Genomic DNA, 72,089 nt, shown 5'->3' with positions numbered 1-72,089 from the left:
AGCCGAGGTAGCCACTGCCCCGGTTTTCTGAGAAAAGTCGTTCGTTTTTTTAAATAGATCGGTTTTTCTCACGTTTATTTATTTAGCGAGCGTTCGCTCGTCCGTTCGTTTTAACGAACGCGTTCATCATTTATTTTCAGTTAACGAACGTTCGTTCGTTAACCTGTTCGTCGTTTTTCTTTTTCTCGGATTAAATCCGCGATTTTTCTGATCACAATTTCTGATCCGATGTTCGTTTTAGTTTAACTTTTCGCTCGTTTGTCGGAATCAGGTGATTCAGGTGCCTGGAGTTTCGTCTCGAAACCCTCTTTCCGTTTAACCAACTCAAACAAGTTTTTGCCTCAGTAAAAATTGCCCTAGGTTCAGATTAGTAAACAGAGCTTATTTCTTTTATCGTTTGTCTTTCGTTGCTTCGTTCGATTTGGTTGTTTTTGCCAACGGGAGTTCTTAAGTTGAACTATCTGGTTAGATCTCTTATTCGAGTTTTACCTGTGCATTAGATGAGTACTTATTGTATGCTTGTTTATTTGCGATAGAGTACCCGGAGTGCGCCGCTTGCTACTTCGAATCGCTAGGTTTTACGGATCATCAGCAAGGCAAGTAACACTTTGATCATACCATCCTACTACCCAGTTTTTATTGCATTAGATCAATCCTCACACCATTGCATGATTAGGATCTAATTAAATTGTGGGTCTGGGAAGTAGATGAGGTAGTACCTATTACCTGTTTATTATCAAACCTTTGGGAGTTACTTCTACGTTTGCTTGTTATGCCATGCTATGCTAGTAGACGTGGATTGGGTGAGCGAAATCCATGACAGATGTGAGATTGATAATTTAATGGTTTATCTAAGGTGGCAACTTAAATACATATCTGGGTGGATTGAGGCACCTGGGTATTCTAGCGATTGCCTGTTTTTCTTTTGGACCGCCACCCAGGCTTAAAGGGATCATGAGATTATTCATACTGGAAACTTCCGTGTGCGGCCACAAGCTACTATGGGCTCTAGCATAGTTGACTAAGTCGTGCGAACTCTTACAGTGGTAGACTAGCAGATGTAGGGGATGTAGGTGGTACGGTCTACCCGATCGTAAGGTGCTAGCGCTTCTGAAAGACTATGTCTCGGTCATCCGTTTCTCAAACACCCTGTAGTGTGAGAAATCCAACAGAGGAGATCGATTCTTGTGGGGAAAAGTGCGCAAACCTTTGCAGAGTGTATAAACTAATCATGATTAGCCGTGTCCCCGGTTATAGACATCTTGAGTATCTAGTACCTGAATTTTCATGTGAATCTCATCATGTTACTCTAATTAATTTTGTTGGGTTTTTAATGATGATGCTTAATTGGGATTGATAATGCTGTCAACCATTCTCAATGTTTAACAACTACCATGATAGTTAAATAAAATTTATTCCTTTGTAGTAGGGAAAAATTGGCTTTACGCAAAACTATAACCATAGAGCTTTCCACCAGCCAAATATGCATGTAGTATAGCATTATTCTTTTATTGTTCTCTATGTGTTACATTGCCAGCATATTCCATGTGCTGACCCATTTCAGGCTGCAACGTTCATGTTGCAGACTTTTCAGACGACGAGTAAGGTGCCTTTTAGGTCGTGGTTCTATACTCAGTGATGTCGTTGGAGTTGATGGACTCGCTTATCTTCCAAGCCTTCCGATGTTATCATTATTAGCTGGCCTTAAGCCATATTTATTGTAATAAGTTCTCTTTTGAGACACTCGATGTAATAAGTGTGTGATTGCTACTCTGTTATAAATCCTTCAAGTACTGTGTGGAGTCAGCATTACTGATCCAGGGATGACACCTGAGCCCAGAGATTGGACCGTTTGAGGTCTGGTCGCTACATCATTGGCTTTTGTTTCTCTTGCGATGATATTGCTACACTTCCTTTACAAAATTTGCACAATTCATCTCATATTCCATGCCATGAAAATTATTGTGTATCGCATGATTACACCCCTTGTGTGCACCATATGCATACCATTCCTCACAATGCTCTAGATATTTCCCATGATGCATTACCTAATTTGAGTCTCCATTATGCTATACATAACAACAAACCTATCATGATGGATGACATGTTTCTATATCATGCATCTCATTTATTTGAGCATTGGCTATTTTGTGCTAACCAACACTTGCACGTGCGCATCATGATGGATGATGTGTACATCTACCATGCACACACAATTTTCCCTTTGTCTTTGTTTTGTGTAGGTACTCAAGTATACTCATCAACCTCTCAATCCCAAGAGTTGACGAAACGAGCTCTTGAGAGTAAAAATGACTTGGGATCCCGTGAACTATCCCTCCCACCGCTCTCCTCGCGCAACGACTACGTGCATCTCTCTCACTTGGCTCTCACACGGCTATGGGCTATATACCGCTGGTCGCTTCATGCTCATTTTGCCGTGTTCACTTTGCATGCTATGCTTGCTTCTATGCCTTTGCCATGCAATTGGGACCCTTGCTTGCATCTACCCATGATTCACAATTATGCTACTCCTATGTGTATTTGCATGCTTGGTGGAGATCCTTGTTGCTATTGCCATGTTTATCATGTGCCTCATGCTATTGATGATATTTTGCTCATATCCTCCTTTCATGCTTGTGATATGTCTTGTGCATTATTTATGCCCAACATTTGCACACATGACATACTTGACATGATTCCCTCTAGTATGTTGCATCTTCGCACTACTAGCTCACACCACTTGATTGCTATGATTGTTTGCTTTGTCGCATCACCCATGTTCCATTATTACTTGCTTTCTTGGGTTGATGACGTATATGTTCATGCCTCTCACATGATATATTTTGTTCATTGTCGCTTGCCTCCAATTGTTGCACCTATTGATCGTGGAGACTTGGACACTTTACTTGTGATGCATGCTTGCTTGATTGAGCCTATTGTATTTGGTTGTTCTCGCATCATATGCCTCCATACCATGAAATGCTCCCTTGTCCTTTCTTATGATGAGCATGATGCATGCACTTGTTGGGTATCTTACCACATGAATGATAGGTTTTGCACTTCCGCTAACCTCATTTGTTTTTCCGAGTGTCTGTTATGTTCTTTCATTTTGAAGGATTCACAAGGCGATACCATCATGAGATAATTTGGTCATGTGAAGGCATACACGATGTGCAACACCAACATTTGCGAGAATCTCCTAAAGGTGAACTCCTTCCTTTTGAGCCATCCTCAAATATGCATATTGGATGGGTCACTCTTTCATTGTTGTTTCCTTCTTGTTGTCTACATGTTACATCTATTGGATGGAGGACCGACATTGGAGATGGAACCCATGGACCTTCAAGTTGAGGAGCGCTCGGACTTATTGGATGCACCTTCGAACCTCCACTCATGCCACGACATCGAGCATTGGTACTCCAACACCTCCATATTTGGCGATTGTGCTAACACATGTCATGCTCGATGGACATATCATACACATGACAAATTTGCATCTTATGCATGGATTGACTCACATCATGATTGCCTTGTTGCATCTTGTATTCCCATGTCATCCATGATATATGAGCTTGTGCACTTTCTTAGCAAATTTGTTGTGATCTTCCTTGATGACATATTCATACATCATGATCATATTTCCCATCATCAATTGCATGATCACATACTCATCTTGAGCATCCATTTCCATATTCATGCTATTGATAAACCGTCTCACTATGACATCATTTTGTGCCATGGTTGCATTGATCATATTCACAACACATTTGTGTGCATAATGAATGCTTTTGCTCCCATGAATGATTTGCATACCATTCCATCTCTTTTGGATAAGCTTCATGCACCTTGTCATGATCAATCTTGTTGCACGGACTCTTTCTTACATGATGGACACTTTGTGTGCACTAACCATTGTATTTTCGAGTGTCGTTTGTGTTTGCTTTTCTTGCATATATACCACTCCGGCGACAACTTGGAGTACTTGGATGGCACAATGTCTTCAACTCCGTCCAACTACAAGTCCGTCCACAACAATCGTTTCCATGGTGATGACGATCACGATCCGAGGTCGGATCTTTCCCAAGGGAGGGGAGATGATGCAGAGCATCCTACGATCATTCCCATGTACACTCGAGCATACTCCAATGGACACAAGGTGAACTCGCTCCTTTCCGAATCTTCCCTTGCTGCATGTAACAAATGGATGCTACTTCAAGCGCGGACCTTGTGCATACTCAGGTACACCCGAGGAGACCAAGGAGAGCCCCAAGGACCAAGGCCAAGTGTGCGCGGGAGCGAAGGAAGGAGAAGGAAGAAGAGCCAGCTGCTACAGGCCCCGGACATCCGGCCCCAGCCCAGACATCCGGACCAGCCCGGACATCCGGCCCCATGCCCCGGACATCCGGCTCCTCCCGAAGCCCCGGACATCCGGCCCCTTCGCCCGGAAATCCGGAGCATGCTAACCAGAGAGCAGAATAATCGGGCAACTCCAGCCCGGACATCCGACCAGAGGCCCGGACATCCGGCTCTTCGTGAGCCGCCAGACATTCGGCCCCCAGCCCGGACATCCGGCACCTGCCTGTGCGCAGAGATCGGGCTAAGGGCCCATGTATCCCCCCTCTCACTTACCCCTTCGTGGGCTAGCACTATATATACTCCCCCACCTCCTCCTAGTTAGGGTCAGCGTTGGTTTAGCTCATTGGAGAGATAGAGCTTCGCTCATCCATATCGGATCTACTCCACGAGAGAGATCGCGGCCTCTACGGAGTAGATCCACCTTGGATTCAAGACCCCTCACGGGAAGATCCCCTTGTGGATTCAAGACCTCCTCACGGAGAAGAACCGGTTACCTCTTGTATCGTTTGTTGTTGACTTTGGATCTTGTATCTTCCTTTGTGTTCATGGATCTAGCGCATGTGTGATCATTCTTGTTGGTTTTAGTGTTTCTCTCGTGATTCCCCTCGTTTTCCCCTTGTGTTCCTCGTGTTCTTTGCTTGATCCGCTCCTTTCGTGAAAGATCGGGCGATTAGGGTTCTACCCTACATCATACCTTCAAGTGCTAACCTCCCCGGCAACGGCGCCAGAAAAAGGGCTTGATGTATACTACACAACCTTCTTCTTGTAGACGTTGTTGGGCCTCCAAGTGCAGAGGTTTGTAGGACAGTAGCAAATTTCCCTCAAGTGGATGACCTAAGGTTTATCAATCCGTAGGAGGCATAGGATGAAGATGGTCTCTCTCAAGCAAGCCTGCAACCAAATAACAAAGAGTCTCTTGTGTCCCCAACACACCCAATACAAAGGTAAATTGTATAGGTGCACTAGTTCGGCAAAGAGATGGTGAAACAAGTGGTATATGGATAGTAGATAAAGGTATTTGTAATCTGAAATAATAAAAACAGCAAGGTAACTAATGATAAAAGTGAGCACAAACAGTACTGCAATGCTAGGAAATAAGGCCTTGGGTTCATACTTTCGCTAGTGTAAGTTCCCTCAACAATACTAACATAAATGGATCACATAACTATCCCTCAACATGCAACAAAGAGTCACTCCAAAGTCACTAATAGCGGAGAACGAACGAAGAGATTATGGTAGGGTACGAAACCACCTCAAAGTTATTCTTTCCAATCAATTCGTTGGGTTATTCCTATAAGTGTCACAAACAGCCCTAGAGTTCATACTATAATAACACCTTAAGACACAAATCAATCAAAACCCTAATGTCACCTAGATACTCCAATGTCACCTCAAGTATCCGTGGGTATGATTATATGATATGCATCACACAATCTCAGATTCATCTATTCAACCAACACATAGAACCTCAAAGAGTGCCCCAAAGTTTCTACCGGAAAATCACGACGAAAACGTGTGCCAACCCCTATGCATAGGTTCCCAAGGTCACGGAACCCGCAAGTTGATCACCAAAACATACATCAAGTGGATCATAGAATACCCCATTGTCACCACAGGTATCCCTCGCAAGACATACATCAAGTGTTCTCAGATCTTTAAAGACTCAACCCGATAAGATAACTCCAAAGGGGAAACTCAATTCATTACAAGAGAGTAGAGGGGGGAAGAAACATCATAGGATCCAAATATAATAGCAAAGCTGGCGATACATCAAGATCGTATCATCTCAAGAACACGAGAGAGATAGAGAGATCAAACACATAGCTACTGGTACATACTCTCAGCCCCGAGGGAGAACTACTCCCTCCTCGTCATGGAGAGCACCGGGATGATGAAGATGGCCACCGGATAAGGATTGCCCCCTCCGGCAGGGTGCCGGAACGGGTCTAGATTGGCTTTCGGTGTCTACGGAGGCTTCTGGCGGCGGAACTCCCGATCTATTGTGCTCACGGATGTTTTTAGGGTATATGGAGATATATAGGCGGAAGAAGTACGTCAGGGGGGGCACGAGGGGCTCACGAGGGTGGAGGCCGCGCCCAGGAGGGTGGGCACGCCCCCCTGCCTCGTGACCTCCTCGCAGATCCCCCGACATGCACTCCAAGTCTTCTGGGCTTCTTTCCTTCCAAAAATGAGTTCCGTGAAGTTGCAGGTCAATTGGACTCCGTTTGGTTTTCCTTTTCTTCGAAACCCTAAAATAGGGTAAAAACAGAAATTGTCACTAGGCTCTAGGTAATAGGTTAGTCCCAAAAATGATATAAAAGTGTATAATAAAGCCCATAAACATTCAAAACAGTAGATAATATAGCATGGAGCAACCAAAAATTATAGATACGTTGGAGACGTATCATGTAACATCCCAAAATTCTAAATTTTGGAATGTTATATTAAATAAATAGTTTTGATTGATTGTTTGATTGTGGTGTGGTTGCTGATACGTCTCCAATGTATCGATAATTTTTTTATTGTTCCATGCTATTATATTATCTGTTTTGGATGTTTAATGGGCTTTATTATACACTTATATATTATTTTTGGGACTAACCTACTAACCCAAGGCCCAGTGCAAATTGCTGGTTTTTTGCCTATTTCAGTGTTTCACAGAAAAGGAATATCAAACGGAATGAAACCTTCGGGAGAGTTATTTTTGGAACAAACGTGATCCAGGGGACTTGGAGTAGACGTCAAGAAAGAAGCGAGGTGGCCACAAGGCAGGGAGGCGCGCCTGCCCCCTGGGCGCGCCCCCACCCTCGTGGGTCCCTGGCAGCTCCACCGACCTACTTCTTCCTCCTATATATATCCATATACCCCAAAAACATCCAGGGGCACCACGAAACCCTATTTCCACCGCCGCAACCTTCTGTACCCAAGAGATCCCATCTTGGGACCTTTTCCGGAGCTTTGCCGGAGGGGGAATCGATCACGGAGGGTTTCTACATCAACACCATAGCCTCTCCGATGATGTGTGAGTAGTTTACCACATACCTTCGGGTCCATAGTTATTAGCTAGATGGCTTCTTCTCTCTCTTTGGATCTCAATACAATGTTCCCCTCGATCTTCTTGGAGATCTATTCGATGTAACTCTTTTTGCGGTGTGTTTGTCGAGATCCGATGAATTGTGGGTTTATGATCAAGGTTATCTATGAACAATATTTGATTCTTCTCTGAAATCTTTTATGTATGATTGGTCATCTTTGCAAGTCTCTTCGAATTATCAGTTTGGTTTGGCCTACTAGATTGATCTTTCTTGCAATGGGAGAAGTGCTTAGCTTTGGGTTCAATCTTGCGGTGTCCTTTCCCAGTGACAGCAGGGGCAGTAAGGCACGTATTGTATTGTTTCCATCGAGGATAAAAAGATGGGGTTTATATCATATTGCTTGAGTTTATCCCTCTACATCATGTCATCTTGCCTAATGTGTTACTCTGCTCTTATGAACTTAATACTCTAGATGCATGCTGGATAGCAGTCGATGTGTGGAGTAATAGTAGTAGATGCAGAATCGTTTCGGTCTACTTGTTGCGGACGTGATGTCTATATACATGATCATGCCTAGATATTGTCATAATTATGCACTTTTCTATCAATTGGTCGACAGCAATTTGTTCACCCATCGTAATACTTATGCTATCTTGAGAGAAGCCACTAGTGAAACCTATGGCCCCCGGGTCTATCTTTATCATATAAATTTCCAATTTACTTTGCAATCTTTACTTTCAATCTATATCATGAAAATACCAAAAATATTTATCTTATTATCTCTATTAGATCTCACTCTTGTAAGTGACCATGAAGGGATTGACAACCCCTTTATCGCGTTGGTTGCGAGGTTCTTATTTGTTTGTGTAGGTACGAGGGACTTGCGTGTAGTATCCTACTGGATTGATACATTGGTTCTCAAAAACTGAGAGAAATACTTATGCTACTTTGCTGCATCACCCTTTCCTCTTCAAGGGAAAACCAACGCGGTGCTCAAGAGGTAGCAGTTGGTTGTGTGAAATTGAGTGAAATTTGAAACTTTTTGAAAGTTGAATGAGAGCGAATGAAATGACTTTCCCAAACTTTCACCTTGCATTTATGATCTCCATGAATTCAAATTTCATTTCATCACAAAACCCTAGAGAGAAGATGATATGACTTCTTACATTTAATTAAATGAAAAAGGGTTTTTGAAAAGGTTTGAATTCCATTTGAAAATATTTCAAATTCAGAAACTTTATGCAACTCAATGATTTTCATGAGAGAAGATAAAATGACTTCTTCAAAATTCTATGAAATACGAGTTGGAAGTTTAAAATAATCAAATTTAAAGTCCCTTTGAAGTTATTTTGAAACCCACTTTCAATATGGAGTTATTTGGTTTTTATTCAAATTATTTTTCTCCAAAAATAAAATATATGGAAAATAGGGTAAAATGATTCCCTACAGTAGAAAATTGGGGAAAATGAGTTTGAAATTATTTTGGTATTTTAAAATACTCTTAGTTGGTTTTTAATTGGGCCAGTAGTACTGCTTGCTTTATTTAAATTTTCGTTGAATTTATTTGCCCTTGAAAAATAGTTCATGTTTTAGAAAATCTTTTTCTGAAAATTTTGATATATAATATGCCTATATTATATTTTTATTTTATTTATTTTTATTTTTGTTGTCTGAGTTAAAAAAACTTCTCTGTCGAAATGGGCCGACCCAGCTAGCCAGCCAGCCTAGCGTCGCGTCGCCCCTGACCGGGCGTAGGTCTTCGCTGCCCGTACGCCATCGCCGCCGTTGTGGCCGAGTCGGCCTCTCCACCACCTCGCCTTTGCCTCTCCTCCAAACCGCCTCCCCTTCCCCTTTTAAATACCGCCGCCCCGGCCTCTTTTCTCTCCTCCCAAGTCGAAGCCGACGCCCCACATCTCGCAGCCGCCGCCCGCTTCGCCCTCGACCGCCGCCGCCGCCATCACCTTTGCCTTGTCGAGTCGCGCCTCCCCATCTACTCCGCCAGCGTCGCCGAGCCCCAGAGCCGCCGCATCGCCCACAGCCGAGCCGTCGCCGCCGTCTTCCTCGCCACCGACGCCGTTCGCCGCCGTGGTAAGCCGCCACTGCTCCTCGTCCGTCCGATCGAAGATCTAGGGCTAGATTAGATCGGTTAGTGTTTTATTATTATTTTTCTAACCGTTAACCTCTAATTAGCGAACATTCACTAGGTTAGCTTCTGTAGTGAACGTGTTCATCGCTTAGGTCTCTGTAGTGAACGTTCGTCTGTTACTTTTCTGTTACGTAGCCAGGGACCCAGATGTAAATAGTTTTCTTACGGATTAGTCCTTGATTTTCAAACCCTCACAACTTTTTTACCCATTTGTCCAAATTTGACGAAACCAACACCAAATTCTTCGTCTTGATCTCATCTATCCAGAGAACTTATTAAATCAACTTTTGAAATTTTAAAATTTGAAGTAGATTGGATTCAAATTAAAACTTGCTTTGGCTATAACTTGAGTTTTATAACTCTGATTTAATTGATTCTTTTTTAAAATCGAAGCTCTTGACATGTACTTTCTGTTAAGATCAAAATCACATAATTTTGCTACTGTTAAAAAGTATGTTTCTGTTCAGAAACTTTTTTGATGGTTTTGAAGTTTTTCGAAGTATTTTCTTTGTTCTTTTGGATCTTTTGAGTGATTGCTTATGTGTGGTTATAATTGCATTCTCACAATAGATTGATCGGAGTGTGACGAGTAGAACTATCAGGAATTTGAGTGCGAAGAATCTTCATCAACAGTACAAGGCAAGTTCACACTTTGATCATACTCTTCCTATACCCAGTTTTACTTGCATTGGTTCACCCTCAAATATTGCATGAGTAGGATTGGGAACATGTTGTTGTTGCTATGTAGTTCATGAGGTAGGAACCTATTACCTTTGATCACCCCGGGAATATACGTTATGCTCATATTGCTTAGCCATGCTCGTAGACGAGGATTGATATGTGAGAATCATGCAAGTTGTGAGAGATAATAACTAAGGGAAACTTAAGGTGGCTACTTTAATACACATCTGGGTGGATTGGTTGTGGGCACCTGGGGAATCCAGTGTTGTCCTAGGAGATCCCGGGGTATCCGTGTGATCATCCTATGGAATTCCACCTAGGCTCAAAGGGATCATATGATATTTCATGCCTAGAAACTTCCATGTGCAGCCACAAGCCATTATGGGCTCTGGCATAGTTGAGTAAGTTGTGGGAAACCTTTCCATGATGGGCTAGCAGATGTAGGGGAATTGTAGGTGTACCAGCCTATCTATCGATTAAGGGGGCCTCTTCAGAAAGGCTATGTCTCAATCATTCGGTTCTCAAACATCAGGCAGTGCGAGAAATTTAGTGGAGGAGATCGAGTCTTGCGGGGAAAAGTGCGCAAACCTCTGCAGAGTGTATAAACAAATCATGATTTGTCTTGTCCCTGGTTATGGACATTTTGAGTATCTAGTATTTGAATTATTGGTTGATCTAATCACTCTATATAATGAAATTGTTGGGTTATTAATGATTTGGGTGATTTTGGGATTGAGTTGGGGAAACCTTCTCAGTATTGGCATAAACTTGGTAGTAAAATAAAATTTTATTCATTTGTTGTAGGAAAAATTAGCTTTATGCAAAATTAAACTTAGAGCCTCCACTAGCCAAATATGCATATAGAGATAGACAATTCTCATTATTATTCTATGGTGTGGAATTACCAGTACATTCAATGTACTGGCCTATATGGCTGCAACGTTTCATGTTGCAGGAATCTTATGACGAGTAAGTGATATGTTAGGGTTACGATGTCTGCACTCAACTTTGTCGTTGGTGTTGTTGGGACTCCATAGCTTTGTTGTTTCTTCCGCTATATGGATTGAGGTAATGGCATTTATGTTACTTTATACATGTAATTTACCTCTGTTATAAATCCTCGAGTACTATGTGTGTCAGCATACCGATCCAGGGATGACACTTAAGCACAGAGACTTCGATCCGTTGGGATCGGTCACTACAAACAGGCGTGCCAACAATAGGTCTATGTTTATCTTTAATATCAGGGTTAGCAATTCTAGCAGCTTCATCATAAAAATAAATAACATGCCCTTCTATATTATCAACCAAGAGATCTTTAACCATAGAAATACTATGTTCAATTTTAATTTGCTCATGGGTGTAGGCATTCTAGTATAACTCTTACGAACCACATTTGAAGCTTATCATGATCCTTTATTCTAACAGGAAAAGGTGGTTTCTCAATATAAGCAGTAGGAACAATAGGATCAACATTATAAGTAATAGTTTCTTCTTCAACTTTAATAGGTTCTACTAATTTCACTTCAATGGGAGGATTATATATAAACCACTTCTCCTTAGGGAGATCAACATGAGTAGCAAATGATTCACAGAAAGAAGCTACTATCTCAGAGTCAAGTCCATATTTAGTGCTAAAATCATGAAAAGCATCGGTATCCATAAAAGATTTATCACAATCAAACTTAAGGTTTATACCTGAATCCTTACCTTCATCGAGCTCCCAATCTTCAGAGTTGCGATTAATTCTTTCCAATAAATCCCATTTGAATTCAATATCCTTCTTCATAAAAGAACTAGTACAAGAAGTATCGAGCATGGATCGATCATTATGAGAAAGCCGAGCATAAAAATTTTGAATGATAATTTCTCTTGAGAGATCATGATTGGGGCATGAATATAACATTGAATTAAGCCTCCCCCAAGCTCGAGTGATACTTTATCCTTCACGAGGCCAAAAATTATATATATAATTTCGATCACGATGAACCAGATGCATAGGATAAAACTTCTGATAAAATTCCAATTTCAATCGATTGTAGTTCCATGATCCAATATCATCACATAGCCTATACCATGTCAATGCCTTTCCCTTCAAAGATAAGGGAATACCTTCTGCTTGACAACATCCTCGGGCATACCTGCAGGTTTAAATAATCCACAAACTTCATCCACATAGATTAGGTGCATATCAGGATGTAATGTTCCATCTGCTGCATAAGGATTAGCAAGCAGTTTCTCTATCATACCCGAAGGAATTTCATAATAAATATTTTCAGTAGGTGCAGTAGGTTGAGGAGAAACTCTTTGTTCTACCGGTCAAGGTGAATATATCCCAAACAAGCCCCTCAAAGGATTATTTTCCATAGTAAAAAGTGACTGACAGTAAATTTTAGCACACTATATAAATGTTTCCTTACCAAAGGCGCTTGATACGTCTCCAACGTATTTATAATTTTTGATTGCTCCATGCTATATTATCTACTATTTTGGACATTATTGGACTTTATTATCCACTTTTATATTATTTTTGGGACTAACCTATTAACCGGAGGCCCAGCCCAGAATTGCTGTTTTTTGCCTATTTCAGGGTTTCGAAGAAAAGGAATATCAAACGGAGTCCAAACGGAATGAAACCTTCGGGAACGTGATTTTCTCAACGAACAAGACCCAGGAGAATTGGACCCTACGTCAAGACACAAAAGAGGAGGCCACGAGGTAGGGGCGCGCCTACCCCCCCCCCCCCCAGGCGCGCCCTCCATCCTCGTGGGCCCCCTGTTGCTCCACCGACGTACTCCTTCCTCCTATATATACCTACGTACCCCCAAACGATAATATACGAAGCCAAAACCCTAATTCCACCGCCGCAACTTTCTGTATCCACGAGATCCCATCTTGGGGCCTGTTCTGGAGCTCCGCCGGAGGGGGCATCAATCACGGAGGGCTTCTACATCAACACCATAACCCCTCCGATGAAGTGTGAGTAGTTTACCTCAGACCTACGAGTCCATAGTTAGTAGCTAGATGGCTTCTTCTCTCTTTTTGGATCTCAATACAATGTTCTCCCCCTCTCTTGTGGAGATCTATTCGATGTAATCTTCTTTTTGCGGTGTGTTTGTTGAGACAGATGAATTGTGGGTTTATGATCAAGTCTATCTATGAACAATATTTGAATCTTCTCTGAATTCTTTTATGTATGATTGGTTATCTTTGCAAGTCTCTTTGAATTATCAGTTTGGTTTGGCCTACTAGATTGATCTTTCTTGCAATGGGAGAAGTGCTTAGCTTTGGGTTCAATCTTGCGGTGTCCTTTCCCAGTGACAGTAGGGGCAGCAAGGCACGTATTGTATTGTTGCCATCGAGGATAACAAGATGGGGTTTTCATCATATTGCATGAGTTTATCCCTCTACATCACGTCATCTTGCTTAAGGCGTTACTCTGTTTTCATTAACTTAATACTCTAGATGCATGCTGGATAGCGGTCGATGTGTGGAGTAATAGTAGTAGATGCAGGCAGGAGTCGGTCTACTTGTCTCGGATGTGATGCCTATATACATGATCATACCTAGATATTCTCATAACTATGCTCAATTCTGTCAATTGCTCAACGGTAATTTGTTCACCCACCGTAGAATACTTATGCTCTCGAGAGAAGCCACTAGTGAAACCTATGGCCCCCGGGTCTATCTTCATCATATTAATCTACCAATACTTAGTTATTTCCTTTTGCTTTTATTTTACTTTGCATCTTTATCATAAAAACACAAAAAATATTATCTTATCATATCTATCAGATCTCACTCTCGTAAGTGGTCGTGTAGGGATTGACAACCCCTTAACGCGTTGGTTGCGAGGATTTATTTTTTGTGTGCAGGTACGAGGGACTCGCGCGTAGCCTCCTACTGGATTGATACCTTGGTTCTCAAAAACTGAGGGAAATACTTATGCTACTTTGCTGCATCATGCCTTCCTCTTCGGGGAAAACTAACGCAGTGCTCAAGAGGTAGCAAGAACGATTCCTGGCGCCGTTGCCGGGGAGGTCTACGCAAAATTCAATATACCAAGTACCCATCACATACCCTTATCTCCCGCATTACATTATTTGCCATTTGCCTCTCGTTTTCCTCTCCCCCACTTCACCCTTGTCGTTTTATTCGCCCTCTCTCTCTCTCTATCCTCCTTCCCTTTCCTGTTTGCCTCTTTTTGCCTGCTTGCTTTTTGTTTGCTTGTGCGTTAGTTCGTTTGCTTGTCGTTATGGCTAGCCCCTTACATTCTCCGTTGTCTCCCGAGAATGAAATTCTAAATTTTAAGCAAAGGGAGGGGGAAAATCTAAAAGACGCTTGGTATAGAATTTGCAATGCTCAAAATAGATCTACCAGGAAGCAATCTACTTCCGTTCTTCTTCGCAATTTTTATGTAGGCGTTACTCCTTGGCACAGATATGTCCTTGATACTATTACTGGAGGGAACTTCTTGGGTAGCCACACTTTTGATTCTTATAATGCTATTATAGAATTGTTTGGCTCACCCCCTCTTTTGGTTAATGGAACTGTATTAACTTTGGAGCATGTAATGCAAAGGCTTCAAATTATTGAAAATAAGGTTGCTATCGTAGAGTTAATTGAAAATTTGGATAAAAAGATCCACAACCGAATCTCTCAATATGGATCTAAAGTAGGAGTCACTTTGAAAAATATTAAAGAGAAGGAACCCATAGTTAATGAGAAAATAAATCACGATTCCACTAGAATCGATAAACTTGAGGATATTATTACCAACTTGGGAACTGCTTTTTCTTCTGTAAAGAATACTCCAAGTCCTCCCACTAAAATTTCCAAACTTATGTATGTTCCTAAAAATAAGGGTGAATCCTCTAGTAAGGAAAATGCGGATCTCAAATCTATAAGTATTCATCCCAATCTTTTTGCTATCATTAAGGAACCATTTGTTACAAATGAATTTTTCGATCTTGTGCCTAAAAGTTTGATAATTAATAAAAATAAAGAAATTCCTAAAGATGGTTGATGCCTCATTCAAGAATTGTCTACCAAAGATGGCAATACCTAGATCTATCCTTGCTTGTTATGCCTAGCTAGGGGCGTTAAACGATAGCGCTTGTTGGGAGGCAACCCAATTTTATTTTTGTTCCTTGATTTTTGATCCTGTTTAGTAAAAAATAATTTATCTAGCCTCTTTTTTGGTTGTGTTTTCTGTGTTTAATTAGTGTTTGTGCCAAGTAGAACCGTTGGGAAGACTTGGGGAAAGTCTTGTTAAACTTGCTGTAAAAAACAGAAACTTTAGCGCTCACGAGAACTGATGTAATTTTTATTTGGAAAGTGATATTTAGTTAATTATTTTTTAATATGATTAATATATAAATTACTCACGTCCAGCAATTTATTTTAGAATTTTTGGGGTTCCAAATCTTGCGCTAGCTACAGATTTCTACATATTGTTCTGTTTTTGACAGATTCTGTTTTTCGTGTGTTGTTTGCTTATTTTGATGAATCTATGGCTAGTAAAATAGTTTATAAACCATAGAGAAGTTTGAATACAGTAGGTTTAACACCAATATAAATAAAGAATGAGTTCATTACAGTACCTTGAAGTGGTCTTTTGTTTTCTTTCGCTAACGGAGCTCACGAGATTTGCTACTTTGAGTTTTGTGTTGTGAAGTTTTCAAGTTTTGGGTAAAGATTTGATGGATTATGGAATAAGGAGTGGCAAGAGCCTAAGCTTGGGGATTCCCATGGCACCCCCAAGATAATCTAAGGACACCTAAAAGCCAAAGCTTGGGGATGCCCCGGAAGGCATCCCCTCTTTTCGTCTACTTCTATCGGTAACTTTACTTGGAGCTATATTTTTATTCACCACATGATATGTGTTTTGCTTGGAGCGTCTTGTATGATTTAAGTCTTTGTTTTTTTAGTTTACCACAATCATACTTGCTGTACACACCTTTTGAGAGAGCCATACATGATTTGGAATTTGTTAGAATACTCTATGTGCTTCGCTTATATCATTTGAGTTATATAGTTTTGCTCTAGTACTTCACTTATATCTTTTAGAGCACGGTGGTGGATTTGTTTTATAGAAACTATTGATCTATCATGCTTCACTTAGATTATTTTGAGAGTCCTAATAGCATGGTAATTTGCTTAAAATCCTAATATGCTAGGTATTCAAGATTAGTAAAATTTTCTTATGAGTGTTTTGAATACTAAGAGAAGTTGGATGCTTGATGATTGTTTTGAGATATGGAGGTAATAATATCAAAGTCGTGCTAGTTGAGTAGTTGTGAAATTGAGAAATACTTGTGTTGAAGTTTGCAAGTCCCGTAGCATGCACATATGGTAAACGTTATGTAACAAATTTGAAACATGAGGTGTTATTTGATTGTCTTCCTTATGAGTGGCCGTCGGGGACGAGTGATGGTCTTTTCCTACCAATCTATCCCCCTAGGAGCATGCGCGTAGTACCGAGGTTTTTGATGACTTGTAGATTTTTGCAATAAGTATGTGAGTTCTTTATGACTAATGTTCAGTCCATGGATTATACGCACTCTCACCCTTCCATCCTTGCTAGCCTCTTCGGTACCGTGCATTGCCCTTTCTCACATTGAGAGTTGGCGCAAACTTCGCCGGTGCATCCAAACCCCGTGATATGATATGCTCTTTCACACATAAACCACCTTATATCTTCCTCAAAACAGCCACCATACCTACCTATTATGGCATTTCCATAGCCATTCCGAGATATATTGCCATGCAACTTTCCACCATTTCGTTTATCATGACACATTCATCATTGTCATATTGCTTAGCATGATCATGTAGTTGACATAGTATTTGTGGCAAAGCCACCGTTCATAATTCTTTTATACATGTCACTCTTGGTCCATTGCATATCCCGGTACACCGCCGGAGGCATTCATATAGAGTCATCTTTTGTTCTAGTATCGAGTTGTAATCATTGAGTTGTAAATAAATAGAAGTGTGATGATCATCATTTTCTAGAGCATTGTCCCAAGTGAGGAATTCTAAAAAAAAGAGAGAAAGGACATATAAAAAAGAAAAAGGCCAAATAAAAATAAAAAATGAGAGAAAAAGAGAGAAGGGACAATGTTACTATCCTTTGCCACACTTGTGCTTCAAAGTAGCACTGTAATCTTCATGATAGAGAGTCTCTTGTTTTGTCACTTTCATATACTAGTGGGAATTCTTCATTATAGAACTTGGCTTGTATATTCCAACAATGGGCCTCCTCAAGTGCCCTAGGTCTTCATGAGCAAGCAAGTTGGATGCACACCCACTTAGTTTCTTTTGTTGAGCTTTCATACATTTATAGCTCTAGTGCATCCGTTGCATGGCAATCCCTACTCCTTGCATTAACATCAATCGATGGGCATCTCCATATCCCATTGATTAGCCTCGTTGATGTGAGACTTTCTCCTTTTTTGTCTTCTCCACATAACCCCCCTATTATATTCTATTCCACCCATAGTGTTATGTCCATGGCTCGCGCTCATATATTGCGTGAAAGTTTATAGGTTTGAGATTACTAAAGTATGAAACAATTTCTTGGCTTATCATCGGGGTTGTGCATGATGAGAGCATTCTTGTGTGACGAAAATGGAGCATGACTTACCTATATGATTTTGTAGGGATGAACTTTTTTTGGCCATGTTATTTTGAGAAGACATAATTGCTTAGTTAGTATGCTTGAAGTATTATTATTTTTATGTCAATATGAACTTTTGTCTTGAATCTTTCGGATCTGAATATTCATGCCACAATTAAGAAGAATTACATCAAAATTATGCCAAGTAGCACTCCGCATCAAAAATTCTGTTTTTATCATTTACCTACTCGAGGACGAGCAGGAATTAAGCTTGGGGATGCTTGATACGTCTCCAACGTATCTATAATTTTTGATTGCTCCATGCTATATTATCTACTGTTTTGGACATTATTGGGCTTTATTATCAACTTTTATATTATTTTTGGACTAACCTATTAACCGGAGGCCCAGCCCAGAATTGATGTTTTTTTCCTATTTCAGGGTTTCGAAGAAAAGGAATATCAAACGGAGTCCAAACGGAATGAAACCTTCTGGAACGTGATTTTCTCAATGAACAAGACCCAGGAGACTTGGACCCTATGTCAAGACAAAAAAAGGAGGCCACGAGGTAGGGGGCGCGCCTACCCTCCCCCCCCCAGGCGTGCCCTCCACCCTCGTGGGCCCCCTGTTGCTCCACCGACGTACTCCTTCCTCCTATATATACCTACGTACCCCCAAACGATCATATACGAAGCCAAAACCCTAATTCCACCGCCGCAACTTTCTGTATCCACGAGATCCCATCTTGGGGCCTGTTCTGGAGCTCCGCCGGAGGGGGCATCAATCACGGAGGGCTTCTACATCAACACCATAACCCCTCCGATGAAGTGTGAGTAGTTTAACTCAGACCTATGAGTCCATAGTTAGTAGCTAGATGGCTTCTTCTCTCTTTTTGGATCTCAATACAATGTTCTCCCCCTCTCTTGTGGAGATCTATTCGATGTAATCTTCTTTTTGCGGTGTGTTTGTTGAGACAGATGAATTGTGGGTTTATGATCAAGTCTATCTATGAACAATATTTGAATCTTCTCTGAATTCTTTTATGTATGATTGGTTATCTTTGCAAGTCTCTTTGAATTATCAGTTTGGTTTGGCCTACTAGATTGATCTTTCTTGCAATGGGAGAAGTGCTTAGCTTTGGGTTCAATCTTGCGGTGTTCTTTCCCAGTGACAGTAGGGGCAGCAAGGCACGTATTGTATTGTTGCCATCGAGGATAACAAGATGGGGTTTTCATCATATTGCATGAGTTTATCCCTCTACATCATGTCATCTTGCTTAAGGCGTTACTCTGTTTTCATTAACTTAATACTCTAGATGCATGCTGGATAGCGGTCGATGAGTGGATTAATAGTAGTAGATGTAGGCAGGAGTCGGTCTACTTGTCTCAGACGTGATGCCTATATACATGATCATACCTAGATATTCTCATAACTATGCTCAATTTTGTCAATTGCTCAACAGTAATTTGTTCACCCACCGTAGAATACTTATGCTCTTGAGAGAAGCCACTAGTGAAACCTATGGCCCCCGGGTCTATCTTCATCATATTAATCTACCAATACTTCGTTATTTCATTTTTCTTTTACTTTGCTTTTATTTTACTTTGCATCTTTATCATAAAAACACCAAACATATTATCTTATCATATCTATCAGATCTCACTCTCGTAAGTGGCCGTGTAGGGATTGACAATCCCTTAACGCGTTGGTTGCAAGGATTTATTTGTTTTGTGCAGGTACGAGGGACTCGCGTGTAGCCTCCTACTGGATTGATACCTTGGTTCTCAAAAACTGAGGGAAATACTTACGCTACTTTGCTGCATCATCCCTTCCTCTTTAGGGAAAACCAACGCAGTGCTCAAGAGGTAGCAGCGCTTCACTCCTCGGCAACGGCGCCAGAAAAGAGTCTTGATGACCCACAAGTATAGGGGATCTATCATAGTCCTTTAGATAAGTAAGAGTGTCGAACCCAACAAGGAGCAGAAGGAAATGATAAGCGGTTTTCAGCAAGGTATTCTCTGCAAGCACTGAAATTATCAGTAACAGATAGTTATGTGATAAGATAATTTGTAACGCATAACAAGTAACAAAAGTAACCAAGGTGCATCAAGGTGGCCCAATCCTTTTTGTAGCAAAGGAAAAGCCTGGATGGACTCTTATATAAAGCAAAGCGCTCCTGAGGACACATGGGAATTATTGTCAAGTTAGTTTTCATCATGCTCATATGATTCGTGCTCGTTACTTTGATAATTTGATATGTGGGTGGGCCGGTGCTTGGGTACTGCCCTTACTTGGACAAGCCTCCCACTTATGATTAACCCCTCTCGCAAGCATCAACAACTACGAAAGAAGAATTAAGGTAAACCAAACCATAGCATGAAACATATGGATCCAAATCAGCCCCTTATGAAGCAACGCATAAACTAGGGTTTAAGCTTCTGTCATTCTAGCAACCCATCATCTACTTATTACTTCCCAATGCTTTCCCCTAGGCCCAAATCATGGTGAAGTGTCATGTAGTCTACGTTCACATAACACCACTAGAGGAGAGACAACATACATCTCATCAAAATATCGAACGAATGCCAAATTCACATGATTACTTATAACAAGACTTATCACATGTCCTCAGGAACAAACATAACCACTCAAAAAGCATATTCATGATCACAATAAGAGGAGTATTAATTATCATTAAGGATCTGAAAATATAATCTTCCACTGGATAAACCAACTAGCATCAACTACAAGGAGTAATCAACACTACTAGCAACCCACATGTACCAATCTGAGGTTTTGAGACAAAGATCGCATATAAGAGATGAACTAGGGTTTGAGAGGAGATGGTGCTCATGAAGATGGATCATTGGTGATGAAGGTGGCTTTGATTTCCCTCTCCCGGAGGGAAGTTTCCCCAGCAGAACAGCTCCGTCGGAGCCCTAGATTGGTTCTGCCTAGGTTCCACCTCGAGACGGCAGCGCTTCATCCCGAAAGCTTCCTTCTGATTTTTTTTCTAGGTCAAAATACACCATATAGCAGAAGATGGGCATCGGAGGCCTGCCAGGGGGCCCACAAGGATGGGGGGCGCGCCCTCCACCCTTGTGGCTGGCTGGTGGCCCCCCTATGGTTCTTTCTTCGCCCAATATTTTTTTATATATTTCAAAAATATTCTCCATGAAGTTTCAGGACTTTTGGAGTTGTGGAGAATAGGTCTCTAATATTTGCTCCTTTTCCAGTCCAGAATTCCAGCTGCCGGCGTTCTCCCTCTTCATGTAAACCTTATAAAATAAGAGATAAAAGGCATAAGTATTGTGATATAATGTGTAATAACAGCCCATAATGCAACAAATATCAATATAAAAGCATGATGCAAAATGTATGTATCATATATCATTTTTTGGGAACTAACCTATTGAGATAGTGCCTAGTGCTAGTTGTTGTTTTTTGCTTATATTTTACTTCACAGAATATCAGTACCAAACGAAGTCCAAATGCAGCGAAACTTTTTGGACATTTTTTCTGGACCAGAAGACACCCAGTGGAAGAGGTGCCAACTGGATCGTTTTTTCTTGCCATGGGAAGAGGTGCTTTGTGATGGGTTCGATCTTGCGGTGTTCTTTCCCAGTGACAGAAGGGGCAGCAAGACACGCATGTATCGTTGTTATTAAGGATAACAAGATGGGGGATATTCCTACATGAATAGATCTTGTCTGCATCATGTCATCATTCTTACTCCGTTTCTCCATGAACTTAATACACTAGATGCATGCTGGATAGCGGTTGATGTGTGGAGTAATAGTAGTAGTAGATGCTGGTAGGAGTCGGTCTACTAATCTTGAACGTGATGCCTATATATTGATCATTGCCTTGGATACCGTCATAATTATTCGATCTTCTATCAATTGCCCAACAGTAATTTGTTTACCCACCGTGTGTTATTTCTCGAGAGAAGCCACTAGTGAAATCTACGGCCCCCAGGTCTATTCTTGATCATATTTGCTTTTTGATCTATTATTTGCATTGAGATCTATTTTTATTCGCTTTTATTTTCATATCTATATTTTCAAAAACCCAAAAATACTTTGTTGCACTTTTTTGCATCTTTTATTTCGTGTTTTATCAAGAGCTATTTATCCAATCTATCAACTTGCCAATTTCTGCCGCCGTTACCCAGGTGGGACTAATAACCCCTCTTACACGTTGGGTTGCAAGTATTTGTTTTTTGTGTGCATGTACCGTTTACATAGTGTTGCTTGGTTCTCCTACTGGATTGATACCTTGGTTTCATAACTGAGGGGAATACCTATCATAGTTGTACTGCATCATCCCTTCCTCTTTGGGAAAATACCGACGCAGTTTCAAGCGACATCATCCACCACCGTGTGGAAGAGGTCCTTGGAGATGGTGAGGTAGAACCAGCGGATGATGGTGGGGTCGAGGATCATCCACTCCTCGTCGTTCACCATGAGGCCGGAGTCCACAGTGCCATCGACGTGACCGTGGAGCAAATACTCACGAAACACCAAGGAGAAGTACCTCTTCCAAGCGGAGTAGGAGGCGTGGATTGATCAAAGACCACCGGAACGCGCTCGTGGATGTTGAGATCGCGAACGAGGGTGACATCCGGGCCTACAAAGGGGCTGGTGCCGGAGGAGATGGAGGAGCCCGGGGAGTTTATGGCGGCGGGGAGGCGACAGGACGAGCGGCGGCTTGGGGAAGGGAGGGTGGAGAGGGCAGAACAATGGCGGCTGTAGGGGAGAGCGGCGGCGGCGGCTACAAGGGAGGGAGGTGGCGGAAGCGATGGAGGGGAGGGAGGCGGCGGCAACACGGGGCAGCGGCAGCGGCTAGGAGAGTAGCGGCGGCGATGGCGTCGTGTGGTGGCGGCAAGAAGCGACGGCGGCGGTGGCGCGATGGGAGGCGCGGCGGCGACGGCTAGGGTTAGGGTAGGATCATGAGCAAAATTTATATCATGTAGAAGACTAGGTTTAGGCTGTGCAACATGATATGCATTGATCGGGTGCAGTAGGCATGTATATATCATGTACAAGAGGGGCCATGACCTCAGATATACATATACCTAGAAGGTGGGCCCGTGGTACAATATTTTTTTAGAGAGGAGGCGCTTGCCGGCCTTAAGAATGAGGCCCTTAGAGTACAAATAGTCAGCAAAGTACAAAGTCAATCACAGCCAAAAGCAGGGCTACAAGGCACAGAGGCCCAATACAGCGACACAGCGCCGGTCGTGGGCAATGGGGAAGAAACCGCTCCAAGAGCGGTCTGGGGTCGGAGGAGGGCGGCATGCCTGCCGTTGCATCCCTCTATCCGACACGTCGGAGATCAGCACACTTGGCCTTCAAACGGGAGATGAGACGATCCACTCTGGGGCGGTCCCGTTGTCTCGTCAACCCCTTCCAAAGCTGCAAAAGAATGACCAATTTATACACAACATCTGCCGGATGTCTAAAGAAAATTCCCTCAATGGTAGCTCTGTTCTGCGTAGTCCAGAGAGACCAAGCAAGTGCCCCAACGCCAAGCCAAGCTAGCTTTCGATCCTGGGCATTGCTAGCCATGATGAGCCCATATAGCTCAGCGAAACCACTCGGGTTCCACGTACATCCAGTCGCCTCTCGAAGGGAGCTCCACACCATCCAAGCCACAATGCATCGGAAGATTATGTGGCCGCTAGATTCCTCTTCTCTGCACCAAACACATAAGCCATCACCCGGGCCGTGTCTTTTTTGGATCTAGTCACCGCTGGGAATCCAGTTCCGAGCCAGCTGCCATAAGAAGATTTTAATTTTTGTTGGCATTCTTGCTTTCCAAAGCGACCGCAGATCATAGACTGGGGGGGCTTTAAATATTTCCTTATACAGTGGGCCGGTAGAGAAGGCTCCTGATGGCTCTAACCGCCAATGGACCTCGTCGTGCTCAGCAGATAACCGCACCGAGGCCAGGGCCTCCCGTAGATCCTCCCATTCCGGGGCTTCGCTAGGCCCAAGGGGTCTCCTGAAAGATGGCCGGAAGCGCCCGTTCACCCATGTATCCACAACTCGCGCCTCCTGTTGTCCCGCGATTGCAAACAGATTGGGGTATGACAGGTCAAGCGATCGCTCACCCCACCAAACATCTTTCCAAAATAGCGTCAATTGTCCGTTATGCACAACAAATCTCGTCCCAAGCCGCAGCAAAGGTTGAACCTTGCGGATATCATTTGCAAACTGCGACCGTCGGACCCGCGGTCGGAAGGTCACGCCATCATCCTCAAGATATTTAGCCTTGAATATGGAGAGCCATAGCCCACCTTGTCCCGTCAAAATTTTCCAGGCCCACTTCGTCATAAGGCACCAATTCATAACTCTGGAATTAATAATACCTAAACCACCCACCTCTTTGGGAGAGGAAATCGCATCCCATTTAACCATATGGTACCGTTGTTTTCCATTTTCCTTAGCCCAAAAGAATCTGGATCGGATCTTGTCAAGTTTCTCATGGGTCCCGTAGTGCAGAAGATAAAAACCCATGACAAACATAGGAATGTTTGTCAGGCAATCGTTAATAAGCACTAGCCGGCCACCCGAGGCTAGTAACTTGCCCTGCCACGGTTCCACTTTTTTAGCCGCCTTGTCCACCATTGTCTCAAAATCAGCCATGGACAGAGCCCGATCCGAAATGGGCATGCCCAAATACTTGAAGGGAATAGATCCCAACTCACAATTCATCATATGGGCTGCTCTGAGCTGGGACTCCAAGTCACCTCCCGTGACAAAGGCCTCACTCTTATCAAAGTTTATCTTAAGTCCCGACATGGCCTCAAAGCACATGAGCAAAAACTTGAGGTTAGCAATCGCCTCTTTAGAGTTCTTGATGAGAATGAGGGTATCGTCAGCATATTGAAGGTGGCACAACCCTCCTGGTACCACCCTTTCCGCAACACCCAGATGTGGCCGGCAGCTTTGGCGCTGTCCAGAATTGAAGCCAGCGCGTCCGCCACAATATTGAATAGAAGGGGAGAGATCGGGTCACCCTGCCGCAGTCCCCTTCCGTTGCGGAAATATGGGCCAATCGAGCCATTAATATTAATAGCAGTTTGCCCACCCCTCACAATTTGCCGCATCCAGCTCACCCATTGCGGGTCAAAGTTTTCCTTGTGTAACACCTCCTCAATGAAGTCCTACCGGACCCGGTCATAGGCTTTCTCAAAGTCGAGCTTGAGAATGAACACCTCTTCCTTTGTATTCTTAATCTCATGAAGCACCTCATGGAGCACCGCTACACCGTCCAGGATGCTCCACCCTTTAATAAAGGCAGTTTGCAGATTATCAATAATCTTGTCTGCCACCGGAGCAATGCGAGAGGCAAATCCCTTAGCAATCAGCCTGAAGCTGACATTTATGAGCGTGAGGTGGCGGAAGTGCCTAATTTGGTCTGCACCCGGCATCTTCGGAATCAAAGCCAACACCCCATAATTTAGGCGTTTAATGTCTATTCGGCCACTGGTGAATTCATCCACAAGGTGAGCGAATTGTGGTCCCACTATATTTCAAAACCGCTTATAGAAGATGACCGGGAAACCATCAGGCCCGGGCGCCATGTTCACCCTCATCTGATTTAGGTTAGCTGTGATCTCATCAAGCGTGAAAGGCTTAGTGAGGATGGAGTTATCATCTTCAGAGACCAATCGCTCGTTATCCCAGATTGAGTCATGAAGAGATGCTGATCCCACCCCAGAAGAGCCCAATAGCTCCCGGTAAAACGCATAAATATGGGTTTGGAGGGCGCCATCTTCAGTGATAACATTATCTCCATCTCGGAGAACACGGATCATACATCTCTGGTGTCTTCCATTTGCCACAGCATGAAAGAATTGGGTACTCGCGTCCCCCTTGAGCACCCAATTTTTCTGACCCCTCTGTTTCCAGTAAATCTCCTCGTAGGTCAAGATAAATATCATTTCATCCTCCACCGCATACCTTCTCGCCCATTCCTCCTGCGATAGGCCACTCAAACCTGCCTTGGTGTCCAAGGCCGACACTTCACTCATCAGGGCCTCTTTTCTAGCTTTCAGCTGGCTACCCACGTTCGCGCCCCAACCACGGAGGTGGCGACGACTCAAGCGCACACAATGTTGCCAAATGTCCATAGCATCGCATAAAGGGTCATACCGGTGAGGGGGGCGATCCCTAGCCGCTAACAAATCGAAGAAACCCGCTGCACAAAGCCCGGCTGCAGGAGCCATTGCTTCTCAAAGAAGAAGCGCTTGGTGGCGCGGTGGGTGGGCTTCTCCAGAGTTAAGGATAAGCGGGCAATGATCGGAGCCCAGCCTTGGTTCCGCCACTAGCGAACATCCCGCAAATTTGGCCTCCCAGTCAGTGGAGACGAAGACACGATCTAGCACGCATCTAATCGGGTCATCCTGATTATTACACCAAGTAAAACGAGCCCCCACCCTAGGTAACTCAATGAGGTCAAGGTCAGCCACCCACTCATTGAGCGTATCTACCAGCCTGAGGTCTGAAATAATACCATTACTCTTGTCTATCGCACCCCGCAGAAGATTGAAGTCCCCACCAATGACAATAGGCCATGGGGAAGCCGTGATACAATATTACAAGCACAAATATATTCAACATTGACGATGTGTGTCTTGGCGTGAGTAGCCTGGTCAGCCAATGCTGCTTTGTGTGGATTCTTGTGAGGGATTTTGCTCAGTTTTCCACTAATTAACGAGGCAGTTGTACTTCTTAAGTAGGAAGATGAGGCCTTTTTTCTGTCTTCATTTCAAAAATTAGAATGTTGATCAGGAAAGGTGACATCCGCATTTAATTTCAGAACATGGACCCTGAGTTTGACCCAACCATGTGGCTTGATCCCAGCTCGATTGATGGCTGCGTATCCACCGAATAGTTAGCAAAGACACTTCACACTATGAAGCGCCAGAGTTATAATCGGATGACAAAGACACGCTCCCCGCGGCCTAATCAAGTCCTCGCTGCCGCACAGCACATCTAGGAAGACATCATCCGTCAACCCATCGCTATCCCATTCCCAATTAACTATGTCCTGAGGGCATCTCAACCTGTGAATCTCCGCTTCAAATCTTGAAACAGTATCATGTGAGCCTTCATGCACCTGTCCCAAGCATTACGGCTGGCTCAATCAGTGTGCTGCGTGTACAATTCCGGTCTTATCATTTTCGTGCTGAAACAGCGCAGGGATCATCATCGTGATGCTGCGAGCGTTGCCTGTGGAAGTGGAGCCGTGGTCCGTCTCCAAAGCGAGCTTTTGTGTCGGCGGCGGGGGTGCTACCATCTGAATTTCCGTTGGATACTCATGCTGCGTGCGACGCGCGCCCCGCTGTGACGACGTGGACGGATTCTTCCTTTCGTCTCCACGCTCTTTGTTTGTTTCAGCTTGTGCACTGGATGCCACTTCCCAGCGAGCATCACTGTTTCTGAAGTCGTGATGATTAATGAGCAGTGCTCTTTTTTCCTCCTCTTGGCTGCCTGTGCTGTGTACATGCTGTGGGTTGTTTGGGTCGACGGAATGGCCATGTCGATGATGTGTGGTCAGTTTGGAATAAACTGAGCGGTAAAAGTGGACTGCATTTCTGGTACCAGATGCACTTAGGGCAACCTGACAAGAAAAGTGTAGCAGTACCACGTACAAGGAGTTAAGGGGATACACATGTGGGTTTGGGCCCGTTGTCATTTGGCAAAAGCTTTCAAAGCTGGCATCAATGTGCCTCTCAAGCATCGCTGCGGGCAGCTGTTTTTTGTAAGGAGATGTTCCTCGTTTTTTGTAAGGACAAAAGTATGTTACTAACTGTTTAACAATCATTCATTTACCAAATGTCCAACAGGCAGGGAGGCACCATGTCATGTAACAGAGCACGTTCTTTCTTTACATGAGTGATGAACATTATGGTCTTATGGGTGTCGTGTCAAACATATAAGAAAATGCCCTCGACTAGACTTTCCTCACAAGTTGCTTTCCCGATCAGACATTTGCAATTGCCATTGCCCTTGTCTAACTGATACTGTTCAGGTTCCACCTAACATAATTTTGTTCTCTTATTCCACACCATTGTACCGCTGCACCTGTACTCCTTGTCACTTGCTCATCTCCTGTCTAGTTTCCCTAAAAACAAAGATCCCTTGTCCGGTACTTTTATCAGAGCATTTCCAATAGAAAATGCAAATTTGGAGACGTAAAATATTACATCTCCAAAAAATGTTTTTTGCATCTCAAAAAAAAGACTAACTCCAACAGATAATGCAAAAGGGAGATGTAAAAGTGCAACTCCAATATGTGATGTAAACTGGAGATGCAAAACCGGCCGCCGGCCGCACGGCAATTGTTGCTGTTGTTGAGCCGCTGTACAGCCGTTGTTCAGCCCCACATATTGATATAAAACAACTTAAAAATTGCACATGTTCATAATATCAAATTATTAAATAGTTCATCAAATTCACAAGATCAAATGCAACACACATACAACATAGTTTTGCACAATACACATACAAATAAATGAAACTAGGCGCCTCTCTCGCCATAATATTTTCAATACTCCTCCAACAAATCCTTTTGAAGGCATCAGAGTCTCTAATTTATTTGTACACCTTCATGAAGCGTTTGATTCACTCCTCTCTTCTCATGGACATAACGTGTATGCCCATCAAGTGATACAAGGTGAAATCTAAACCCTGTCCACGCTCATTCTCAATGATCATGTTATGTATGATCATGCAAGCAGTCATGATATACCAAAGAGTTTTTTATCCCAGAATCTAGATGGTCCTTGCACAATAGCAAATTGGGATTGCAAAATCCCAAAAGCCCTCTCAACATCTTTCCTAGCCGTCGCTTATGCATTGTGAAAGATGAGTTCTTTCTTACCTTGGGGTTTTGCAATTGGCTTGACAAAAGTACTCCACCTAGGGTAGATGTCATCCGCAAGATGGTACCCGTAGTTATATGTGCGGCCATTTGCTTCGAAGGTCACCGGTGGTGCTTCTCCATTTGCTAACTTGGCAAAAAGAGGTGACCGGTCGAGCACGTTAATGTCATTGCAAGATCCAGGCATCCCAAAATATGAATGCCAAATCCATGTTTCTTGGTCAGCAATGGCCTCAAGAATGATAGTGGCATCCTTCCCACGACCCTTGAACTGTCCATGCCATGCTCTTGGGCAATTTTTCCACTTCCAATGCATGCAATTGACGGACCCTAGCATACCTAGAAACCCACCAGCTTTGTTCATCTCTAACAGTCTCTGAGTGTCCTGAGCATTGGGAGCTCTCAAGTACTCTACACCAAACACTTCTACAACAGCCTTTGCAAATTGTTTGACATAGAAGATAGAAGTGTTGTCTGCAGGAACACCGTAGGCCATCATGTGCAATGCGGCAGTGACCTTCTGTTCGGTGCTATGTCCAAGCAACTCTGCACAATTCCTCGTCTGCTCGAAAGATCAATCATGCTGCTTCACGGAATTGCAAATGTGGATGAACAAGTCTTTGGACATTCTGAACCGTCATTGAAAGTACCTCTCTGGAAAAACCGGTGGTGAACCGAAGTAGTTGCGCATCAACACGTTCTCTCCTAATGAACGCATGGCCATATACGGAACCACCGTGCTTCGGCTTCTTCCCCTTGTGCATTGCCATTAGCATTGCAATGTCCTCTTCTTCGTTTAAATCAAATTCCTCCTCCGACGAGGAATCGTCCACGAAAGAGGAGTCACACGAGCTCATCTACAATGCGGAAAATCACGTCAAACTACTTTTCATCCCCAACAAAAAAATGTCAAGTTTCATCTTTTTTACCTTCGGGAATTTCATCAAACACCTTGCTTGCGGGGTAGACGAAATCGGACGGTTGGCGGCCGCGGCGGGTGCGTGCGGCGGCGACCGCACGACAGAAGAGATGGCTGCCCGTCGGCGGGAGCTCCGCCGGCAGGGGGGTGGCTTCGCACGCGGGCGGAGTGGTGCGCCTCCACTAACTCCGGCGGGGGGTCTAGGCTTGGATGGAACCTACCCCATCGTAGACCTCGCCGGGGAAGGCGTTTAGGCCAACCACAACCGTTAGAGAAGCTTCGATTCGGCAGCGGCCAAAGTGAATCGGCGACTTCGGGCGGCGGGCCGGCGAGGCAAGCGGCGGGGGACGGGGGGCGAAGTCGCGGCAGGCCGGGCGGGGGGCGGCAGCGTCGATTTGGTGTGGATTTGGCCAGCGGCGAAGTCGGGCGGGTGGCGGCTGGTCGCGCGGAAGGGAAATGAATGGCAATTGGGCAATTGGCAGGCGGTCGCGTTTTACATCTCCTGTGGGTGGATATGCATATTTGCACCGCGAGGTGCTGTAGTTTACATCTTCGAGAGATGGAGATGTAATTTTTTATTTTTATTTTGCATCTACACCATCTGTTGGAGAGGTGGGTTTTTTTTGTGGGAAGTTGGAGAGGTGTTTTTGACCCTCGGAGATGCAAAGGTATTTTTGCATCTACATTTTTTATCGGAGATGCTCTCAGAATGTATACAAGCAGCACACTTTGTAGTTTCTTAGAAAATGTTAGTGCTCCAGCTAGATGAGTTTCCCCGTCCAGGGTTTTGACTTTTGAAAATCTGCGAAATAATTGTTGGATGAAAATAATCTGGTGTCATGAAAAAAAATCAATACTACGTTGATTTAGACACCACATGAAAAAAGTATGTGCATTTGCAGTCGATTTTGGGCACTCTCTCTTTTTATTATTTCTCTTACAGAATACAATTTTTGGCTCAGTTTTGTATGCCAAATTTTTATCTCAAAACCAGGTGTGGCACCCAGCTACGATCGTATTTAGTTTTTTTTAATCATAATATCTCAACATTTTTTAGTTCTCTACCTTATGTGTTCCTATCATGTACCTTCCACAAGTCTATTCTCTGCCAGGCCTGTGGGTCTCTCGGGCATGACGCTGCAACCAATTGGCTAATTGCAAAACGCATTTGGAATTGCATGAAGTGATGGCATCTTTTCAGCATCATGTGCTGTTGAAACACATTAATCGACGCACCAGTCTTTGGCTGTAAACTCAGAAACAATATAGAACAGAGAATGCAGACAAGCGAAGAGATGCAGAGGATAAAGGCAACTTGACCATGGGAAAACCAGATCTAAAGCAAAATGATTACAGAGCAAAAGAAATGTGGCTTACAAGTTGTAGTTAACCAAAACCGACATCCATGTGACCTCCGTGCTCTGGATACTGTGACAGATCAAGGTATCCAAGAATGAAAGGATAAACCACATGATCATGACCACACAGTAAACGTACTGCACTGATGCAGCATAGAGCGCGCAGGCATGTGCATAGAATTGAAGATCCGATCACAGACTACTAAGCACGCAGCAAGAAGAATTATAACATGCATTTGCAGTATATACTATATACATACTCCCTCCGTTCCATATTACTTGTCGCTGATTTAGTACAAAGTAATATGGAACGGAGGGAGTACATGACAAGAACACAAAATCAGGGAGAATTTTCTGCTCAAGGGGGATCACACAAATAAAGAATTCAACTATATTCAGAAGCTGGACACGGACAGGCAAACTGACTTAACAAAGAGAATACAAGCGAGCAGTCTCACCCAGCAAACCATAATACACACTCTTAAAGACATGTTACGGTTTGACAACCGGATAGACAAGTGCTAGTGACATATCAACAACGGCGAAAGAAAACAAGAACCACACACTCAATACTTCATATTCAGCAAACAAAAGGTTTGAATCTGAAGTCGGTCCATCTGTTCTAGACCTCTTGGGCTACGGCGTTGCCAGCATCTATTGCCATCTCAGCATCCCCCTACAAGCATATATGTTCCAGTTAAGCAAGAACCAAACAGAAACCTTGTGCAGATATAGTGTGCTCTCAATTGCAAGAAGACAGTTGAAATTCGTAGTTTCTTACCATGTTCTCCTTATCTTCGTATGTGATCTCCTTCACCACATCAACTGAAAAACATACTTTTGCTATTAGCAAGCCTATAAATTGCAGAAACAGGTGATATTTTGTATTAGGAACTCAGGAAAACAACGGAGCTTACCAGATTCTTGGTCTGCCTCAACTGGCGAAACCTCACTGCCTCCATTACAATCTTCTTGCTGCTCCTTAGCCTGCTTCTTGGTTTTCTTGACAGTATTTTTGGCACCTTCTTTTGCAGGAGCATTTTTGGCTGGATTCTTGTTATAGGAACCTCTGATCTTTGCATCAGGTTTCTCCTTCTGAATGCTCTCTTTCTTGCCATCTTTACTCTGAGTTGCAACAGAGTTCAGAGACCTAGGTTTCAGATTACCCTTTGGAGTCACATTGGCGGCACTAACAGCAGACTTGTCTGACTTTTTTGGCTCCTGTGAGGAGTCCAGAGAGATCTTTAGCTTCTCAAAATCTTCCACGATATCATAAACCTGAAGAATCTCCTTCACCGGCTCCTCCAATTCTGTTGCAAGGCCATGCCTGGCCACATAAGCCTTGAGTTCTTCTCTCATCCTATCCAGAGGCTGTGGAGAACACAATAATATGATCAGTTATTCAATGAAAGAAACTGAACAGTCTAAAGTAATAACAGATGATGAATTGATGTTACCTCGCATTCTGACTCAAGGGCGAGCTTGAAGAAGCACAGAGAGATAGAGTGCTTGGAAGCAGCCTCTGCAAGCCTAATCTGTGTCATCCAATATGAGACTGAGGAGAGTGTACTGAACTTGCGCCTTGCAGTGGACATGGATGCTTCTGATGTCGGGGTATCACACCTCCCGAGGCTGTCTGACCTCCTAGACCGAACCCCTGAGACTGGAGTAATAGTTCCAGTAGGAGTAGGCCTTGGACTAACACCTGGCTTTGTTGGTATTGAGTGCCTCCGCGGAGGTTTAGCTGATTTATCCTTCACGGCAGAAAGATCGAGAGCACAGCTCTTGGTGACATCTGAAGATGGCTTGGCCCTATATATGGAGAGCAATTAGAAGCGATTATGAAATAAAAAAATTAGTTGGCAGCAATTTCAAAGTAGGAACCCGAGAGGCCTCAGTGCAAGTTGCTGGTCAATTTTGCATTGACATAGCACCAAACGGGTGTGCTTAGTTTTGAAGCAATAATCTGGGCATCAGCATTTGCATGGTGGCCTATTGTTTTCGCAGAGACTTGCTGAATTGTTTATATTATAACTCAGCCCTGTGATGGCTAAACCTCTAGAAAAAGCTAGGGACATCTGTGCGCGCACGGGCCTCTATTAATGTCCTTACTGGGCTTTCCTGTTCCTAACTTCACAGGACAAGAGATGATTTCATATAAGTTTCCTTCGGTACTTTCTTGTCTTTATTAAATAAGTAGGTCTGGTTATGTACAGTTTGCAGATCCAATGGCTATTTGAGAAGATAAATGTCTAGCAGGTATTAATGTGACGGGTCAATTCGTCCATTGTAAATAGTCAAAAAAAAAACATGAAATCATTGGCCTTGGCAGTTCTACAAAAAATGATAGAAACTCGCTATCTAAACAGTGGCATGCTAGGTAGTACATGTTGTGGACTGTCGTCCTCTGTGAGAACTTGTAATTGAAAATTGAAAGCGAAAGAACTACTCCTGGTTTTTAATAAGAAACAGTTATTAAGAAAAAGGAATCACATAGCAGGTAGGAAACAATATAATCAAAATGTAGGGACATGAACGGGAAATAAGATGGTCGAAAAGGGGGTACCTTCGCGAAGCAGGGGCGGTAGGAGGAGCGTCCGCCGTCGCCGGCTCCAACTTCCCCCGGCCCGCCGACCGCAGCGGGTACCGCAGCTTGGACCCCTTCGCCGCCGCAGACCCTGCGAGAGCCAAAACCCTAGATCAGAACCCACCGACCACTCGACCTCCACCCAAAATCCCCCAAAAATCGCCAAAAAAGAACAACTCCGCGTACCGCAGGCGCCCGACTGATCGCCGGAGGTGGCCATGGACTCGAACGACAGATCCGCCCGAGGAGACGATTCGATCTCCCACGAATCCCCAACCCTGGCCTCCAAAGAATTCGAAACCGGCGACGGGGAATGGAAGCCTTCGGAAGAATCGAGAGACGGGGGATGGGGTTTGGGTTCGGTTTTGGAATGGAAGGAGCGCGTGATAAATAGCTCTCCTATGATAACGTTGGCCTGCACAGCTGGGGGCGTACCCACGCGCCCGGCGCCGGCTGGACGGCACGCGGACGCGGGGGGCCCGGAGGGGTCCGTTGGCGCCGCGGGCCGCCCTGTCAGTGGCGCGGGGGCGCGGGCCGTCGCGTGCGTTTCGGGTCGAGGGGGAGAGAGGAGCGGGGGGAGGGGGCCCCGCGGCGCCGTTTGAATCGCGGGTCGGGGGACGGGGCGGGCGGGAAATCGGGGGCCGTTGGCGTCGGGCCGGCGGGACGGGGGGACGGGGGGAATTTCGAACTGGGGCGCGTGAGTGAGTGAATAGCGTTGAAGTGGTGGGCAGGGAGGTTGGTGACCCGGGGTTAAGGGGCCGTGGGGTCCGTTTCGTTTTTCTTTTGTCTGATGTGATCTGGGCCGTTGTTGCGCGGTCTGGCCTGGCATATTGGCCGGCCCATGTACGGACAGCGGGCAGATTGCGTCTCCTGGTCCGAGAAACCTTCCGACGGGATTTTTTTTTCCTTTACATTTCCTGTTTTCCTGCCGGTTTTACTCCGATTTTATTCGGGTTTTCCTATTTTGGGGTTCATTAATTTAAATTTTTTAATTCATGCACCTTTTTTGAAAAATCATGAATATTTATATACTTTAAAATATTTTTTACAACAGAGAAAATTTTAAATATTTCCCACAAAAAAGTGAACACTTTTAAAATTATCAGACTTTTTTTCAAATCCATGAATATTCTTAACATTCGTATTTTTTCCCAAAATACATAAAAAAATAAAATCCAGGAATGTTTTTAAAAATTCTTGAATTTTTAATATTTATTAATTTTTCAAATTCATGGGCATTTTTAAAAATGCACAAGAAAAATGGTATTAGTTTTTCACTTACGAGCAACAGGAGTACGTGATCAAGCGTAAAAATTGATTTGCTAAGGTACATAGTGACGCGAGTGAGAAAGAGGCTACTAGGCTCGGCCCACCCGCGTGGGTGCGTGTTATATCTATAGTTGGCCCCTGAAGGCCGGGAATAGGCATAAACTACCTGCATAGGAGTCCAAACTTTCTTTCTAAAAAAAAAGATAATTCCTAGCTTTCCAACTATTCCAAAGAAGAGTGAAGATTGTGACTAGATTTAACTTTTAATGTTGAAGACAGGATCAAGTGGACGATAAATAGATGGATACAAGTTAGTGTCTGGCCTCAGCGACGGCTTGTGGAGGCACTTGAGGTCTGCCACGCATCATAAGGACTATGGTGGTGGTGGCCATCTCCTCCGTTGGAGGTGGTAGGCCTAAGGCTGGGTGGTCGGATCTTGAGATCTGTCATTTAGTCTCGGCTACGAGTCGGGGAGACATTGTTGACGGTGAAAATCGAGCCAATGGTGGGAGATGGCGGTGTTCTGTGTCATTACCTTGATGAAGGCATCGTCGTGTAACTAATGTCGCCCCACTCATGCTGCTTCGGGGGAAACCATAGGATCTGGTCTTCTAGATCGGACGATGGCGATCCTGCGGTGTCGTTTCTCTCTTGGGAGTATCGTTTCTGGAGCAGCATTGGAAGATAAAGGCGAGCGGCTTCGTCTAGCACGGAGCATCGATGGTGATGTCAAGTCATGCCTGGGTGATAGGTGTTACGCCGTGTCATGCCTGGTCGGCAGGTGCTACACACAACAGATCTTTCAGAGTCTTCGCGTCTGGATGGACGAGCGCAAGGCGGTGGCGCCGTTGGGCGTTGTGGTGGTGTCGACGGATGGCCGGAATGGCATGGATGATGCGGATCTCTCTCTTGAAAACAGGTCGGCGGTCCGATGATGATGGCGGATTCTAAAACGTGTGCATGTGGTGTACGCTTTACGTCTGCTGCACCGGTTGTTCGTTCCGATAAGTTATGTGGATGGATCGGCGACGACACCGTTTTTAGATAGGAGAAGTGAGAGCACTCCACATTATCTAGATTGTAGGTGTGAGTGGTGGCTTCGGATGGCTTGATGTATGTTCTTGTTAGACCTTTGTTGAATAATTAATAAAGATGGTTGTATGCATCGATTGATGCAGAAGCTCGGGTTTTAACCTCCTTTTCTAAAAAACATCTGTTTTGAAGTCAAAGTTGTACCAAACTATTCTTGCAAAGTTGCAATGAAAGAAAATTATTTAATGGTTAGTTGCCTACGGTTGATGTGCGAATGAGTTTCTAATTGTCCACATCTGTAACATTATTCTTTAATATGTTTCTAGAGGCTCTTAAACTAGATGTATAGCCCTTCTAACAAGCCTCCATGCAAAAGTTTTAACTATAGGAGCAATGGATTTTGTTTTCCCAAACCTGATCAAGATAGCTATTTCTTGGTTCATGATATGCAAACTTCGTCCCAGAGATATAGCTTGTTATGCTGGAATAGCTCGCTGGAGATGGGTGGCAACGGTGGAGACGCGAGCTCGGGCGTGGGCAACCCGGCAACTGAGAGGGCGCGCGAGGAAGAGGAAACGAGAGAAGGGGGCTCCGGGGATTTATAGAGGGGGTGCAAGTGCTCGGGCATGGGGATCGTGGAGATGGTTGGCGCGGGTTGCGCGGTCGTGGGCAAGTGGCGTGGCTAGAGGTTGGGGGCGTGTAACACCCTGGATGTAACTTGCCATATTTGTAACTCCGACTCTTGCCATTTCCGGCTTTAAGTTATGAGATTCCCTTCGTGGTTGGGTTTTGTCTTCGTTTTGCATTTTGTTCATGTCATGCATACCATATCATGTCATCATGTGCATCTCATTTTCATACGTGTTCGTCTCATGCATCCGAGCTTTTTCCCAGTTGTCCATTTTGCAATCCGACACTCCTACGTGCACCGGCGTACCCCTTTTCTCTTTTCGTGAGCGGGTGTTAAACATTCTCGTAATGGAACGAGGTTTGCCAAGCGGCCTTGGTACACCACCGTTAGACCGCCTGTCAAATTTCGTGCCATTTGGAGTCCGTTTGATACTCCAACGGTTAACCGGGGAACCACAAAGGCCTCGTGTGTTTGCAGTCCAACACCCCTCCAAAACAGCACAATAACCCTTCCAAACCACTCCCATGTCCTCCACCGTCGGATCACGATCGTGTGGGCGAAAACTACACTCCATTTGGACACGCCTACCTCATCCTAGCTATAAATATGTGCACCCCGTCCAATTTCCGGGTCCCGAAACCCTAATTTTCGTCCTCTCCGCCGCCGGACGTGTTCGCTCCCGCCGGACACGCCCGCGTCGCCGCCCACAGCCAATCGCGGCCAGCCATGTGGCACCGCGTCACCGCCGGCCCGCTTGGCCCGTGCGGGGCCCCCGCGGCCCAACCGCGCCGCGCCACGCCCGAGTCCCAGCGCCGCCGCCTAAGACCCGCGATGGCCGCCGCCTTCACCGCGCGCCGCCGTCAACCTCCGCCGCCCCGGCGACCTTCGCTCCCCGCCGCCGAGAGCGCCTCGTCGTCGCGCCTCGCCTCAAACGCCGGTGCCGCCCCGGCCTCTCCTACGGCGACTTCCTCCTCCGCTCCGGCCACCTTCCGACGCGCCGGATCCACCTCCTCAGCTCCGGCCGCCATCCTCGACGTCTCCAGCGAGCTCGCACCGGCCATCCTCGAACTTCGCGTCAAACCCTAGATCTGAGATTTTAGGAGGTCGTTTTTCCTCTAAGTCCTTTCCCCCTCATGTGTTATGCCTCTGTTCATTGCATCATAACTCCATGACCGTAGCTCCGTTTCATGCGCATGATATATTAAAATGTTCATTGGGAGATGCTCTTCATTTCTTTCATTGTGCCATTCTTGTTTTGCTTGCCATTTGCAAACCGTGCATCTGTTTCCGGTGATCTTTATATCAATTTTGACCGAAATCATCTCATCTTTCTAGCGGCACACTTGGTTTGTCAAGTTGATGCCTTGATCAATCTTTTCCTTCCGGAGCACGCATATGCTTTGCTTATCACATCTCGCATATCATGCCATGTTTTTGCATCATGTTGATTATGCATTGCACCGTGATTGATTGTTGGTCATTTGCTTGTGTTCTTGCTTTGGGTGGAGCCGGGAGACGAGTACGTGGTCGAGGAACCTGTTGAGTATGCTAACGAGGATCAAGCTTTCGTTAACTCTGAGAACTTTGCAGACAAGATGACCATACCCTCGAAATCACTTCTATCTTTGCTTGCTATTTGTACGATCTATTGATATGCCGCGATACCTACCACTTGCTATATCATGCCTCCCATATTGCCATGTCAAGCCTCTAACCCACCTTTCCTAGGAAACCGTTGTTTGGCTATGTTATCGCTTTGCTCAGCCCCTCTTATAGCGTTGCTAGTTGCAGGTGAAGTTGAAGTTTGTTCCTTGTTGGAACATGGACTTTGTTGGGATATCATTATTATCTCTTATTTACTTTAATGCATCTATATACTTGGTAAAGGGTGGAAGGCTCGGCCTTATGCCTGGTGTTTTGTTCCACTCTTGTCGCCCTAGTTTCCGTCATACCAGTGTTATGTTCCTTGATTTTGTGTTCCTTGCATGGTTGGGTGTTATGGGAACCCCTTGACAGTTTGCTTTGAATAAAACTCCTCCAGCAAGGCCCAACCTTGGTTTTACCATTTGTCACCTAAGCCTTTTCCCTTGGGTTCCGCGGACTCAAGGGTCATCTTTATTTTAAACCCCCGGGCCAGTGCTCCTCTAAGTGTTGGTCCAACTTGTCAGCCGCCGGTGGCCACCAGGGACAACTTTGGGCTGGCCTACCGGAAGTTTGGACAATCCAATGTGCCCTAAGAACAAGATATGTGCAGCTCCTATCGGTATTTGTCGGCACATTCAGGCGGCTTTGCTGGTCTTGTTTTACCATTGTCGAAATGTTTGTAACCGGGATTCCGAGACTGATCGGGTCTTCCCGGGAGAAGGAATACCCTTCATTGACCGTGAGAGATTGTGATGGGCTAAGTTGGGACACCCCTTCAGGGTTTTGAACTTTCGAAAGCCGTGCCCGCGATTATGGGCAGATGGGAATTTGTTAATATTCGGTTGTAGAAAACTTGACACTTAACTTAATTAAAATGAATCAACCGCGTGTGTAGCCGTGATGGTCTCTTTTCGGCGGAGTCTGGGAAGAGAACACGGTCTCGTGTTATGCTTGAACGTAAGTAGCTTCAGGATCACTTCTTGATCACTATTAGCTTCTCGATCGTGCTTTGCTTCTCTTCTCGCTCTCTTTTGCATAAGTTAGCCACCATATATGCTAGTGCTTGCTGCAGCTCCACCTCACTACCCTTTGCTACCTTTAAGCTTAAATAGTCTTGATCGCGAGGGTGTGAGATTGCTGACTCCCCATGACTCACAGATACTTCCAAACAGATGCAGGTGCCGATGATGCCAGTGCAGGGGATGCTACCGAACTCAAGTGGGAGTTCGACGAGGATTCGGGCCTTTACTATGTTTCTTTTCCGGATGATCAGTAGAGGAGCCCAGTTGGGGTGATCGGGGATCTAGCATTTGGGGTTGTCTTTCTTTGTTTTGGTTCCGTAGTCGGACCTTGATTGTATTCTGGATGATGTATGACTATTTATGTATTGTGTGAAGTGGCGATTGTAAGCCGACTCTTTATCCCTTTCTTATTCAGTACATGGGATGTGTAAAGATTACCCCTCTTGCGACATGCCTACCATGCGGTTATGCCTCTAAGTCGTGCCCCGGCACGTGGGAGATATAGCCGCATTGTGTTGGGGATCGTTGCAGAAATTAAAAAAATTCTACGCATCACCAAGATCAATCTATGGAGTAACTAGCAACGAGAGGGGAGTGCATCTTCATACCCTTGAAGATCGCGAGTCGGAAGCATTGCAAGAACGCGGTTGGAGGAGTCATACACGTAGCGATTCAGATCGCGGCCGAGTCCGATCTAAGCACCGAACAACGGTGCCTCCGCGTTCAACACACGTGCAGCCCGGTGACGTCTCCCGTGTCTTGATCCATCAAGGAGGAGGGAGAGGTTGAGGAACAAGGCTCCAACATCAGCACGACGGCGTGGTGGTGATGGAGTGGCAGTTCTCCGGCAGGGCTTCGCCAAGCTCACGCGGAGGAGGAGAGGTGTTGGGGAGGGGAGGGGCTGCGCCTTGGATGTGGTGCTGCAACCCTCCCCTTTCCCCTCTATTTATAGGGAGAAGGGGGAAGGGGTCCGGCCCCTCTAGATGAGATCTAGAGGGGGGCGGCGGGCAAAGGGGAGGGGGCTTGCCCCCCAAGCAAAGGGAGGGCGCCCCCCTTTAGGGTTCCCCCCCAAACCCTAGGCGCATGGGCCCTAGGGGGAATGGCACCCAGCCCACCAGGGGCTGGTTCCCTTCCACCTACAGCCCATAAGGCCCTCCGGGGCAGGTGGACCCTCCCGGTGGACCCCCGGAACCCCTCCGGTGGTCCTGGTACAATATCGGTATACCCCCGAATATTTCTGGTGACCGTATGATGACTTCCCATATATAAATCTTCACCTCCGGACTATTCCGGAACTCCTCGTGACGTCCGGGATCTCATCCGGGACTCCGAACAACATTCGGTAATCCCATACAAATCTTCCTAATAACCCTAGCGTCATCGAACCTTAAGTGTGTAGACCCTACGGGTTCAGGAACCATGCAGACATGACCGAGACAACTCTTCGGCCAATAACCAACAGCGGGATCTGGATACCCATGTTGGCTCCCACATGTTCCACGATGATCTCATCGGATGAACCATGATGTCGAGGATTCAAGCAATCCCGTATACAATTCCCTTTGTCAATCGGTACGTTACTTGCCCGAGATTCGATCGTCGGTATCCCAATACCTCGTTCAATCTCGTTACCGGCAAGTCACTTTACTCGTTGCGTAACACATCATCCCATGACCAACCCTTAGTCACATTGAGCTCATTACGATGATGTCTTACCGAGTGGGCCCAGAGATACCTCTCCGTCATACAGAGTGACAAATCCCAGTCTCGATTCGTGCCAACCCAACAGACACTTTCAGAGATACCTGTAGTGCACCTTTATAGTCACCCAGTTACGTTGTGACGTTTGGCACACCCAAAGTATTCCTACAGTATCCGGGAGTTGCACAATCTCATGGTCTAAGGAAAACATACTTGACATTAGAAAAGCTTTAGCAGACGAACTACACGATCTTGCGCTATGCTTAGGATTGGGTCTTGTCCATCACATCATTCTCCTAATGATGTGATCCCATTATCAATGACATCCAATGTCCATGGTTAGGAAACCGTAACCATCTATTGATCAATGAGCTAGTCTACTAGAGGCTCACTAGGGACATGTTGTGGTCTATGTATGTTCACATGTATTGCGATTTTCGGATAACACAATTATAGCATGAACAATAGACAATTATCATGAATAAGGAAATATAATAATAACCATTTTATTATTGCCTCTAGGGCATATTTCCAACACATTGTGGGTGTTACAAGTTGGTAATCAGAGCCTTCCCCGACTTAGGAGCCCCCTGCTTGATCGAATCGCTGACGTTGTTGAGTCTAGAACAAAATGTTTTGAGTCTTAGGATTATATATATCGGAGAGTAGGATTCTTTTTACTCCTCAGTCCCTTCATCGCTCTGGGGAGGCCTCCTGACGTAGAGTTTTGATTCTTCTCTCCTCAAATTTCACGAAAAAAATTAGGATCATGCGGGTATCTTGGAATGGTTCTGATGGTTTTGTGACGAGAACATTGTTCTTGGTGCCTCCTGACATTTAGGGGTTGTAGCGGTGTCCCGGAGAGTTGAGCTCCGAGGTGTTGTCGTCACAATTTTATCGTTGCAGTTCTGGAATACCTGAGTTCGCCGACATCGAAAATCTCTTTTATGCAGTTGTTGGTGAGATAACCTCGACGCCACCCAGTACTGGGGCGGGAGTTTGGGAGTATTGCCTTAACTCATATAACGGATGCTTTTCGAAGGTTGAGGTTAATGATTTCCGAAGGTTTCTTGGTTATGTGTTGAAGGATGGATACAGCTGGATGTAGGATTTGCTAGTTTTGGGTGAGATATTATGCTTCCCCTGTATCCCCAACACCTGATTGCATAACCAGAAAGTTTCGGGAGTTTTATAGGTGGGAATTCAAGTAGCTCTAATATTTCTTTCCGCGGATATTTTGTTTGTGATTGGGTAATCCTTATCACTTATTCGTTCATATCTGTACCTTGTTGCTTTATTTCATCTACCTTTATCTAAGTGGCTTCTCAACTTTATGGAAGTGTGATGATTTACTTTGGAATTCATTCATTCATTCTTGTTCGAATGTTAAGGCTATATGTTGCAATTTTGATCCATTGATTCAGCTTGAATATATGTCTTTCAATATGCTAACGGATGTCAACCTCTTCAGGATGGCTCCTCCAACGCGTCAGAATCCGAACCCTCCGCCACCACCTCCGGAGGCATGGCAAGCTGTCATGGCAGCCACCAACGCCAACACTCAAATGCTTTTGCAACTCTTGCAAGAGCGCAACCAAGGGCAAGGCAACCAAGGAAATCAAGGCCAAGGCAACAATCAGCCTCAGTTTGCTACCCTTAATCAGTTCCTCGCAATCCAGCCCAAGTCCTTCAGCAACTGTGTCGAGGCCACAGACGCCGCCGACTAGCTCGTGGATATCTGCAAACATTTTGAGTGTAGCAATGTCAGGCCCGAGGACTTTGTCAAGTTTGCTTCGTTTCAACTCAAAGACCAAGCTGCTGAGTGGTTTCAACAATACAGAGATTCCAGAGGAGGTCGTGTGATTACCTGGGATGATTTCCGCCAAGACTTCAAAGTTCATCACATTCCACAAAGCGTTGCTGAAAGTAAGCGTGAGGAGTTCCGCAATCTCAAGCAAGGCAGCATGTCTATGTATCAATACAATATTCAGTTTCAGAAACTCTCTCGCTTCGCTAAACAAGACGTCCCTGATGAAAAGAGTATGATTTATCAATTCATAGGTGGCCTCAGAGAAGATCTGCAATTAGCTCTCGTGCTTCTTAAGCTCACTAAGTATGATGAATTCTACAACATGGCACTAAAGCAAGAAGCCGCTCAGATTAAGTGTGATGCTTCTAAGAAGAGAGTCGGGGATGCAGTTCAATCTTCTTCTTCAACTCAAGTGGCAGCTAAGCAACAGAAGTTCTGGTTGCCTTCTCCTCCTCCGTTTCGTCAGCCTTACCAACAGAAGAGCAAAGGTGGTAGTGGATCTTCCCACCCACCCAACCCAGGATATCAGAACAAAGCTCAGTCTCATACTCCAAGGTCAAGTGCTCCTTATCACCGTCCGCTCTCAAAGGTTACTTGCAACAAGTGTCAGCAGAAAGGGCACTATGCAAACAAATGCTTCAACCAAAGGCGCCTTCCGCCTCCTCCTCCTGTGAGATCTGCCAGCAATGCAGTGGTCAAGCATAATTCCAAGTTTGCAAAGGTCAACATGATGAACGCAGCTTAGGCAGAGGACTCTTCAGAGTAATCATGGGTAATCTTCCTGTTAATGATTTTCCTGCAAAAGTTCTTTTTGACACTGGTGCATCGCTTAGTTTCATCTCAAGACCATTTGCATCTAAGCATGAGTTGGCTTTCCAAGATTTGCCTAGACCGTTAGCAGTTGTCTCATCGGGTAAATGCTTGTACACAAGCTACATGGTTCCGGATGTTTCCATCAAGATGGGTGACTATAAATTTCTGTCTTCTCCAATTGTTCTTGGTAACTCAGATATTGATCTAATTCTCGGCATGGACTAGCTTTCTAAGAAAAAGGCTCAGCTTGATTGTGCTGCCAGGCAGATTCAATTGACACACTCTTCTGAGGATGTGATCATCTATGTCGCTCGTGATGATACCATTCGACTGTTTTCTCTCAATGAGAAGGGCGAGTTGAATGCCATCTCTCAAATTCCAGACATTTGTGAATATCAAGACGTCTTTCCAGAAAGCTTCCAGGAATGCCTCCTCACCGGCCAGTTGAATTCGTTATCGATCTTGAGCCTGGCACAGAACCTGTTTGCAAACGTCCTTACAAGCTTGGACCGGAAGAGTTGAAGGAGTTGAAGAAACAACTCGATGAACAAGAGCGCATGGGTCTGATCAGACCGAGTTCATCTCCATGGGGTTGTGGTGTTCTTTTTGTCAAGAAGAAGGATGGAACGGAACGACTCTGCATCGACTACCGCCCATTGAACAAGAAAACAATAAAGAACAAGTACCCACTTCCCAATATCAATGAGATATTCGAGCAACTTAAGGGTGCCCAAGTATTCTCCAAGCTTGACCTCCATATGGGTTATCACCAGATTCGCATTCGTGAACAAGATATCCCCAAGACAGCATTCAGAACAAGCTATGGTTCTTATGAATATATTGTCATGTCTTTCGGCCTTGTCAATGCTCCTCCAACATTCTCTCGCATGATGAACTTCATCTTCAACCCTTACACAAATGATTTCATCCTGGTGTATCTTGGTGATATTTTGGTCTTTTCCAAGAATAAGGAGGATCATGCCAAGCATTTGAGATTGGTACTTGACAAACTCAGAGAGCATCAATTCTATGCGAAGTTTTCCAAGTGTGAGTTCTGGCTTGATGAGGTTCTTTACCTTGGTCATATCATCTCCGCCAAAGGCATCACTGTTAATCCTGAGAAGGTGTCTGCAATTGTGAATTGGGAACCGCCTCAGAATGTCAAGCAGCTCCGTAGTTTTCTTGGGCCTGCAAGCTATTGTCGAAGATTCGTTAAGAATTTCTCTAAGATTGCAAAGCCTGTTTCCAACCTCCTCCAGAAGCATGTAAAGTATGTCTGGACGCCTGAGTGTGACGTTTCTTTCAACACCCTCAAAGAGAAGCTAGTCACAGCTCATGTCTTGACTCCTCCTGATGAATCCAAACCATTCGAAGTTTTCTGTGATGCCTCCCTGCAAGGTCTCGGTGCTGTGTTAATGCAAGAGAAGAAAGTTGTGGCTTATACCTCTCGTCAATTGAAGCCCAACGAAAAGAACTACCCCACTCACGACCTCGAGTTGGCGGCAGTTGTCCATGCTTTATTAACGTGGAGGCATCTCTTGTTGGGAAGGAAAGTGGACATCTTCACTGATTATAAGAGCCTCAAGTACATCTTCACTCAACCCAACCTCAACCTCAGGCAGACTCGTTGGGTCGAAATGATTCAAGAATACAATCCGAGTATTGAGTATACTCCAGGCAAGGCCAATGTCATTGCAGATGCTTTGAGCAGGAAGGCTTACCGCAACAGCTTAATTCTCAAGCCCTTCCAACCGGATCTTTGTGAAGCTTTCTGCAAACTGAATCTCCACGTTGTTCCTCAAGGTTTCTTGCCAACCTCCAAGTCTCTCCTACTTTGGAAGATCAAATTCGTGAGGCACAACTTCTTGATTCCATGGTGAAGAAGGTGAAAAATGGGATTGCCAAGAGCCAACCCAAATACAAGTGCTATCGCATTGATTACAAAGACAATCTTTTCTTCGAGGAGCGAATTGTGGTTCCTAAAGGTGATCTAAGGAAATTCATTATGAACGAGGCTCACAATTCCCTTCTATCCATTCATCCTGGAAGTACGAAGATGTACCATGACCTCAACCAGTCGTATTGGTGGACTCGAATGAAGCGAGAAATTGCTCAGTTCGTGAATGAATGTGATGTCTGCAGAAGAGTGAAAGTAGAACACCAACGGCCAGCTGGTCTCCTCCAACCTCTTGCTATTCTAGAATGGAAGTTTGATCATATTGAGATGGACTTCGTAACTGGATTTCCCAAGTCCAAGCGTGGAAATGATGCTATCTTTGTTGTCATCGACAAGCTTACTAAAGTGGCTCATTTCCTTCCAATCAAATAATCTATCACAGCAACTCAGTTGGTAGAGCTATACACCTCCAAGATTGTCTCCTTGCACGACATTCCTCAGTTGATATCTTTAGATCGTGGAAGCATCTTCATTTCTAAGTTCTGTGACTCCTTCCAGAAGGCCATGGGCACCAACATTCGCTTCAGCACAGCCTTCCATCCTCAAACTAGTGGCCAAGTCGAGCGAGTCAAATCCTTGAAGATATGCTCAAGGCTTGTGTCATTTCCTTTAGTATGAAGTGGGAGGATTGTCTTCCATATGCCGATTTCTCCTACAACAACAGTTCCAAGCGAGTTCGAGCAAGGCCCCATTCGAGATTCTCTATGGCAGAAAGTGTTGTACTCCTCTTAATTGGTCAGAGACTGGTGAATGCCAACTTCTTGGCAATGACTTAATCACAGAGGTTGAAGAAATGTGCAAAGTCATCCATGAAAATCTCAAAGCCGCGCAATCGCGCCAGAAGAGTTACTATGATAGCAAGCACCGTGACTTGGCTTTCGAGATCGGAGACCATGTCTACTGCTACGTCTTGAGCTTGCGTTGGTTTTCCCCGAAGAGGAAGGGATGATGCAGCAGAGTAGCGTAAGTATTTCCCTCAGTTTTTGAGAACCAAGGTATCAATCCAGTAGGAGCCCACGCTCAAGTCCCTCGTACTTGCACAAAGCGATAGCTACTCGCAACCAACACGATTAGGGGTTGTCAATCCCTTCACGGTCACTTACGAGAGTGAGATCTGATAGATATAATATTTTTGGTATTTTTGGTATAAAGATGCAAAGTAAAAAGTAAAGGCAAAGTAAAAAGCAAAGCAAGATTAAAGTGATAGAGATTGATATGATGATAATAGACCCGGGGCCCATAGGTTTCACTAGTGGCTTCTCTCAAGAGCATAAGTATTCTATAGTGGGTGAACAAATTACTGTCGAGCAATTGACAGAATTGAGCACAGTTATGAGAATATCTAGGCATGATCATGTATATAGGCATCACGTCCGTGACAAGTAGATCGAAACGATTCTGTATCTACTACTATTACTCCACTCATCGACTGCTATCCAGCATGCATCTAGAGTATTAAGTTAAAAACAGAGTAACGCCTTAAGCAAGATGACATGATGTAGAGAGATAAATTCATGCAATATGAAATAAACCCCATCTTGTTATCCTCGATGGCAACGATACAATACGTGCCTTGCTGCCCCTTCTGTCACTGGGTAAGGACACCGCAAGATCGAACCCAAAGCTAAGCACTTCTCCCATGGCAAGAACTACCAATCTAGTTGGCCAAACCAAACGGATAATTCGAAGAGACTTGCAAAGATAACCAATCATACATAAAAGAATTCAGAGAAGATTCAAATATTATTCATAGAAAGACTTGATCATAAACCCACAATTCATCGGTCTCAACAAACACACCGCAAAAAGAAGATTACATCGAATAGATCTCCACAAGAGAGGGGGAGAACTTTGTATTTAGATTCAAAGAGAGAGAAGAAGCCATCTAGCTACTAACTATGGACCCGAAGGTCTGAGGTAAACTACTCACACTTCATCGGAGAGGCTATGATGATGTAGAAGCCCTCCGTGATGATGGCCCTCTTCCGGCGGAGCTCCGAAACAGGCCCCAAGATGGGATCTCGTGGATACAAAAAGTTGCGGCGGTGGAATTAGGTTTTTGGATCCTTTTCTGATCATTTGGGGGTATGTGTGTATATATAGGAGGAATAAGTACACCGGAGGAGCAACGAGGGGCCCACGAGGCAGGGGGCGCGCCCTAGGGGGGGCGCCCCCCACCCTCGTGACCGCCTCTTTTGTTCCTTGGAGCAGGGTCCAAGTCTCCTGGATCACGTTCGGTGAGAAAATCACGTTCCCAAAGATTTTATTCCGTTTGGACTCCGTTTATCCGAAACACTGAAATAGGCAAAAAACAGCAATTCTGGGCTGGGCCTCCGGTTAATAGGTTAGTCCCAAAAATAATATAAAAGTGGAAAATAAAGCCCAATATAGTCCAAAACAATAGATAATATAGCATGGAGCAATCAAAAATTATAGATACGTTGGAGACGTATCAGGCATCCCCGAGCTTAATTCCTGCTCGTCCTCGAGTAGGTAAATGATAAAAAGAGAATTTTTGATGCGGAGTGCTACTTGGCATAATTTCAATGCAAATCTTCTTAATTGTGGTATGAATATTCAGATTAGAAAGATTCAAGACAAAAGTTTATATTGACATAAAAAATAATAATACTTCAAGCATACTAACAAAGCAATTATGTCTTCTCAAAATAACATGGCCAAAGAAAGTTATCCCTACAAAATCATATAGTCTGGCTATGCTCCATCTTCACCACACAAAGTATTTAAATCATGCACAACCCCGATGACAAGCCAAGCAATTGTTTCATACTCTAACTTTTTCAAAACTTTTTCAATCTTCACGCAATACATGAGCGTGAGCCATGGATATAGCACTATAGGTGGAATAGAATGGTGGTTGAGGAGAAGACAAAAAAAGGAGAAGATGGTCTCACATCAACTAGGCGTATCAACAGGCTATGGAGATGCCCATCAATAGATATCAATGTGAGTGAGTAGGGATTGCCATGCAACGGATGCACTAGAGCTATATGTATATGAAAGCTCAAAAAGAAACTAAGAGGGCGTGCATCCAACTTGCTTGCTCACGAAGACCTAGGGCAATTTTTGAGGAAGCCCATCATTGGAATATACAAGCCAAGTTATATAATGTAAAATTCCCACTAGTATATGAAAGTGATAACATGAGAGACTCTCTACTATGAAGATCATGGTGCTACTTTGAAGCACAAGTGTGGTAAAAGGATAGTAACATTGTCCCTTCTCTCTTTTTCTCTCATTTTTTATTTGGGCCTTTTCTCTCTTTTTTTATGGCCTCTTTTTATTTGGGCTTCTTTGGCCTCTTTTATTTCATTTTATTTTTTGTCCGGAGTCTCATCCCGACTTATGGGGGAATCATAGTCTCCATCATTCTTTCCTCACTAGGACAATGCTCTAATAATGATGATCATCACACTTTTATTTTTCTTATAACTCAACAATTACAACTCGATACTTAGAACAAAATATGACTCTATGTGAATGCATCCGGCGGTGTACCGGGATATGCAATATGACAATGATGGAGTGTGTCATGATGAACTAGATGGTGGAAAGTTGCATGGCAATATATCTAGGAATGACTATGGAAATGCCATAATAGGTAGGTATGGTGGCTGTTTTGAGGAAGGTATATGGTAGGTGTATGATACCGGCGAAAGGTGCGCGGTATTAGAGAGGCTAGCAAAGGTGGAAGGGTGAGAGTGCGTATAATCCATGGACTCAACATTAGTCATAAAGAACTCATATACTTATTGCAAAAATCTAGAAGTTATCAAAGCAAAGTATTATGCGCATGCTCCTAGGGGGATAGATTGGTAGGAAAAGACCATCGCTTGTCCCCGACCGCCACTCATAAGGAAGACAATCAATAAACAAATCATGCTCCGACTTCATCACATAACGGTTCACCATACGTGCATGCTACGGGAATCACAAACTTTAACACAAGTATTCTTTAAATTCACAACGACTCAACTAGCATGACTTTAATATTATCACCTCCATATCTCAAAACAATTATCAAGCTTCAATCATTTCTTAGTATTCAACACACTCAAAAGAAAGTTTCACAAATCTTGAATACCAAGCATATTATTATTAAGCAAATTACCATGCTATTTAAGAGACTCAAAATAATTTAAGTGAAGCATGAGAGATCAATAGTTTCTTTAAAACAAATCCACCACCGTGCTCTAAAAGATGTAAGTGAAGCACATAGAGCAAAATTATAACGCTCAAAAGATATAAGTGAAGCACATAGAGCAAAACTACTACGCTCAAAAGATATAAGTGAAGCACATAGAGTATTCTATCAAATTTTAATTCATGTATGGCTCTCTCAAAAGGTGTGTACAGCAAGGATGATTGTGGCATACTAAGACACAAAGACACAAATAATACAAGACGCTCCAAGCAAAACACATATCATGTTGGTGAATAAAAATATAGCTCCAAGTAAATTACCGATGGAAGTGGACGAAAGAGGGGATGCCTTCCGGGGCATCCCCAAGATTTGACTTCTTGGTGTCCTTGGATTATCTTGGGGGTTCCATGGGCATCCCCAAGCTTAGGTTCTTTCCACTCCTTGTTCCGTGATCCATCAAAAGAATTCACCCAAAACTTGAAAACTTCACAACACAAAACTCAAAATAGAAAACTCGTGAGCTCCGTTAGCGAAAGAAAACAAAAGACCACTTTAAGGTACTGTAATGAACTCATTATTTATTTATATTGGTGTTAAACCTACTGTATTCCAACTTCTCTATGGATTATAAACTATTTTACTAGCCATAGATTCATCAAAATAAGCAAACAACACACGAAAAACAGAATCTGTCAAAAACAGAACAGTCTGTAGTAATCTGTAGCTAGCGCAAGATCTGGAACCCCAAAAATTCTAAAATAAATTGATGGACGTGAGGAATTTATCTATTAATAATCTTCAAAAAGAATTAACTAAATAGCACTCTTCAAATAAAAATTACAGCAGTTCTCGTGAGCGCTAAAGTTTCTATTTTTTACAGCAGGTTCAACAAGACTTTCCCCAAGTCCTCCCAACGGTTCTACTTGGCACAAACACTAATTAAACACAAAAAACACAACCAAAACAGAGGCTAAATAATTTATTTATTACTAAACAGGAACAAAAGGCGAGGAATAAAAAATAAAATTGGGTTGCCTCCCAACAAGCGCTATCGTTTAACGCCCCTAGCTAGGCATAAAAGCGAGGATAGATCTAGGTATTGCCATCTTTGGTAGGCAATCCATAAGTGGCTCTCATGATAGTTTCATATGGTAATTTTATTTTCTTTCTTGGAAAGTGTTCCATGCCCTTTTTTAATGGAAATTGAAATCTAATATTCCCTTCCTTCATATCAATAATCGCACCAACCGTTCTAAGGAAAGGTCTATCAAGAATAATAGGGCAAGAAGGATTGCAATCTATATCAAGAACAATGAAATCTACGGGCACATAATTCCTATTTGCAACAATAAGAACATCATTAATCCTTCCCATAGGTTTCTTAATAGTGGAATCCGCAAGATGCAAGTTTAGAGAGCAATCATCAACACTACGGAAATCTAGTAAATCACACAAAGTCTTGGGAATAATAGAGACACTAGCACCCAAATCACACAAAGCATAAAACTCATGATCTTTAATTTTAATTTTAATAGTTTCTTCCCACCCATCATAGAGTTTTCTAGGGATAGAAATTTTCAACTCAAGTTTTTCTTCATAAGATTGCATCAAGGCATCAACGATATGTTCGGTGAAGGCTTTATTTTAACTATAAGCATGTGGAGAATTTAGCACGGATTGCAACAAGGAAATACAATCAATTAAAGAGCAACATTCATAATTAAATTCCTTGAAATCCAATATAGTGGGTTTAGCAACATCTAGATTTTTATTTCTTTCAATCCCACTTTCATCAATTTCATCATTAAGATCTAAATACTCTGAATTTTTAGAACGCCTTCTCGGTAAAGGAAGATCATATTCAGTTTCATCAAGATTAATATTGCAAAATAAAGATTTAATAGGAGACACATCAATAACTTTTAGATCTGCATCTTGATTTTCATAGGTATTGGAAGAACACGCTTTAATAAAGGCATCTTTGGAGGCACGCATCCTAGCGGTTCTTTCCTTGCACTCATCAATGGAAATTCTCATGGCTTTGAGAGACTCATTGATATCATGCTTAGGAGGAATAGATCTAAGCTTTAAAGAATCAACCTCAAGAGAAATTCTATCAACGTTTCTAGCCAAATCATCAAGTTTAAGCAATTTCTCCTCAAGCAAAGCATTAAAATTCTTTTGTGAATTCATAAACTCTTTAACACTATTCTCAAATTCATAGGGCATCTTATTATAATTTCCATAAGAGTTGTTGTAGGAATTGCCATAATTATTAGAAGGATTACTAGGATATGGCCTAGGATTAAAATTCCCTCTATAAGCGTTGTTACCAAAATTATTCCTACCAACAAAATTCACATCCATAGATTCATTGTTATTCTCAATCAAAGTAGACAAAGGCATATAATTAGGATCAGAAGAAACACTCTTAGTAGCAAATAATTTCATAAGTTCATCCATCTTTCCATTCAACACATTAATTTCTATCGCATGCACTTTTTTATTAGAAGATCTTTCAGTATGCCATTGAGAATAATTAACCATAATATTATCTAGGAGTTTAGTAGCATCTCCTAAAGTGATTTCCATAAAAGTTCCTCCCGCGGCCGAATATAAAAGATTTCTAGAAGCAAAATTCAATCCGGCATAATTTTTTTTGTATAATCATCCACAAATTCAAACCATGAGTAGGGCAATCACGTATCATTAATTTCATTCTCTCCCAAGCTTGTGCAACATGTTCATGATCAAGTTGTTTAAAGTTCATAATATCGTTTCTAAGAGAGATGATCTTAGCGGGAGGAAAATACTTAGAGATAAAAGCATCTTTGCACTTGTTCCATGAATCAATACTATTCTTAGGCAAAGACGAAAACCAAGCTTTAGCACGATCTCTAAGCGAAAAAGGAAATAGCTTCAATTTAACGACATCATTATTGACATCTTTTTTCTTTTGCATATCACATAAATCAACGAAGCTATTCAGATGAGTAGCGGCATCTTCACTAGGAAGGCCGGCGAATTGATCTTTCATAACACGATTCAACAAAGCAGTATTAATTTCACAAGATTCAACATCGGTAAGAGGAGCAATCGGAGTGCTAAGGAAATCATTATTATTGGTATTGGTGAAGTCACACAATTTGGTAGTATCTTGAGCCATCGCGACAAACAAGTAATCTAACACACGAGCAAACAAAAAGCAAACGGGCAAAAAGAGGCAAATAGAGAGGGAGGATAGGGAGAGAGAGGGCGAATAAAACGGCAAGGGTGAATTGGGGGGAGAGGAAAATGAGAGGTAAATGGCAAATAATGTAATGCGAGAGATAGGGATTGTGATGGGTACTTGGTATGTTGACTTTTTGCGTAGACTCCCCGGCAACAGCGCCAGAAATCCTTCTTGCTACGTCTTGAGCTTGCGTTGGTTTTCCCCGAAGAGGAAGGGATGATGCATTAGAGTAGCGTAAGTATTTCCCTCAGTTTTTGAGAACCAAGGTATCAATCCAGTAGGAGCCCACGCTCAAGTCCCTCGTACCTGCACAAAGTGATAGCTACTCGCAACCAACGCGATTAGGGGTTGTCAATCCCTTCACGGTCACTTACGAGAGTGAGATCTGATAGATATAATATTTTTGGTATTTTTGGTATAAAGATGCAAAGTAAAAAGTAAAGGCAAAGTAAAAAAGCAAAGCAAGATTAAAGTGATAGAGATTGATATGATGAGAATAGACCCGGGGGCCATAGGTTTCACTAGTGGCTTCTCTCAAGAGCATAAGTATTCTACGATGGGTGAACAAATTACTGTTGAGCAATTGACAGAACTGAGCATAGTTATGAGAATATCTAGGCATGATCATGTATATAGGCATCACGTCCATGACAAGTAGATCGAAACGATTCTGCATCTACTACTATTATTCCACTCATCGACCGCTATCCAGCATGCATCTACAGTATTAAGTTAAAAATAGAGTAACACCTTAAGCAAGACGACATGATGTAGAGAGATAAATTCATGCAATATGAAATAAACCCCATCTTGTTATCCTCGATGGCAACGATACAATACGTGCCTTGCTGCCCCTTCTATCACTGGGTAAGGACACCGCAAGATCGAACCCAAAGCTAAGCACTTCTCCCATGGCAAGAACTACCAATCTAGTTGGCCAAACCAAACGGATAATTCGAAGTGACTTGCAAAGATAACCAATCATACATAAAGAATTCAGAGAAGATTCAAATATTATTCATAGATAGACTTTATCATAAACCCACAATTCATCGGTCTCAACAAACACACCGCAAAAAGAAGATTACATCGAATAGATCTCCACAAGAGAGGGGAGAACTTTGTATTGAGATTCAAAGAGAGAGAAGAAGCCATCTAGCTACTAACTATGGACCCGAAGGTCTGAGGTAAACTACTCACACTTCATTGGAGAGGCTATGATGATGTAGAAGCCCTCCGTGATGACGGCCCTCTTCCGGCAGAGCTCCGGAACAGGCCCCAAGATGGGATCTCGTTGATACAGAAAGTTGTGGTGGTGGAATTAGGTTTTTGGCTCCTTTTCTGATCGCTTGGGGGTACGTGTGTATATATAGGAGGAAGAAGTACGTGGAGGAGCAACGAGGGGCCCACGAGGCAGGGGGGCGCGCCCTAGGGGGGGCGTGCCCCCCACCCTCGTGACCGCCTCTTTTGTTCCTTGGAGCAGGGTCCAAGTCTCCTGGATCACATTCGGTGAGAAAATCACATTCCCGAAGATTTTATTCCATTTGGACTCCGTTTGATATTCCGTTTATCCGAAACACTGAAATAGGCAAAAAAACAGCAATTCTGGGCTGGGCCTCTAGTTAATAGGTTAGTCCTAAAAAATAATATAAAAGTGGAAAATAAAGCCCAATATAGTCCAAAACAGTAGATAATATAGCATGGAGTAATCAAAAATTATAGATACGTTGGAGACGTATCATCTACCTTCGCGTCTCTCCAATGAAAGGTACTCGTCGCTTCGGTATCAAAGGGAAGCTTGCCCCTAGATACGTGGGTCATTTCAAGATCATTGGCAAAAGAGGCGACCTCGCCTATCAACTTGAGCTTCCGTCCAACTTCGCAAATGTGCACGACGTGTTTCACGTGTCACAGCTTCGCAAGTGCTTCAAGACTCCTGAGCGCATCATCAACTTCGAAGAGATTGATCTTCAAGAAGACATGTCTTATCATGAGCATCCCGTTGCTATTCTTGAAGAAACTGAGCGCAAGACTCGCAACAAGTCTATCAAATTCCTGAAAGTGAAGTGGTCACACCATTCCGACCGGGAAGCCACCTGGGAACGCGAGGACCACCTCCGTTCTGAATATCCGGAGTTCTTTCAGTCCTAGATCTCGGGACGAGATCCTTTCGTAGTGGTGGAGTGTTGTAACACCCCGGATGTAACTTGCCATATTTGTAACTCCGACTGTTGCAATTTCCGGCTTTAAGTTATGAGATTCCCTTCGTGGTTGGGTTTTGTCTTCGTTTTGTATTTTTTTCATGTCATGCATACCATATCATGTCATCATGTGCATCTCATTGGATACATGTTCGTCTCATGCATCCGAGCTTTTTCCCAGTTGTCCGTTTTGCAATTCGACACTCCTACGTGCACCGGCGTACCCCTTTTGTCTCTTTTCGTGAGTGGGTGTTAAACATTCTCGGAATGGACCGAGGTTTGCCAAGCGGCCTTGGCACACCACCGGCAGACCACCTGTCAAATTTTGTGCCATTTGGAGTCCGTTTGATACTCCAACAGTTAACCGGGGAACCGCAAAGGCCTCGTGTGTGTTGCAGCCCAATACCCCTCCAAAACGGCCCAATAACCCTTCCAAACCACTTCCATGTCCTATGTCGTCGGATCACGATCGTGTGGGCGGAAACTACACTCCATTTGGACACTCCTACCTTCTCCTAGCTATAAATATGTGCACCCCGTCCAATTTCCGGGTCCCGAAACCCTAATTTTCGTCCTCTCTGCCGCCGGACGTGTCCGCTCCCGCTGGACACGCCCGCGCCGCCGCCCGCAGCCAATCACGGCCAGCCACGTGGCACCGCATCACCGCCGGCCCGCTCGGCCCGTGCGGGGCCCCCGCGGCCCGACCGCGCCGCGCCGCGCCCGAGTCCCAGCGTCGCCGCCTCGAACCCACGACGGCAGCCGCCTTCATCGCGCACCGCCGTCAACCTCCGCCTCCCCGGCGACCTTCGCTCCCCACCGCCGAGAGCGCCTCACCTCGAACGCCGGCGCCGCCCCGGCCTCTCCTCCGGCGACTTCCTCCTCCACTTCGGCCACCTTCCGACGCGCCGGATCCACCTCCTCAGCTCCGGCCGCCGTCCCCGACGTCTCCGGCGAGCTCGCACCGGCCATCCTCAAACTTCGCATCAAACCCTAGATCTGAGATTTCGGGAGGTCATTTTTCCTCTTAGTCCTTTCCCCTCATGTGTTATGCCTCTGTTCATTGCATCATAACTCCATGACCGTAGCTCTGTTTCATGCGCATGATATATCAAAATGTTCATTGGGAGATGCTCTTCATTTCGTTCCATTGTGCCATTCTTGTTTTGCTTGCCATTTGCAAACTGTGCATCCATTTCCGGTGATCTTTATATCGATTTTGAGCGAAATCATCTCATCTTTCCAGCGGCACACTTGGTTTGTCAAGTTGATGCCTTGATCAATCTTTTCCTTCCGGAGCACGCATATGCTTTGCTTATCACATCTCGCATATCATGCCATGTTTTTGCATCATGTTGATTATGCATTGCACCGTGATTGATTGTTGGTGCTTTGCTTGTGTTCTTGCTTTGGGTAGAGCCGGGAGACGAGTAAGTGATCGAGGAACCTGTTGAGTACACTAACGAGGATCAAGCTTTCGTCAACAATGAGAACTTTGCAGGCAAGATGACCATACCCTCGAAATCACTTCTATCTTTGCTTGCTAGTTGTTCACTCTATTGCTAGCCCGCGATACCTACCACTTGCTATATCATGCATCCCATATTGCCATGCCAAGCCTCTAACCCACCTTTCCTAGCAAACCGTTGTTTGGCTATGTTACCGGCTTACCGCTTTGCTCAGCCCCTCTTATAACGTTGCTAGTTGTAGGTGAAGTTGAAGTTTGTTCCTTGTTGGAACATAGATTTTGTTGGGATATCATTATTATCTCTTATTTACTTTAATGCGTCTATATACTTGGTAAAGGGTGGAAGGCCCGGCCTTATGCATGGTGTTTTGTTCCACTCTTGCCGCCCTAGTTTCCGTCATACCGGTGTTATGTTCCTTGATTTTGCGTTCCTTGCGCGGTTGGGTGTTATGGGAACCCCTTGACAGTTCGCTTTGAATAAAAGTCCTCCAGCAAGGCCCAACCTTGGTTTTACCATTTGCCACCTAAGCCTTTTCCCTTGGGTTCCGCGGACTCAAGGGTCATCTTTATTTTAAACCCCCGGGCCAGTGCTCCTCTGAGTGTTGGTCCAACTTGTCAGCCGCCGGTGACCACCAGGGGCAACTCTGGGCTGGCCTACCAGAAGTTTGGACAATCCGGTGTGTCCTGAGAACGAGATATGTGCAGCTTCTATCGGGATTTGCCGGCACATTCGGACAACTTTGCTGGTTTTGTTTTACCATTGTCGAAATGTCTTGTAACCGGGATTCCGAGACTGATCGGGTCTTCCCAGGAGAAGGAATACCCTTTATTGACCGTGAGAGCTTGTGATGGGCTAAGTTGGGACACCCCTGCAGGGTTTTGAACTTTTGAAAGCCGTGCCCGCGGTTATGGGCAGATGGGAATTTGTTAATATCCGGTTGTAGAAAACTTGACACTTAACTTAACTAAAACGAATCAACCACATGTGTAGCTGTGATGGTCTCTTTTTGGCGGAGTCCGGGAAGAGAACACGGTCTCGTGTTATGCTTGAACGTAAGTAGCTTCAGGATCACTTCTTGATCACTATTAGCTTCTTGACCGTGCTTTGCTTCTCTTCTCGTTCTCTTTTGCGTAAGTTAGCCACCATATATGCTAGTGCTTGCTGCAGCTCCACCTCACTACCCTTTCCTACCTTTAAGCTTAAATAGTCTTGATCGCGAGGGTGTAAGATTGTTGAGTCCCCGTGACTCACAGATACTTCCAAACAGATGCAGGTGTCGATGATGCCAGTGCAGGGGATGCTACCGAACTCAAGTGGGAGTTCGACGAGGATTCGGGCCGCTCACTACAAGAAATATGTCAACTTGTGACCTTGACTATTGGTCACTGAAAGGTCATTGTTTTTCATTTGCGACCTTTTTGTGACCAAAAACAGAAGGTCAAAAGCTGGCGGTCATAAACTGAAATTAACGACCTTCTCTGTGAGAAGGTCGTAGACGTTTACGACCAAAATATGCCTACTGTTGTGTTTTGGTCACTAGCAGCTTCCCCAGGCCACATAGGCATCCGACGTGGCAATCTGATGTGGCACAAGAATCAACCCGGTTCGATTCAGCATTTTACATGGGCCGAGCCCAACACTTCGGCCTTTTTAATATATTTTTCCTGTTATTTTTTACTAGCTACATGGGCTTGGGCCCTTGTTTCGGCCTTTTTTTGCTTTCTGAGGTGCAGCCTTTTCACATTCTATATATTTTTTATTTTCGGGTTTTCTTTTTTTGTTACATTCAATTTTCAGATTATTGTAGTCAACTGGATGCACATTGTCAGATTCTTCTAGGCACTAGGTCCCAAACATCAGGTTTTAATTTTTCACAACTTGTAACTCAATGATATACAATCAGAGAACACATTTTAAATATATTGAAATAACAGCCAAATCACCAATATACCAATCAAGTTTATTACATTCCACCAATCACAATATAACCATACAATATTACACCAATCACAATATAGCACTCTACAGATAAAACACTCAACAAGTACAGGCACGTCTCCAACACCTTAGCGCCTTGAGCCTGCAAAACATCACATCCAGCCACATATTAATGATCAAATCAATTCACCCCTTGACGGCAATAAAAACGGTGCTCATGTATGAACGAAAATAAAATAAACAATCTTTAAGGCCATAGCATGTGCTACAAAAATCTTAACAAATGCATAGATGTCCACACAGAGCACATCCTACATGCACCAAGCATCAGGCATATGTTCAAGAAGACAAGTAATTTGAGATGGAAACAAGTACAGCTAACAATCTGATATGTGTAGTAGCACCAGCAAAAGAGCAAGACATGGAAGAATTTACAAGAACAACACCCTGGGAGTCCAATTACATGTACATGAGGTACTGCTGCTAGTGTATAACAAAGCATGAGTCCAGCTTGTGTAGGAGCAGAGCATGAGTCCAACAAAGCATGCTATAGGAGCAGAAAAGAGGGAGCTAGGGGTAGGAGATGGAGCCAGGTCACCGAAGAACTTGGGAGTCCAGCTTGGGTCCTTGTTAATCTGTTGCTGCTCCGGTAGCTCTCGTGTGCGGGTATAAGATCAGATCCAACTGTCTGGAAGCGGCCGTTTGTCGAGCAATCTTTCATTTCCTGGTCTGCAACAAGAGGTAAATGCTAGAGATTAGCAACTGCTGCCAAACCCAATGTGACAAAAAATTTAAGTTAATCTTTGTGAGCGTGTAGTAGATTGTTCACATCCTAATGAGATACATGGCAAAGAAGCTTGAACTATACTAGCAACAGAAAGCAATCAGCAGTATCTGAGAGTGACTGATGGTTGTTTCAACAAACAATCAGTTTCTTGACATCTTAACACGGACTCAACTTTGAGAGAGCGGACTGATTAACATTTTTTGTCCTGCCAGCTAGATGTCGTGTAACTAAATAACTGTTGGTTCAGAGTTAGATGCAGTATAAAATCTGCCAATTTGCAGTGTATGCCACACATTCAAAGAAATTTGTGTGATGTTCAGAATATGCAGTGTACGCCACACATTCAAAGAAATTTTCAGAACATCTGACACCCCTAAAATTCAGTCAGTCTAAAATTTGCTAGGTTATAAATGTTCAGAAACAAACTTGGCAATGTTCCTGTTTACATGATCAATCTGTTTACTGTCAATTTATAGAGAAATGAAGTTTCTCTCTTTAGGAGCATGATTTGTTCACAGGACTAAATGCACCTGTTAACTGTTAACTACTGTGTCAAATCATTGAAACCAATCAAAGCAGGGAGAAAAATAGATCCACTATTTAATTGTCATAAGAATAGAAGCTGAAGGACAGAGATGAAGCACCCTTAGCTCAGTTTGCTAGCACACAGGCCATAAAAATCGGCAGAACATTCAAAAAGCATGACTCTAATCTTAATGTTGTGTGGAAACAGGACAAGAATTGTACAAGTTTAGTACTATACACAGCAATGAGCATAATTTCAATACTGCACAGCAAATTTAGTCGATTATCGAATCACCTTCAATCACACACAACTGTTCCAGATTGAATCCCCACACACCGCATATATAAACCGAACTACCGTAAAGACAGATCACATTTGCTTTCCCAGATGACAAAATGCAAGACACAATCACGGATAAATCCATGGGTAGAGACCTAAGCCAGGAGAATCACCACCCATACCTTGCCTATCCACAGCATGTTGAACACATCCAGGAGAATCCTGTAGTTCTGGATCATGTCGTACTCCGTCTTGGCATCAAAATTCACCTGCAAAACACCCCAAAATGAGCATCACATCGCAGCCATCTAAGCCAAGCCGCCTAAGCGCAGTGCTCCAGAATAGATCAATCAGGCCCGAACGCCTCCTAACCTTGTGCATCAACACCAACCCAGGGTGAACTATGTCCAGCAGCTGGCACTGCACCGCCCCCAACGCCGCCTGCGGACTTGATGATCCAAGCCCCCACGACGACCATGTCATGATCCATGCGGAGCTCCACCTCCTGCATGTCTGATCCATGCTCCAGTGGAGGCTCAAGCTCCACCCTCGAATCCAGCGGCGCCTACAAAAAGATAGAGAGAGATTGAGCGAGTCAAACAGAGAGAGGGGGTAGGTCCAATATACAAGTTATCATGGTCTATTACCATTCGCAACAGACTAAATCGAGCACCCTGGTATGAGCAAAATGCATTACCATTTTTGTTAATAAATATGCATCATGTTCAGGTACTGGTCATGCTATTGAAGCTGATCATTGCGACTAACACCAGCACGGTGCACGATTCCAGCAAATGTTGATTGAACAGTCTAGATCGGTATTGATTAACATTAACCAAATAAAAAAATGTATAATGTGCATGCATGGCAGTAACAATCTTGCATATAATGTTTACTACACAAACATTTTTTAGCTTAAAAGTAGAAGCAAATTTGGGCTATTCATTCAATCATGATAAAATGGTTGATCATGCCCCCAAAATACGTTTGAGTGGCAGGACACGGCATAGGACAAGCCACTCCGTAACTGAAATACTGAACTGGGTTGTTAGAGCTAACCGTAGTGAGACTAGCAGAATGACAAACAGGACGAAAATATAAATACAAAGGCCAACTGAAACCTAGCTCACACATATTATGCAAGCGTGAGAATACTCAGGTATACTTAACTTGAGTTTAGGACACAGGTACAGTTTAAATGCATATCAGATCAGGTATAAAATCATGCACCTGGGTTTAACTTATCAAGGTTTGTGGTCAACAGACAGGGAAAACATCTTGATTTCTAGGTATCAAATTGTAAGAACATCATCCGTATTTCTTCGCAAAACCAAAATTAACAGGATAAACCAATCCACCATAAGATTAGACAAGCCATTTCATCAGCATAACGACTGATAACACTCTGCAGATGCGACGAGAAATCAAGAAGCAGAGAACAACTAGGTGCTCCCGTGGCGAAAAGCAACGACCAGGAACAGATCGGATAGTAGATCCTTGCATACAACTAAGAAATAAGGTTGAGGTTCTTGAGGAGATCGAGCGGCATGGCATGGTAGCGGTCGTACACGGGGCCGACGACGGCCTTGACGGTCCCCTCGACGTGGTCGACGCCGGGGCATAGCGGGCCGGTGTCCTGCTTGGCGTATGCGTAGGCCGCGACGACCAGCAAGACAGCCTGCGCAACCGCCTGCTGCACGAACTCGAGGTACCTCAGCCTGGCCTCCTCCTCCTCGGGCGTCCTCTCCACCTTCACATCCTCCTGCGCGTGCGCCAACAAACCACAAATCAGCACCAAATCATGAGGAAATTGAAAAACCGAATCAAATCTCGGGGTGAGATCCCTTACCGCCGCGAGCTGAGTACTGATCGGGGCGGCATCGTTGTTGCCGGATTGCGCCATCGGCTGCGGAGACCGAGCACGTTGCCGGGAGCGGGAGGGAGGAGGACGTCAACGTGGGACGCCGGCCAGCCCAAGCCCCATCGGTGGAGAGCGCCTGCTCGATCCAGATCGAGGTCCCGATTGGCATCTGGTGTTGCATCTCATTCCGGCGAGGCGATGGATCTGGGCGCTGCCTCACCCCTCACTCGATTTGTGGATGGGCACGGGAGAGGGTGGAGCAATAGTGCTTGGGGGTGGGGGTTGAACTCCGCCGGAGGGAGGTGGCCGACGTGCGCAGGAATGGAGATGGAGGCCGGGGCGGGAGGGCGAGGGGTTCTGACTTGGATTGGATCTGGGAGGGAGAAGGGGGCATCGGCGGCTGGAGTGGGAGGGGAGTTAGGGTTTGGGTGGTTGGGCTGCGGGTGGGATGAGGGGTGAGAGGTGAGGGGTGTGTGGACCATTGGATCTGGGGGTATCCGACGGTCTGTGATGCTTGATCCGTGTGACCTGTCCATAGACCAATCAGAAGGAAGTATAGGCTTTGATGATGTTATGACCATGTAAATTGGTCTTAATCAATTAATAATAAGCAAAGAACTATGAGTCAGCCAGATGATTTTGTCTAGAAATCATCTGCCTAGCTAGCCGCCCAATCTGCGCATTGGCTATCGTTCGATCACATCAATATGTCACGACAGCACCGAACGTGAAAAAGTTTCAACGCAGCACCGATAACATCCCCACGAAGCTCCATTACAGCTCTCAACAGCGTGCTAAGAGCTCCAATGCAACGCCACGGTGCCCGATGAAGCTCCATTGCAGCGTCAGGGAGATCCAACGCAGCACCACGGCGCCCGGTGGTACGTTCCCTTCTCTCATTGAGTGCCTGAAATGAGTTTTTTTTGTGAAGGACCTACCATATATTTGTTGCAAAATTGTACCAAATAAATTTTCTAAAGTACTAGGACATATTTAATGCACAATCGGCCAAATGGTTGGGTGTCAAAAGTTTTTATCCACCTCTCGGGAAAAAGACAAATTTCCGCCGATTCAGCTGGAAACGGGTCAAATTTGAACTGCGGCTGCCTTATAGTTTGCTCTTTATTTTTTCCAAAAATCATTTCTAGGTACATAAGTATCTATTTAATCAGAGAAACGGCAAAAAAAATTCAAGATTCAACCACTAGCTAGGAACGGTCATTCCCGCCGTTTTGACCGCATTTTGAAACGGGCATAAAAATTCAAAAAAAATCAAAAAAATTGAGAAACCTTCGCATTGTGTCATTATATGTGGCCAAGTTCCTAGGAAAAATAACAAACTTGTAATACAACAATTATTCTAAAAAAGCGTTCCCAGAAACGAGCTATCACGTGTGGAGATCAATGGCTTTCAAGCCAAATGATCAATTTTATGGCCACATTCATGGCATAGTTTGTTCAAATGATCTTATATTGTGCACAAGGGTGCATATTGGAATGGCAAACAATGTTGCCTAAGGAAGTTTTCATTTTCTTTGGACGAAAAAACCATTTTCCATTTTTTGAGTGCCCAAAAAGAGGTTTTTTGTGAAGGACCTCCCAAATAATTGTTGCCAAATTGAACCAAATCAATTTTCTAAAATACTAGGACATATTTAATGCTCAATTGACAAAATGGTTGGGTGTAGAAAGTTTTGATCCACCTCTCGGGAAAAAGACAAATTTCCGCCGATTCAGTTGGAAGCGGGTCAAATTTGAACTGAAGCTGCCTCATAGTTTGCTATTTATTCTTTTTCCAAAAATCATTTCTAGGTACATAAGTACCTATTTAATCAGAGAAACACCAAAAAAATTCCAAGATTCAACCACTAGCTAGGAACGGTCATTCCCGTCGTTTTGACCGCATTTTAAAACGGGCATAAAAAATTCAAAAAAAATCAAAAAATTGGGAAACCTTCGCATTGTGTCATTATATGCGGCCAAGTTCCTAGGAAAAATAAAAAACTTGTAATACGACAATTATTTTTAAAAAGTGTTCTCAGAAACGAGCTATCACGTGTGGAGATCAATGGCTTTCAAGCCAAATGATCAATCTTATGGCCACATTCATGGCATAGTTTGTTCAAATGATCTCATATTGTGCACAAGGGTGCATATTGGAATGGGAAACAATGTTGCCTAAGGAATTTTTCATTTTCTTTGGACGAAAAAACCATTTTCCATTTTTCGAGTGCCCAAAAGGAGGTTTTTTGTGAAGGACCTCCCAAATAATTGTTGCAAAATTGAACCAAATCAATTTTCTAAAATACTAGGACATATTTAATGCACAATTGACAAAATGGTTGGGTCTAAAAAGTTTTGATCCACCTCTCGTGAAAAAGACAAATTTCCGCCGATTTAGTTGGAAGCGGGTCAAATTTGAACTGAAGCTGCCTCATAGTTTGCTATTTATTTTTTTCCAAAAATCATTTCTAGGTACATAAGTACCTATTTAATCAGAGAAACACCAAAAAAATTCCAAGATTCAACCACTAGCTAGGAACGGTCATTCCCGCCGTTTTGACTGCATTTTGAAACGGGCATAAAAAATAAAAATAAAATCAAAAAATTGGGAAACCTTCGCATTGTGTCATTATATGTGGCCAAGTTCCTAGGAAAAATAACAAACTTGTAATATGACAATTATTAAAAAAGTGTTCTCAGAAACGAGCTATCACGTGTGGAGATCAATGGCTTTCAAGCCAAATGATCAATCTTATGGCCACATTCATGGCATAGTTTGTTCAAATGATCTCATATTGTGCACAAGGGTGCATATTGGAATGGCAAAAAATGTTGCCTAAGAAAGTTTTCATTTTCTTTGGACGAAAAAACCATTTTCCATTTTTCGAGTGCCCAAAAGGAGGTTTTTTTGTGAAGGACCTCCCAAATAATTGTTGCAAAATTGGACCAAATCAATTTTATAAAATAATAGGACATATTTAATGCACAATTGACAAAATGGTTGGGTCTAAAAAGTTTTGATCCACCTCTCGTGAAAAAGACAAATTTCCGCCGATTCAGCTAAAAGCGGGTCAAATTTGAACTGCAGCTGCCTCATAGTTTGCTATTTATTTTTTCCAAAAATCATTTCTAGATACATAAGTATCTATTTAATCAGAGAAACACCAAAAAAAATTCTAAGATTCAACCACTAGCTAGGAACGGTCATTCCCGCGTTTTGACCGCATTTTGAAACGGGCATAATAAATTAAAAAAAAATCAAAAAATTGGGAAACCTTCGCATTGTGTCATTATATGTGGCCAAGTTCCCAGGAAAAATAACAAACTTGTAATACGGCAATTATTTTAAAAAAGTGTTCCTAGAAACGAGCTATCACGTGTGGAGATCAATGCCTTTCAAGCCAAATGATCAATCTTATGGCCACATTCATGGCATAGTTTGTTCAAATGATCTCATATTGTGCACAAGAGTGCATATTGGAATGGCAAACAATGTTGCCCAAGGAAGTTTTCATTTTCTTTGGACGAAAAAACCATTTTCCATTTTTTGAGTGCCTAAAAGGAGTTTTTTTTTGTGAAGGACCTCCCAAATATTTGTTGCAAAATTGGACCAAATCAATTTTCTAAAATACTAGGACATATTTAATGCACAATTGACAAAATGGTTGGGTGTAAAAAGTTTTGATCCACCTCTCGTGAAAAAGACAAATTTCCGCCAATTCAGTTGGAAGCGGGTCAAATTTGAACTGCAGTTGCCTCATAGTTTGCTATTTATTTTTTCCAAAAATAATTTCTAGTTACATAAGTACTATTTAATCATAAATACATGGTTTGGTGGCGATACGTCGAGGTTTGGGCGGTGGCCGAGGGCCCCAACTCTAGAGCGCGTAAACTCACATGCCCGCCACGTGGTCATCGCGTGACCGTGGCGTTGCCATGTGTTCTGGGCGGCCTAGGCATGTCTAGTGGGTTGGGCACTCCCCAGGTAGGTGCTAGAAAGAATATTACAACATAAGATTCTCACGAGGAGACCAATCGATGCTCAAACATGAATTAGCAGCCAAGTGTTTGATTAGCGGTACGGGAAATGTACATGGCTAATGGGCGTAAGTTTTGGATGAGGATGATCAGTTACTAAGAAGACCGTCTTCACAAATTTTCAGCTCAAAAGGAGGAGCCTAGGTGGTACTTGCTTTGCAAAGTACCACACTAGACATAAATACGAATGTTGAAGCTGGGCTCAAAATAATGAATGGATTGAGCTGGCATTTGGTGGCGGATGGTTATTTGGGCATAGGAAAGCACTGTAGAAAATGGATACTATTTGTACATGCCAAAGTGGTACATCCTTCACAAAGTGCTGCTCTGAATAGAATAGGAAAATGAATATTGTTGAATTATTTTTGAACTAGGAAAGGAAGGTTTTTGACATATTTGATGAAGATATGATTCAAACAATTTATGAGAATTTTTTTGGGAATTTTTGGAATAACAAAAATATAGGTTGTTTCACAACCTAGGGCAAAAATTGACACATGGACATGACACATAGGCAAAACTGATGAGATGGCGCCTAGTCATCGCAACTCACCACAATTTACAAGGCTATGACCATCTATATTGGTCGTTAACAACTAGAAATAAGGCAGTGGACTAGCGCTGCTTGCTTTATGACCATTTCGTGTAAGGAAATTACGACCTTTCTGACCAAAATGGTCGCAATGGCTTAGGGTTTGGAGCCCCTCGAACAGCTTTTGACCAATTGGTCTCAAATGGTCATAGATCTATGACCAATTCTTTCAGGGTCACTGATAGAAGGTCACTAGTTGACATATTTCTTGTAGTGGTTACTATGTTTCTTTTCAGTAGAGGAGCCCAGTTGGGGCGATCGGGGATCTAGCATTTTGGGTTGTCTTTCTTTGTTTTGGTTCCGTAGTCGGACCTTGATTGTATTCTGGATGATGTATGACTATTTATGTCTTGTGTGAAGTGGCGATTGTAAGCCGACTCTTTATCCCTTTCTTATTCAGTACATGGGATGTGTAAACATTACCCCTCTTGCGACATGCCTACCATGCGGCTATGCCTCTAAGTTGTGCCCTGACACGCGGGAGATATAGCCGCATTGTGGGTGTTACAAGGCGACTCCTGATGGGTGGGCCTCGTGTGGTGGCGAGAAAGAGAGAGAGAGAGAGGTGAGCGCGGGGCCAACTCGTTTGCTAGGCTTGGCTTGACTCGGTCGTCCGCGTGAGTGAGAGAGACGGGAAGTTGGGTTGGGCCATATGTAGTTTAGGTTAGATAGATTTTCTGTTTCTTTTTTCCTTTTTTATTTATTTTGTTTTCTGTTTTTCTTTTCTAATTTCAGATTCCTTTTGAATTTGAGTTTGGTTTCAGAACCAAGTATGCTCTTTATCAAATTTAAAATTTTAATATAGGGTCAACCCTAGCACTTGGTCTTATTGGAATTTAATTTCATGATCAATAAAACATAAAGCCCATATATTAAATATTCCCATTTGACTTTTCAACTGATTGAAAAATCAAATTAAATTCAAATCTTTTGGGAAATTTACCAGTGGCTCAATCCATTAGTTGGGACTTATTGAACATTTTATTATGTCCAAATTAAATATTTGATTTTTCACCCTGTTTTTTGGAATACCAGTTTATTCCATAAATTCTTCTAGGGGTCAATTTAATACCTAGTGACTTTAGGGTCTCAATAAAATAGGGGTTTATGGATATTACTCACAGCCCAAAATATTTGACAAAATGTCACAAACATTTTATGATATCAATTTCTGGTTTTATGAATAAGTCCAGAAACTTATTCGAGCCACATTTTAAATTAAATCAAACAACTCATATTTAAATTTTAGCTAATAACAAGAAATCACAAACCATTTTTGTAAATTTTATTTCCTTTTGAATTTCTTTTTAACATTTCATATTTGGAAAAATCTAGGTTGGGACAAAATAATACGCTTGTAAATCTCAAAGAATATGTATAAATGGCAAGCGGGGTTGCAATCTTTAGAGTGTCACCCTGGAAGTGAAAGAGGTACTAGACCAACCTAAATAGTGGAGTCTCCCCACTCCACTAAGTGATGGGTATGAGGAGAGAAATAGAACACCCGACACGTGCGCTTTAGGGCGAATGACGTAGGCGTGCTAAAGGAAATATGCCCTAGAGGCAATAATAAAGTTATTATTTATTTCCTTATATCATGATAAATGTTTATTATTCATGCTAGAATTGTATTAACCGGAAACATAATACATGTGTGAATACATACACAAACAGAGTGTCACTAGTATGCCTCTACTTGACTAGCTCGTTAATCAAAGATGGTTATGTTTCCTAACCATGAACAAAGAGTTGTTATTTGATTAACGAGGTCACATCATTAGTTGAATGATCTGATTGACATGACTCATTCCATTAGCTTAGCACCCGATCGTTTAGGATGTTGCTATTGCTTTCTTCATGACTTATACATGTTCCTATGACTATGAGATTATGCAACTCCCGTTTGCCGGAGGAACACTTTGGGTGCTACCAAACATCACAACGTAACTGGGTGATTATAAAGGAGCATTACAGGTGTCTCCAAAGGTAGATGTTGGGTTGGCGTATTTCGAGATTAGGATTTGTCACTCCGATTGTCGGAGAGGTATCTTTGGGCCTCTCGGTAATGCACATCACTTAAGCCTTGCAAGCATTGCAACTAAATGAGTTAGTTGCGGGGTGATGTATTACAGAACGAGTAAAGAGACTTGCCGGTAACGAGATTGAACTAGGTATTGGAATACCGATGATCGAATCTCGGGCAAGTAACATACCGATGACAAAGGGAACAACGTATGCAGTTATGCGGTCTGACCGATAAAGATCTTCGTAGAATATGTAGGAGCCAATATGGGCATCCAGGTCCCGCTATTGGTTATTGACCGGAGACGTGTCTCGGTCATGTCTACATTGTTCTCGAACCCGCAGGGTCCGCACGCTTAAGGTTACGATGACAGTTATATCATGAGTTTATGCATTTTGATGTACCGAAGGTTGTTCGGAGTCCCGGATGTGATCACGGACATGACGAGGAGTCTCGAAATGGTCGAGACATAAAGATTGATATATTGGAAGCCTATGTTTGGATATTGGAAGTGTTCCGGGTGAAATCGGGATTTTACCGGAGTACCGGGAGGTTACCGGAACCCCCCGGGAGCTATATGGGCCTTAGTGGGCTTTAGTGGAAAGGAGAAAGGAGCAGCCCAAGGTGGCCGGGCCCCCTCTCTCTCTTTCCCCCCCACCAAGGAGTCCTATTCCAACTAGGATTGGGGGGGAATCCTACTCCCAGAGGTAGTAGGACTCTCCTGGCGCGCCACACCTTGGCCGGCCAACCTCCCCCCTCTAGTCCTTTATATACTGAGGCAGAGGCACCCTAGAACACACAAGTTGATCCACATGATCTATTCCTTAGCCATGTGCGGTGCCCCCAGCCACCATAGTCCTCGATAATACTGTAGCGGAGTTTAGGCGAAGCCCTGCTGCTGTAGTACATCAAGATCGTCACCACGCCGTCGTGCTGACGGAACTCTTCCCCGACACTTTGCTGGATCGGAGTCCGGGGATCGTCATCGAGCTGAACGTGTGCTCGAACTCGGAGGTGCCGTAGTTTCGGTGCTTGATCGGTTGGATCACGAAGACGTACGACTACTTCCTCTACGTTGTGTCAACGCTTCCGCAGTAGGTCTGCGTGGGTACGTAGACAACACTCTCCCCTCTCGTTGCTTTGCATCACCATGATCTTGCGTATGCGTAGGAAATTTTTTGAAATTACTACGAAACCCAACAGTGGCATCCGAGCCTAGGTTTTATGGTTTGATGTTATATGCACGAGTAGAACACAAGTGAGTTGTGGGCGATATAAGTCATACTGCCTACCAGCATGTCATACTTGGTTCGGCGGTATTGTTGGACGAGACGACCCGGACCAACATTACGCGTACGCTTACGCGAGACCGGTTCCCCCGACGTGCTTTGCACACAGGTGGCTTGCGGGCCACTGTCTCTCCAACTTTAGTTGAACCAAGTGTGGCTACGCCCGGTCCTTGCGAAGGTTAAAATGGAGTCTATTTGACAAACTATCGTTGTGGTTTTGATGCGTAGGTGAGATTGGTTCTTGCTTAAGCCCGTAGCAGCCACGTAAAACTTGCAACAACAAAGTAGAGGACGTCTAACTTGTTTTTGCATGGCATGTTGTGATGTGATATGGTCAAGGCATGATGCTGAATTTTATCGTATGAGATGATCATGTTTTGTAACCGAGTTATGGGCAACTGGCAGGAGCCATATGGTTGTCGCTTTATTGTATGCAATGCAATCGCGATGTAATGCTTTACTTTATTACTAAACGGTAGTGATAGTCGTGGAAGCATAAGATTGGCGAGACGACAACGATGCTACGATGGAGATCAAGGTGTCGCGCCGGTGACGATGGTGATCATATCGGTGCTTCGGAGATAGAGATCACAAGCACAAGATGATGATGGCCATATCATATCACTTATATTGATTGCATGAGATGTTTATCCTTTTATGCATCTTATCTTGCTTTGATTGACGGTAGCATTATAAGATGATCTCTCACTAAATTATCAAGAGGTGTTCTCCCTGAGTATGCACCGTTGCCAAAGTTCGTCGTGCCCAGACACCACGTGATGATCGGGTGTGATAAGCTCTACGTCCATCTACAACGGGTGCAAGCCAGTTTTGCACACGCAGAATACTCAGGTTAAACTTGACGAGCCTAGCATATGCAGATATGGCCTCGGAACACGGAGACCGAAAGGTCGAGCCTGAATCATATAGTAGATATGATCAACATAACGATGTTCACCATTGAAAACTACTCCATCTCATGTGATGATCGGTTATGGTTTAGTTGATTTGGATCACGTAATCACTTAGAAGATTAGAGGGATGCCTATCTAAGTGGGAGTTCTTAAGTAATTTGATTAATTGAACTTAAACTTATCATGAACTTAGTACCTGATAGTATCTTGCTTGTTTATGTTGATTGTAGATAGATGGCTCGTGCTGTTGTTCCATTGAATTTTAATGCGTTCCTTGAGAAACCAAAGTTGAAAGATGATGGTAGCAATTATACGGACTGGGTCTGTAACTTGAGGATTATCCTCATTGCTGCTCAGAAGAATTACGTCCTGAAAGCACCGCTGGGTGCCAGGCCTACTGCTGGAGCAACACCAGATGTTATGAACGTCTGGCAGAGCAAAGCTGATGACTACTCAATAGTTCAGTGTGCCATGCTTTACAGCTTAGAATCGGGACTTCAACGACGTTTTGAACGTCATGGAGCATATGAGATGTTCTAGGAGTCGAAGTTAATATTTCAAGCAAATGCCCAGATTGAGAGATATGAAGTCTCCAATAAATTCTATAGCTACAAGATGGAGGAGAACAGTTCTGTCAGTGAGCATATACTCAAAATGTCTGGGTATAATAATCACTTGATACAATTGGGAGTTAATCTTCCGGAGGATTGCGTCATTGACGGAATTCTCCAATCACTGCCACCAAGCTACAAGAGCTTCGTGATGAACTATAATATGCAAGGGATGAACAAGACTATTCCCGAGCTCTTCGCAATGCTGAAAGCTGCGGAGGTAGAAATCAAGAAGGAGCATCAAGTGTTGATGGTTAACAAGACCACTAGTTTCAAGAAAAAGGGCAAAGGGAAGAACAAGGGGAACTTCAAGAAGAACAGCAAGCAAGTTGCTGCTCAGGAGAAGAAACCCAAGTCTGGACCTAAGCCTGAAACTGAGTGCTTCTACTGCAAGCAGACTGGTCACTGGAAGCGGAACTGCCCCAAATATTTGGCGGATAAGAAGGATGGCAAGGTGAACAAAGGTATATGTGATATACATGTTATTGATGTGTACCTTACTAGAGCTCGCAGTAGCACCTGGGTATTTGATACTGGTTCTGTTGCTAATATTTGCAACTCGAAACAGGGACTACGGAATAAGCGGGCACTAGCAAAGGACGAGGTGACGATGCGCGTAGGAAACGGTTCCAAAGTCGATGTGATCGCGGTCGGCACGCTACCTCTACATCTACCTTCGGGATTAA

The 72,089-nt window shown here is 43.8% G+C and overlaps 3 protein-coding genes across 4 annotated transcripts; all 3 read right to left on the bottom strand.

Moving 5' to 3' along the window:
* Positions 1-28,703: 28,703 nt before the first annotated feature.
* Positions 28,704-29,231, bottom strand: LOC147960394 (uncharacterized). Its single transcript, XM_087533326.1, has one exon. The coding sequence runs from the start codon at positions 29,229-29,231 to the stop codon at positions 28,704-28,706; it is 528 nt and encodes a 175-aa protein (XP_087389452.1).
* Positions 29,232-31,389: 2,158 nt separating this feature from the next.
* On the bottom strand, positions 31,390-33,976 carry LOC147960393 (uncharacterized). The gene is made up of 6 exons (XM_087535845.1): positions 33,786-33,976; positions 33,579-33,690; positions 32,470-32,824; positions 31,930-32,383; positions 31,794-31,837; positions 31,390-31,688 (listed from the first exon to the last, which is right to left on the bottom strand). Exons 1-6 carry the CDS (start codon positions 33,817-33,819, stop codon positions 31,635-31,637), a joined length of 1,053 nt encoding a protein of 350 aa, XP_087391971.1. The 5' UTR covers positions 33,820-33,976; the 3' UTR covers positions 31,390-31,634.
* Positions 33,977-58,436: 24,460 nt separating this feature from the next.
* Positions 58,437-62,348, bottom strand: LOC125523063 (REF/SRPP-like protein OsI_017815). Of its 2 annotated transcripts, XR_015611278.1 has the most exons (6): positions 61,922-62,348; positions 61,641-61,834; positions 60,445-60,637; positions 60,255-60,341; positions 59,079-59,209; positions 58,437-58,622 (listed from the first exon to the last, which is right to left on the bottom strand). XR_015611278.1 is itself a non-coding variant. In XM_048688105.2 (5 exons), exons 1-5 carry the CDS (start codon positions 61,973-61,975, stop codon positions 59,198-59,200), a joined length of 540 nt encoding a protein of 179 aa, XP_048544062.2. In that variant the 5' UTR covers positions 61,976-62,348; the 3' UTR covers positions 58,744-59,197. The 2 variants fall into 2 exon arrangements, 1 of the variants encoding a protein (XP_048544062.2); XM_048688105.2 differs by lacking the exon at positions 58,437-58,622 and having other exon boundaries at positions 58,744-59,209.
* Positions 62,349-72,089: the final 9,741 nt, after the last annotated feature.

Source organism: Triticum urartu, chromosome 7A, assembly GCF_056163025.1.
Source record: "Triticum urartu cultivar PI428250 chromosome 7A, HENAU_Tu73, whole genome shotgun sequence".
Lineage (NCBI taxonomy): Eukaryota > Viridiplantae > Streptophyta > Magnoliopsida > Poales > Poaceae > Triticum > Triticum urartu.
The sequence above is the reverse complement of the archived record's forward strand: the minus strand, read 5'-3'. Positions and strand labels throughout refer to the sequence as shown.

Bases quoted from the DNA above. Each gene is read 5' to 3' on its own strand.
- LOC147960394 (XM_087533326.1), bottom strand. From the start codon at position 29,231: ATGGCCTACGGTGTTCCTGCAGACAACACTTCTATCTTCTATGTCAAA.
- LOC147960393 (XM_087535845.1), bottom strand. From the start codon at position 33,819: ATGGCCACCTCCGGCGATCAGTCGGGCGCCTGCG. The intron at 32,825-33,578 runs GTACCCCCTTTT...CTCCATATATAG, and splicing joins ACCGCCCCTGCTTCGCGAAG to GGCCAAGCCATCTTCAGATG. The intron at 31,838-31,929 runs GTAAGCTCCGTT...TATGTTTTTCAG, and splicing joins TGAGGCAGACCAAGAATCTG to TTGATGTGGTGAAGGAGATC.
- LOC125523063 (XM_048688105.2), bottom strand. From the start codon at position 61,975: ATGGCGCAATCCGGCAACAACGATGCCGCCCCGATCAGTACTCAGCTC. The intron at 61,835-61,921 runs GTAAGGGATCTC...GCGCACGCGCAG, and splicing joins TCAGTACTCAGCTCGCGGCG to GAGGATGTGAAGGTGGAGAG. The intron at 60,342-60,444 runs GTTAGGAGGCGT...GGTGTTTTGCAG, and splicing joins GGTTGGTGTTGATGCACAAG to GTGAATTTTGATGCCAAGAC.